The following is a 72,089-nucleotide window of genomic DNA, read 5'->3' as shown; positions in this document are numbered from 1 at the left end:
GACTATTACAGAGATCCACAAGTAGCTAAAATGTAGAGAATAAGTGACTGTAGGGTGTCCAACAGTTGGTTACATCTACAATGGAATCCCTACATCCAAAGCTTGGCATCCTGGAAACTAGGTTGGAAGGATTGTAAGGACTGGAGGGCCAGCATGCCTGCTGTGAGATAGTATCTTCTAGACATGACAGGATGATCCACCCATAAAATCTGAACAATATGGCTGCCTAAACAAGACCAGTGTAATGACACCAGTCAACATGAAATTTTGACTGGAATTTCATTGACTCTATGTATGTTTTTTTGTAGGATGACCTTTTTCTTAGTGGAGTCTTTAGGGTATTTTATGTATAGAATCATATCATCAGCAAATTGGTATAGTTTTACTTTTTCCTTTACTATTTATGTCCCTTTTATTTTCTTCTCTTGTCTTACTGTTATAGCTAGATTTCAAGCACTATATTGAATAGGAATGGAGAGAGTTGATACACTTGTCTTGTTCCTGATCTTAATGGTTATGCTTTTGAGGTTTTTTTCTACTTAGGGTGTTTTGTATATTATTTTTATATTGCTTTTTATTATATTGAGATATATTCCCTCTATCCCTAGCCTCTCCATGATTTTTTTATTATGAAGGAATGTTGAATTTTGTGCATCTGTAGAGACAATTATTTGATTTCTTTCCATCTATTTATGTGATAGTAACATTTATTGATTTACATATGTCGAATTATTTCTGAATCTTTAGAATAAAGCCAACTTGGTTATGACAAATGATCTTTTTATATGATCTTAAATTTTGTGAATATTTTATTTAGAAAATTTACATCTATGTTCTGTAAGGAGAACGATTTGTAATTCTCTCTCTCTCTCTCTCTCTCCCTCCCTCTCGTGTGTGTGTGTGTGTGTGTGTGTGTGTGTGTGTGTGTGTGTGTGTGTGTGTGTATCTAGTTTTGGTATCAGGGTAGTACTGGCTTCATAAAAATGTTTAGGAGCTGTTGTTCTTTTTTTACCTTATGGGATAATTTGAGTAGTATTAGTATCATTAGTTCTTTGAAGTTCTGGTAGAATTCTGCAGTGAAATCATCTGATCTCAAGGGTTTTTTTGGGCAATTTTAATTCTTTATGTTAGGAGAATGTTTTTAGTGCTTCAATCTCTTTCATAGGTATGGATTTGTTTAAGTTATTTACTTCATCCTGGCTTAATTTTGTATATTGTGTACACCTAGAAATGTATCCATTTCTTTTAGGTCTTTTTAATTTAGTAGAATAATGTATTTTGTTATGATTTGCTGAATTTCACTAGTGTCTATTGTAATAGCTCCTTTTTGTGGATTTTTGGTCTTTTTAAACAGGGTATCTCTATGTAAACAGTCCTTATTGTCCTGGAACTCACTTTGTAGACCAGGCTTGCCTCAAACTCACAGAGATTCACTTGTCTCTGCCTCCCAAGTGCTGGGATTAAAGGCAAGTGCCACAACCACCACCCAAAAGTATTTCCATTTTCATGTCTAATTTTATTAATTTGATTTATCTCTCTTTTGGTTAATTTGGCTAAAGGTTTGTCAATCTTGTTTCTTTTTGAAGAACCAATTTTATTGATTCTTTGTGGATTTTTAAATATAAATTTTTATTGATTCTTTGAGAATTTCACATCATGTACCCCATCCCACTCATTTCCCAGTCCTTCCATATCTGCCTTCCACCCTTGCAACCTCCCACACACAAAGAAAAATTTTAAAGTAAAACAATAACAACAAAAAACATTTCATAGACCCTTCTGGGCAATGGCATGCTCCTTTATTAAATGCAGTTTTCTCCCATATCCATCACAGCTATCTCATCTTCAGTTCTGCCGTGTGTGTGCTACTACACTCCTCCTCCTTCCCCACCTTTGTGTCATGTATTTATTTGTCAGTACTAGCACTGGGAACTATGATATGTCAAGCAGTATATCTTTTTGCCCAAACAGCTTCGCTTGCAAATATTCATTGCAATGAGTAGTTGATCTGATTCAAGTCCTCTGGCTTCTGCTACATCAATACTGGACCCTCATTGCTATCCTGTTGTCGCCCTGTGTCATGGAGATCCTGTCTGTGGTTATGGTTCCTCCTGCTCTCCCATGCCAATGCCACTGACTGCACTGCCTTGAGGTGGCCAGTGAAGGAGTGGCTGGGGGAGTAGGGACAGCTCACCCTTGCCCATACCAGTGCAGTCCTTTGGCATAGCTGGTAAGGGGTGAGGCCAACTCTCCCACTACTGGCTAAGGGCAGAGCCAGCCCAGCACTGCCCTCAGACATCAATATGGCTTCAGTTAATAGACCAGACCACAGGCATCCACATGGCTTTTGGTGATAATATGGGCCACAGGCATCAACACAGACCCCTGGCTATGGTAGGATCACAGAACCAGATATGACCCACAGCTGCAGCATGAGCCTAGTGTCACCATGGAAATCCACATAGCCCTTGGTGGTAACATGGCCACAGACATCAACACAAATCCCAGCTGCAGTAGGGCCAGATATCACACCATGCAGACATGGCCCAGATATCACGTGGCCTAAGGTGGCAGTTCAGGCCACTCACACCAGCCTGTTCTTCACTTCCTTTCTCCACACAGCACATAAACTGCTCTGCTTCTCTTACCCTCCCATCTCTCCACCATATACTTGCTCATCATAGTGGCACCAGCCCAGCCCTCAAAGTATGGTGGCTGGCTGCAGCTCTCTCCATTAATTCTTTTTTTTTTTTAATTTCTATTTCATTGTTTTCTGCTCTGATCTTGATTATTTCTCTGTATCTACTGTTTGGGGGTATTTGTTCTTTTTTCCCCACGAGCTTAGGGTGAACCATTAAGTTGTTTATTTGGGGTCTCTTTGATATTTTTGATGTAGGCACTTAACATTATAAACTTTCCTATTACAACTGTCTTCAATGTGTTCCATAAATTTTGGTATGTTGTATTTTTGTTTTCATTCAGTTATAGGAATTTTTAAAAATTAATTAATTTATTTGTTTATTGTGAATACAGTATTCTTCCTACATGTGTGCCTGCAGGCCAGAAGAGGGAACCAGATCTCATTGCAAATGGTTGTGAGCCACCATGTGGTTGCTGGGAATTGAACTCAGGACCTCTGGAAGAGCAGCCAGTGCTCTTAACCTCTGAGCCATCTCTCCAGCCTATAGGAATTTATTTATTTATTTATTTAGTGATCCATTTATCATTCAATAATGTGTTGTTTTGTGAGTTTGTGAACTTTCTGTAATTTTCTGTTTAATGGCTAACTTTATTCCATTGCAGGTAGGTAGAATATAGGATATTCTTTCAATATTACTATATTTATTGTTATTTGTTTTGTATCCTACTGTGATTTGACTTTGGAGAAAGTTCCATGGACTTCTGAGAAGAATGTATATTCTTTAGCGTTTAGGTATAATGTTCTGTAAATGTCTTTAGGTAAGTTTGTTGAAGGATGTCTTTTAACCCTAGTGTTTCTCTGTTTATTTTTTTTGGGGGGATGCACTATCACTGTGTTGGGGTTAATATGTGGTTTTACATCTAGTACTCCAATGCTTAAGAGGTGTTACACTAGTTAAGAGCACATAACTACTGCTCTTCCAGAGGACCCAGGTTTGGTTCCCAGCACCCATATCAAGCATCTCACAATACCTGTAATTCCAGCTTCAAGGAATCTGACACTTTTTAAACCACATTTGGGCACTGCACACACACACACACACACACACACACACACACACACACACACACACAATAAATAAACAAATAAGTAAATAAACATTTTTTGAATGATGGATATGGCTTTCTAATTCAATTTTCTAGTCTGTGTCTTCTTATTGGAGAATTAAGACCACTGGTATTCAGAGTTATTGAAAAATAAGAATTAGTTCCTGTTATTTTGTTAATTTTGAAATGTTTTCTCAGACCTTAACAACATTTGTTTTTATCTATGTACCTGTGTATATGTATGTATGCCATGTGTATGCAGGTGCCCACAGAGACCAGAAGAGTGTGTCAGATCCTTTGGAGCTGCAGTTATGGGTGGTTATGAGCTGCTCAATGTGGGCAATATAAACTGAACTCAGGTCCTCTGGAAGAGCAGTAAATGCTCTTAATCATGAAGCCATTTTTTCCAGTCACTCTTAGACCTTTTTTGGTGAATTGTCCCTGTATTATTTATTTAACTAGTGTGACCTCTTTGTTATGTTTATCCTTGTTTTCTGTCCAAAGAATTCCTTCCAGTGTCCTCTATAGAACGTCCCCTATGGCTTAGTGATCATAAATTCCTTTAACATGGTTTTATCATAGAAAGGTTTTATTTTACTTTTAATTTTAATGGATAGTTTTTCTGGGAATAGTAGTCTGGTTTGGTAATTGTAGTCTTTAAGAACATAAAATGCATCTTTCCAGACCCTTCTGGATTTAATGTTCCCATAGAATAATCAACTGTTATTCAGATAAGCATGCCTGAAAATGATTTGACTATCTTCTCTTGCAGTGTCTTAATGTTCTATTTCTGTGAAGAGACACTATGACTAGGGCAACTCTTATAAAAGAAAGCATTTAATTAGGGCTTGCTTACAGTTTCAGAGGTTTAGTTCATCATCATGGCAAGGAGCATGGTACTGGAGAAGAAACGGAGAGTTCTACATCTGGATCTACAGACAGCAGGAAAAGAGAAAAACACTGGGGCTCACTTAGGCTTTAAAAATCTTAAAGCCCACCCTCAGTGACATACTTCCTCCAAAAAGCCACACTTACTCCAACAAAACCACACCTCTTAATCTTTCTTAAGTAGAGCTATTTCTTGGTGACTAAACATTCAAATATATGAGCCTATGGGGGCCATTCTTATTCAAACCACCATATTCCACACCCTGTTCCCATAGGCTTGTAGCCATACCATAATGCAAAAAATGAATTCAGTCCAACTTCAAAAGTCCCCAGTATTCTATAACAAGCTTAACAATGATTGAAAGTACAAAGTTTAAAGTCTCTTCTGAGACTCATGGAAATCTCTTAACTGTAACCCCCATACAATCAAAATGAAAAAGCAGATCACATACTTCCAATGCATACTGTCACTGGACATACATCACAATTCCAAAAGGAAGAAAAGGAAACATAGTGAGTAAATACTGAACCAAAGCAAGATTGAAAACCAGTAGGACAAACTCCAAATTCTGCATTTTCGTGTCTGATGTCAAAGCACTCCAACTCATTTCAGCTTTATTGACTGAAACATACTTAGCTGTTTTGAGCTGGAACCAGCTCAAACAGTCTGCAGCTTTCTTTCATTGGCAGGTATCTCACAACTCTGGCATCTCTAATATCTTAGGATTTCTAACAAAATCCAGGCTTCACCTCCACAACTTTATATAGTGGCCCCTCAGAGCCTCCATGCAGGGACACCCCTGATACATGCCTGGCCTCAGCAGCCTTCCTTAGCCACAGAGGGGGATTCCACAACCCTTTTCTTGTATCCTTGACTCTAAATCCAGAACCACATGGCCAAAGCAGCCAAGCTCTTCTGCTTTCTGGGGCTGGAACTTGGCATCTCTTTGTTCAATTACATTTTCACCAACTTTTTGTTTTTAATGATTTCCTTCACTGTTTAAGTTTTTCTTTAATTCTTTTTTACAGGTTGTAAGCTTAGCTGAATGGGGTCTTGCCCTGAGGTCACCAGTACCTTTATTCCATTTAGTATCAGGATTTTCTTTAAACTTTTTATTTCCTCTTAGGTCCATCACACTGCCTAGTACCCCTTTTCTCCTAAAATCACACATTTTGTATTTTTCCTTCCTTAGCTTGCTTATAGATCTGTACAAGAGTGACCGCTAATAACCACATGACAGAATCAATACTAGTCAATACAGATTCAATACTTGTTTCAATACTTGAAATCTCTTCTGCCAATGACATTAATCCAAAACTCTTAAATTTAGACTCAGACAGATTTTTCAGACAAGGGCAGAAAGCAGCCACATTCTTTCTTGAGTTACAGAACTCCCTCACATCTGTGTGCCTTACCCTGGATCCCACCCAAAAATATAGAATTAGATATATAGATGATATAGATATAGATAGATGATAAAGATATAGTGAACTGGCTTTTCCTCAAGGTCATATGTATGAACTTATAAAGTGTATGATAAAGTATGAAAACCTTTTCATATAATATGTGGCAATCAAGGAATAATGCTTATCAATTACTATAACAAGATCAGCATAATTATTGTAAAACATTTTACTAACAGTTTACATATGCCTTTGAAAGAACTCCACACATAGGAAATAATATCCAGGCTTATTAGGAATCAAATAAATACAAAATTAAATATACTCTTGTTTGACATACTATGTGACTGACAAAGCTTAAAAAGATGTTTCTAAGAAAGATATAAAAATGAAATTAATATAGATTTATAAGTAAATGTTTATATAAATCCTCTATGTTGTCTCATTAAAAAGAATAAAAAGTATCTAAAATCAAGAAAGAAATCACATTAACATGGGAAGAAACCCTAGATTAATTACACATCTCATCTCTCCTTAGAGATGGTACAAATTTGATAAAAGAAGAGAAAGATTTCTGAAGAATTTCAGTGAGAAAATGTTTAACCTAGAGAGGAGATAGCTATGTCATGGACAATTGTCTTTTCTGGGGCAATAAGATGAAGAGGACTAGAGTTTAAGGAAAAAGTTATGTTGTGGAATAATCTTTTTGTACACTGTGAAGACATGTCACTCTGATTGGTTTAAAAAAAGATGAATGGCCAATAGCTAGGCAGGATTTTGGAGACAGAGAGGACGGTGGGAAGAAGGTGGAAATGTCAGGAGCACAGAGAAAGAAGAGTGGGTACTATGGAGATGAAGTAATAAAGCCACAAGGCAGAAAGTAAATTAATAGAAATGGGTAAATTTAAGTTATAAGAGCTAGTTAGAAACAAGCCTAAGAGATTGGCTGAGCTTTCATAACTAATAATAAGTCTCCCTGTCATTATTGGGGAGCTGACAGTCCTGACAAAAAGTCCAACTACAAATCTCAGAAAGGGAGAAAGAATGGGAATCAGGGACTATCTTTTTTTTAATATAATTTAATTTAATTTTACATATCAGCCACAGATTCCCCTGTCCTCTGTAGTATGAATCTTAAAGAGTCTTATTAATAAAATCAAACCCGAGGCCAGTTATTGTGGTGAATGCTGGAAGATCAGAGAAACAGAACAAGCCACAGCTACCTCACCACGCCAGTTCCTCAGCTGGTCTTTTTTCCTCAGATTGGAAGCTTCTGTGTCCTCATCCCAATGGCTCTCAGCTGAACTGTGTTGCTCCAAAGCCTAAAAGCTTAACCAGCCAAATGTTGAACCAGCCAAATGCTTTTAGTTTCTGGTCTTCATGCCTTATATAATCTTTCTCTTTCTGCTCCCACTCCCTGGAATTAAAGGTGTGTGTTACCATGCCTGGCTGTTTCCAATGTAGCCTTGAACTCACAGAGATCCACCTGGCTCTGCCTCCCATTAAAGGTGTACACCACCACCGCCCAACTTCTGCTATGGCTTACTCTTCCCATTTTCTAGCCACCATTTGTGGCTCTGTATCTAGTGGCTGTCTGTTCTCTGACCCCAGATAAGTTTATTAACTGCACAATACTTTTGGGAACACAATACCACAGTCCTCCCTCATCCCGTTCCCCGCAAACCACCCCCCATTCCCATCTCCAGGGTAAGGACTCCCCTGGGGATTCAGCTCAGCCTGGTAGATTCAGTGGAGGCAGGTCCAGTCCCCTCCTCCCTTCACCCAGGCTGAGCAAAGTGTCCCAGCATAGGCCCCAGGCTCCAAAGAGCCAGCTCCTGCACTAAGGACAGGTCCAGGTCCCACTGCCTGGGGGCCTCCCAAACAGTTGAAGCTATTCAACTGTCTCACTTACAGAGGGCCTGATCCAGTTGGGGGCTCCTCAGCTATTGGTTCATAGTTCATGTGTTTCCATTAGTTGGGCTATTTGTCCCTGTGCCTTTTCCAATCTTGGTCTCAATATCTCTTGGTCATATAATCCGTCCTCTCTCTGGCCGATTGGACGGACTCCTGGAGCTCCACCTGGGGCCTGGCCGTGGATCTCTGCATCCTCTTCCATCAGTCATTGGATGAGAGTTCTAGCATGACAGTTAGGGTGTTTGGCCATCCGATCACCAGAGTAGGTCAGTTCCGGCTTTCTCTCGACCATTGCTAGTAGTCTATTGTAGAGGTATCTTTATGAATTTCTGGGGACCTCTCTAGCACTTTGCTTCTTTCTATTCCCATGGGGTCTTCATTTATCATAGTCTCTCTTTTCTTGTTCTCCCTCTCTGTTCTTGATCCAGCTGGGATCTCCCGCTAAGTTCTCTTTCCCTCGACCCTTGCTCTTCATTCCCCCCACCCCCAACCCTGCGCTCACATCCAGTTTGCTCATGTAGATCTCATCCATTTCTCTGTCGTTGGAAAATCCCTGTGTCTTTCTTAGGGTCTTCTTTACAAAAGACCAAACAATAGGGATAGAGGAAGGAGAAGAATACCAACTCAAAGGCACAGAAAATATATTCAACAAGATCATAGAAGAAAACTTTCCCAACTTAAAGAAGGAAATGCCTATGAAGATACAAGAAGCCTATAGAATACCAAACAGACTAGACCCCCCCATAAAAGACCCCTCACCATATAATGAAACAACTAAACATACAGAATGAAGAAAGAATATTGAGAGCAGCAAAGGAAAAAGGCCAAGTGACTTATAAAGGCAAACCCATCAGAATAACACCTGATTTCTCAATGGAGACTGTGAAAGCCAGAAGGACCTGGACAGATGTAATGCAGACACTAAGAGGCCATGGATGCCAGCCTAGACTAATATACCCAGCAAAACTTTCAATCATCATAGATATCTTGCACCAAAGCAAACTTTGAGATGAGAGCTTATAAAGTAAACTGCTTGTTTAATTTATTATTAGCTTGTATCTATAGACAAGTTGTTTAAGCTCCTTGCACCTCAGTTTCTACGTGTATATAGAATGGTAGGTGAGAATATGTATCTCATGTGGGGTCCATGGAGAGTATCAAATGATGTAACCAACCCATCTAAAGCATTAGAAACAATTCTGGACACATGTGTTTCTTATTCTAATTACATATTTTGAGAAGTCTGTGTTACTCCAGGATTTGTTGTTGTTATTTTGATTGTAATAATCCTCTTAAAGGTGTGAAAATAATATTTCTTTTTCATTTTTTTATTCTAGTAAAAATATATAACAGTGACTATATTAACCATTCGTCACTGCACAATTCAATGACAGTAAATGCTTTCATATCATGTGGACATTATTGCTATTTACACCTAACACTTTGGTGTGAGAGTACTTTTAGAAAGCATATTCTTGGGCTAAGAGATAGCTCTGTGAGTTAAATGTATATTGTATAAGCATGGACATCTGAATTAATTCCTGAAATCATTTTTATGCCTTTGGTATGGTATTTTTCTCTTTCTTCTATGCCCATAACTTTATTACAATTTAATCCTTTTCTTGAGTTTGATCCCTAGCACCCACATAAAAAAGCCAGGCATGTTTGAGCACACCAATAATCTCAGCTCTGGGAGTTGGGGAGGAAGAAGACAAGTAGATATCTGGGACTTGATAGCCAGCCAGCCTAATTGAATTGATGAGCTCCAAGTTCAGTGAGAAATCCTGCCTCAAAAAATAAGGTGGAGAGCAATTGAGAAAGACTTCCAGTGTTAACCTCTCATACAAATACATGTACCACAAAAGAAAGTATAGTCTCATGATTTCATGCCTTTGAAAGTACCTTTGTTTAGAGTATCTTCCCACACTGGTAGCGTCTCTTAAGGTCAGCTCTGCCATCACAGTCTCTGTATTAAACATCTTTGAATCTATCCAAACTTGATTATTTACTTTGTGTTTCTAGACTCAATCATAGCATTTATCAGAGTTTTAAATGCAGTTGTTCCTGACTTGGTTTTAGTTCATTATTCCAACCCATTTTGCATCTTGATGCAGGAACACACTATATTGGTGACTGGTGACACAAGTTTGTAACCCTCATGAGTCCATGTAGCAGCTCTTATTGACTGCTAAGAGTACCACCCAAGGAATAATGAGAAATAATGCATAAAGAAGGTCAAGCATGTGTCATACAGTGTGGCTATGCTTGAACATAACCCCCTTAGCTAACTTTATCTCTGCTGAACATTTAGTCTCAGGATTCCTCCTCCCAAGGCCCACATCAGTGTAGAGATACAAGATTTCCCTGCCTCTGTTGACAAACCATGGAAGTAGATCCTGTGGGCCAGATCATCTCCAGCACAATCACAGGAAGTTATCCCATGCCTGGGACAAGTCCCAGCTCTATCTGGCAGGGAGCAGAAGGTTACAGACCATCAGGCTGAAGGGGCACCAGCAATCCCTGGGCTACTGGAACTGAGCCAGGACAGAGAGAAGCAATGCAACCTGCTCCTGGAAATTCCCAACCTTATGCCCTTGCGTCCCGTGACCTCTTTGGCAAGGAAATAGAGTAGACCTCAGCAGAAAATATAAGATTAACCAGAATTCTGTTTTTTCAATGATTTTCACCTTATGCAACTTATGAATACGCCTAAACTTCCAGAGTGTGTTCAAGGTGCAATACTGGAAAGAAAATAGGATCTCAGTGTACAGGAACAGGTCTTTGGAAGTTACTAAAAACCTCCAAGTTGTTGCCAAATGTTTTCTTTCATTTCATGTTCTGGGATCACATCCAATATTCTTGGAGGCCTTACAAATTGCAGTCGGTAATTGAATAGTTAGATTTCCTAAACACTAACCAGAATTTTCTAAGTATATATCATTTTCAATAAGAGAAATGGATCAGGGAAAACTTGTTCAGAGTCAGAGGAACAAAAATGAATAAAGACCTAAAAAGGAAATGAAGAATCAGAAAATCAGACAAAAGTACATCCTATTCTTCTTTTCTTTCTTTCCACTGTTTCTAGAGAATCCAAAGGAGAAGTTTTTAGGTGAAGTGAAAGACATGTTTTGAGTATAGAAGTAAATTTCGGAAAACAGCCTCAATAGTTCTATGTGATAGAACAGAATTTGCTGAAAGTGTTCTAACATATAGCTTTGAGGATGTCTTGCTATGTCACTACATTTGTATTCAAGTACCTCCCAGTAAACTTTCGGGTACAAGAACAACTAGCCTGAAAATCTTTCTGGTAAAGTTTTAAGCTATCTTGAAAGCTCATCAGCTAACTTATAGAGTGTACAATCTTCCTACTGTACCTCTGTTTTTTTTTTATTTAAATTTCCTGTGTGCATGTGTGTGTGGTGTGCAAAAATGTTTGCATTTGTGTGGGCACACATGTATGCTAGTGCACGTGCACATGTGTTTTATGCATATGGAGACCAGAGTTGACATCAAGTTTCTTCTCTATTCACAGCATTTTAGAACATTACTTCAAATAAATGAGAAAATTAAAAATAAGAGAAGGGTCTAGGAAGATAGCTCAGTAGATAAAGCATTTACCACACAAGTGTGAGGACTGGAGTTCAGATACCAGCACCCACATAAAACCTGGTGGGTGTTGTGGCCTGCCTATAATCCCAGGACTCAGGAGTCAGAGACAGGATCCCCAAGGCAAGCTGGTTAGGAAGACTATACTAATTAGCAGGCCCCAAGTTCAATAAGAAATATGGAGCCCTTGATAACATGTTACATGATAACAGTATCTTCCAAATGCAAACTAGATGCCTCTGATGCAACCTGGAACCCTTCATTTTCCTTATGGCACACATACAGCTGGTGACCAAGTCTTATCAATCATGCTACCTATTTGTCTTCCATCATTTGGCCAAAGCCATTTTCCTAACTTCATTCTCTTTCACTTCAAACCTCCTGGTAGTTATGAACTTGGTTCATTGGACTGCTGTCAGCACTGCAGTTGCACATATCCCAAGGTTTAGCCCATCACAGGCATACAATAAGTACTTTTTCACTACAACATTGAGTATATTTCCATTTAAAGCAATGGTTGATAATTTTGGATTAAAAACCAACACTTGTATTTCATGCTTTTCTAATTGTCTCACCTTCTAGGGTTCTTTTATATTATAAAATTTATATTTTAAAATCATTTTGGATTGTGTATGTTTTTAGATTTATTATTTTAAAAATCAGTAGATTCATGGAAAGAAAAACATTCAGGAGGCTAGTGTAACATTTTCCCAGTTCTCTTAGTATCAGCATCTAGCACAGTCTCACAACAAGCAAAGGAAATTGATACCAATTAAGAGCTACTATAGGTGGCTCCGGTTGCATGTGCACTTGTGTGTGCATGTGTGCACACAGGGGTAGCTCATTACCTTGTAGATTCATGTAGCTACCTCAGAGGCCCATATACAGAATTGTGCCACCACAGCAATCCTTCGTATTGTCCTTTGTAGCTGCACCTATTTCAATCATTTGATGAGCAATAATGCACAGAGAATATCTTATATGCCAAGTATATTAAAAATACCTGTTGTACTTTAGAAACAAAGATAGGAAACATTCCTACTGTCATAAAGCCTATAATCTTTGTCAGTATAGTTTCCAAGAAGCATTGGATGTCAGCTGGTGTTCATTGGCTATAGTTTGGTTTCTGGGGTTTTACTTGTAACCCCAGATGTTCCCAAACTAGTTCCACTCCTAAACTAACCTTTGTTCATATATAGTAGTGAAGAATATTGGGCTATATCACATGCTATTTGAAGATAGGTTTATAGAAACATTTTTTTCTCCTTATTTTCCTCTAATCTAAGACATCTTCTAAAGGTGTCTAATAAGACCACTAAAAAAGCAGCTCAGAGAGATATCAGTGACTATAAGCAATCAGAATGTAAGCACACAAATCCTGGAGCTATAGATATTTCTGGGCAGGACAGTGTGTAGCACATCTATGGTTCAAGAAAGGAAGAGGCCCACATACTTTTTTAAAAATCCAGTTAAGTAAGAAAAACAAAAATAAAACTGCCATTGCTGAAATGACAATACTTAAAGATAAAAACCTGGAGCTTGAAATGAAGATAGCTGTGGGTTTTGCCCTCTCAGATGAGTAGGAAAGCCTGGTTGTGGAGTCAGGTTGCTGACCCATCCTGTGCACATGTGAAGGAAATGATTTCATAGCTTAGGGATTTCACTACTGCAGAGGGGTTGGGGGCCAATTCCGTTGAAACAAAGGGACAGTAATCACTCTTGCCAGAAAAGCAGTTTAAATCAGAGGCATCTCTTTATAACCTCAGATACTTTCAGGATGTTTCCCAGTACACTTCAGTGTCTTTGGACAATGGATACAATCCAGACAGGTCACTTCATTTTATTAGAGTGAATTCTAAAGCCAAAGAAGTGACACTTGTTATAACTCTGACAGGTTTGTTTTACTGTGCAAGTGTAACTGAATGCAGGAATAAAATGGTTCAACTTCAGCCTCAGTTGCCCGTCCTACTGATTAATAAATGCTCATCCTAAATATGCTCTAGGTTAAAGTCACTATCTAGTCACTCTCACACCCAAGCACATACTATAATAACTGGATAGACCATTTGTTACATTTGAGTTAAGAGTGGAACTTTAAGCCTTTCCTGACAGCTTGAGTTCCAGGTTAGAGACCATGTGTATATAGTTGCTTCTAGAAATTAAGTTTATGGTGAGAAAATACTGGATATTAGGTTCATTATAAACCCATAAAGAATCTCTCTCTCTTCATTTTCCTCTGCCTTCCTCTTCACCTTTCCTCTATGTTTCTGGTCCCCTAATCACCTCTTTAGTGTGTAACATGGCGTGCCTATCTAGTGAATTTTTTTCAGATACTGTAATATTTTTTTAACCTCTACAAGTTCCATTTCTTCTTGTCTATATTTTCTGTTTCTCTCATAATGTACATGGTTTCCTTTAAATATCAAAGAGTTACTTATCTGTTTATTCCATAGTCTCTCTCATCTTTAGCTCTCTTTCTGATGATGGTTGATTTTTTTTTTTTTTTTGGTTATAGGTCACACTTTCAAGTTTCTTTCCATTTTAGTAGCACTTTGGGATGTTGTACTTAGTAAATATATTGTTCAGCATCTAGATTTTGTTGTCCTCTATTGGTGAAATTATTAAGGCCATTCCACATAGTTAAAAGGGAGGTTTATTTTGTGGGGTAACTTACAAATGAAGGGATAGGTTGCAGGGTCTGGAAAAGGTATGGCGCAGTCTGGTGGTGTTCTCTGGAGAACTCTGCTCAGTCTACCTCCAGCGTCCAGGGTCCTTGAACCAAGAGGAGCCTCTCCTCTTGATCCTGGGTCTTCAGCGTCCTCTCTCAGCCCCACCTTGTAGGCGTGACCATTACGGAAGCCTCAATGAGGGTTGGAACTTCCAGGCCAAGGCTGGAATGGCTACCCACTACAGTCCTCTCTTAAATAGTTGAATTTCTTGGGCAGGAAATTCAGTGATCTGTAGATCAGTTTGATTGTTCTAAGGCTTCTTTTAAAGAGCAGACCAAGAGTAGCTTACACTGTGGGGCTAACCTAGCCTGTTTCTAAGGGTTGGCCTTTCTGGAGCTTGATAAAATATTACCAGTTTCTCCATCCTGGCAGGTCAGAATTTACTATGTGAGTTCTTGTAGTTACTAATTTAGTGAATCCTTTGAATCCAAGAACTGAATCCAAGAACTACTAAGTTCTTGGAGTAGTATCATGGAATTTCATTGTACATTATAGTATTCAGCCCTGCACTGGTTGCCTTTCACACAATATTATTCATTGGGATAGTTTTTAAATTGATTTTGTGGGTAGGAAGCAAGCTCCATACCAGGTATACCAGTATGGCTTGCAGAAGATATGCTCTCCATATATGCTAAAGTTTAGGAAGCAGCTTCTATAGAAAAACTCGTTCTTAACAGAATTTCATTGATTCTAAGTTTGGGAGATTACAGTCTGAAATCAAGGTGCCAGCAAAGTCCATTACTTCTGAGGAATATAGAGGAAGAATTCTTCTTAGCTTTTAAGTAGCTGTCTTATCTCCATGTTTCTTCAGTGTTTTTCTTGTGTACCGCTTTGTGCCCTAGTATCTCCTTTTATAAGGACATCGATATGTAATGGGCTATAATCATATGTAATTATAGCCCACCTTAATGGCCTTACTTTAATGTGATAAAGATCCTATTTCTCAGTTGGTTGGCATTCACCGTATTTGGGAAGAGAGAATAAAATAATTTGTGTAGGGGAATACAATTCACCTGTAATAGGAAAACATAGGTTCAAGTATCAGTCCCTCTGCCATAGAGATTGTATCATTAGTTAGAGGCCAGACTGGGCTACATAGTGAACTGCAGACCAGCCTAGGATATACAACAAAACCTTTTCTCAAAACAAAAAGAACATCTGTGCACACTTAAGACTATGATACACCTTTTCAGTTTGGTGTAATTCACAGATCACCTCTTTATCATGTTGTCTTTTAAAAATAAATTTTATTGTGTATATTTTAGTTTCATAGCATGATATTATGATAGTGAAATTGTTACCATACTGAGGTATATTACCATATATCTCACAGTTCTTGTCTTTGTGATAATAGCAGCTAAAATCTACTTAATATACAATAACATCCAATACAAAATATTTTTAAATTATAGTCCTCTAGACTTCTTCATCTTCAATGTCTTCTGCTTTGTATACTCTGACCTACATTTCCATGTTTCCTTGTATGCCTTACCCTGACCAACCACCATTTCATCATCTCTGGACATTTGACTTTAAAAAATAATTCCATATATAAATGGAGTTGTATAATGTTTTTCTTTGTGTCTGGCTTATTTCACCTGACATATTTGCCAAATATACCTGATAAATGCTACACTGCTTCCTTTTCAAAGACTGAATGGCATTCCATTGTGTAGATGTACCACATTTTCTTTAACCATTTGTCCACTGTTAAACAAGTAATTCTGGGGGGCTGGAGAGATGGCTCAGAGGTTAAGAGCACTGACTGCTTTTCCAGAGGTCCTGAGTTCAATTCCCAGCAACCACATGGTGGCTCACAACCACCTGTAATGAGATCTGGTGCCCTCTTCTGGCCTGCAGTCATACATGCTGTATACATAATAAATAAATAAATCTTAAAAAAAAAAACTAAGTAATTCTGAAATGAACATAGCAGTGCAGACATCTTTACAAGGTGTTGATTTTTGTCTTCTTTTGGTATATATCCAGAAAAGGAATTTCTGAATCATATGGTAGTTCTAGTTTTAACTTTATAGTGGTCATATTAATTTACATTCCCCACTAAGCATGTACAAGGGTACCCCTTTCTCTCTACCCTCACAAACAATTGCACTTTCTTTTTAATAGTAGATAACCTAACTGGGGCAAAGTAATGTCCATTTATTTTAATTTGTGTTTCCCTAATGATTGGTGATGTTGAACATCTTTTTAATACCTCTTAGCCATTTATGTCTTCTTTGTAGAGGTTTCTTTTCAGATCCTTCGCAATTTTTCCCCTTAAGACAGAGTCTCATCATGCAGCTCTGAATGACTTAGAACTCACTAAGTAGACCAGGCTGGCCTTGAAATCGTAGAGATCCTCCAGTCTCTGTCTCCTGAATGCCAGAATTAAAAGCATATGTCATCACACCCACCCAGTTTAAGTGGGGTTATTTTTGTCTTGTTACTGAGTTGTAAACATTCCATTTCAACATTTTTATTGATTTAAAATATTTATTTATTTTTAATTACGTATATGTGTGTATGGTATTGTGTACATAAGTACAGATGCCCTTGGAAACCAGAAGAGGGCTTTCCGGAGAGCACCTGGAGCTGAGGTTATATGAGGTAACAGATGTGGGTACTAGGAACAGAATCTGGGTCTTCTTGTAGAACAGCGTGCACTCTTAAACAATGAGTTATCTTTCTAGTCCTAGAAGTTCTTTATAAATTTTAGAAGTTAAATCTAACCAATTGGATGTGGTGGTGCATTCCTTAACTTCCAGCACTCAGGAGGCAGAGACAGACCGATCTTTGAGTGGGAGACCAACCTGTCTACAGAGTGAATTTCAGGATAGCTAGGGCTACACAAAGAAACCATGTCTCAAAAAAAAAAAAAAAATCAACAAAAAACCCAATCTAATCAGAAGTATGGCTTGCAACTTTTTTCACAGTCTCTTTTTCACGGTTGCCATTTAATTTTGTTGTTTCTTTTGCTGTACAGAAGGTTTTTCTTCTCCATTATTTGTTGAACCTTGGTCTTTGACCTACTTAGCAAACAGTTCCTGGGACACATTATTTTGACTTTTGTACTATCATAGTTCTCAGGCAGACATTTTAAAACCTAGAGAAATTCATGCTGATAATCTTGAATGATTTAGCATTAAGACTGCATTACATCTTCCTCAAGTTACTTATGTAACTCTTTTTCCTTCCAGCCCTGCTGAACTACTTATGGACGACTTCATGCCTTTTCCTTCTTTGTGTCTTTGTGCATACTTCTCCCTCTATGTGGCTTTAGTCATAGTGTAGTCACTACTTCTCTTTGGAGCCTTCCCAGACCTTGATCTGACAGAAGTTTTTTCTTTTGTGTGTTCCCTTAGCATCTTGGTTATCTTTTATTACAACACTTGTCTCATTGACTACAATTATCTGATTATCCATCTGCCCACTTCCCCTGCCACCCACAAGACTGGGAGTGGCATGATATGTGACTTGCTCATCTTGACTTCTTCAGTATCTGCACACTATCTAGCATATTAGTACATCAACTGGTACTTTTTGAATCAATGTATTATAAACTTGACTGTGTCATCTCCCTTCTGTGTTAAAAACATTTAACATGAAACTTGCTTCTGTGCTCATTTTGATTTCCTCTTTTGGAACCATTTTTTTAAAGAAGTAAAACAAAGTTCCTCTTCACATTTCCTCACCAAAGTTGCCTATGGAAAGTTTAGGGTACTCCAGGCTTTCCATGGAAACTTTCCTTAGCAGGCATGTATGATATCATCCTGTCCTTTGTCCCTGTTAGTCCAAAGCTGGTTTCCCACCTCCTGTGTTCTATACCCCAAAGCAAGGTAAATTCCTCTCTTTGTTAATGACCCACTTCCGTCCAGTTCTCTCATTTCCAGCCATGTTTTCTTGTTATTGTTATTGTTTTTTGAGACTGGGTCTCAATTTGTAGTCCAGCTGAACTGGAACTCACTATGTAGGGTAAGATAGCCCTGAACTCCCACCAGCTTCTGTCTCCCAAGTTCTAAGATTAAAGTATACATTACCATGTCTGGAAATGCTGTGTTTTTGCACCAGGCATTTGAGTCATTAATTTTTCTCTTTCTTCTAGATCATTCTCATAAGCATACATTCATGCTGTTATTTCTCCTTAAAAACCAAATCATACTGCTTCCATCTTCTAAGAGTCAAATCTCTTTTCAGAGCTTTACATGCATGTAAAGCAGAACTAGGGAAGGGCTTACCTGCTCCAACCCAACTCAGTGACTGTCCTCTTGCTTGTTGTCCCCTCTTACAGCCTAGAAGGGCTTTTGATTCTTAGGTATACTCATGGGTCTTTAATGACAACTGGTCTTTGCTTTCCAGTCATCTTTGGATTCTCTGCTTCCCTGAATCTCATATTATTTGGGTAGAGAGAGAGTTGAACGTATTCCAAATGATGGCTTCTTTCCCCCCTATTTTCTTGGCTTAAAAACTAGAGATACAGAGGTTGGAGAAAGTGGTCAGGGTTAAGAGCACTGGCTGCTCTTCCAGAGGTCCTGAGTTCAATTCCTAGCAACCACATGGTGCCTCAAAATCATCTATAACTGTAGTCCCATAGGATTCAAAACCCTCTTAATGGTGTTCAGACAAAACACCCAGACACATGAAAACAGAACAACAACAAAAAAAAAACAAAAACAAATTTTTTTAAAGCAGAGATACAGAAGACTTCCTATTCTATTGGTTGCCATGCCTCCTTACAGAACCACACATCCAGCTGTCACACATGCCATCACATGGAAGAGAAAACCACAGAGCTATAAATCTCTCCACTTGCATTTTTTCACCCTGTTGCCCTTTTCTGTGCTCATTCCCATTTGGGACTAATGCCACCAATATCTGCAGCAGAAACTAAGTCTGTGCTATGCATTGGGCTGGTACAGTTGCATGAGATGATTAAGGGATACCTAAAATAAAAAGGTAAGGAACCCAGGTTTCCCACTTCCTTCTCCAAACTGTGGATATATATTGCTTCATTAGACTCCCCAATGCTGACCTGTCCTTAAAACTATGCAGTAAAGCAGACTTGAAGATGGTATATTTTTCCTTTAGTACCAAATGTATCATTAGAAAGTTTGGTATGGTTATAAACTGTAATACTAGCACTTGGGAAATGGAGGCAAGACAAAATCAGAAATATAGTCTTAGTTAGGTTTTCTATTGCTGCAATGAAACACCATGACCAAAAAGCAAGTTGGAGAGGTAAGGGTTTATTTGGCTTACACTTCCATATCGCTGTTCATCAATGAAAGAAGTCAGGACAGGAACTCAAACAGGGCAAGAACCTGGAGGCAGGAGCTGATGCTGAGGCCACGGAGGGGTGCTGCTTACAGGATTGCTCATCATGGGTTGCTCAGCCTGCTCTCTTATAGAACCCAGGACCACCAGGCCAGGGATGACACCACTCACCATGGGCTGGGCCCTACCCCATCAATCACTAAATAAGAAAATGCCTTATGCTGGGTGATGGTGGCACATACTTTTAATCCCAGCACTCGGGAGGTGGAGGCAGGGGGATCTCTGAGTTCGAGGCCAGAGTCTCTTGTTCTACAGAACAAGTTCCAGAACCGCCTAGGCTACACAGAGAAACCCTGTCTCGAAAAAAAAAGAAAGAAAGAAAGAAAGAAAGAAAGAAAGAAAGAAAGAAAGAAAGAAAAAGAAAAAGAAAAAAGAAAATGCCTTACAAGCCTGCCTACAACGTAACCTTATGGAGGCATTTTCTTAATTAAAGTTCCCTCCTCTCAGATAACTTTAGTTTGTGTCAAGTTGACATAAAACTGTCCAACACACACACACACACACACACACACACACACACACACACACACACACATTTTCTTATTTTATTTAATGTGTACAAATGTTTTGACTGCATGTATGTCTGTGCACCACATGAATGCCTAGTGTCCATGAAATCAGAAGAGGATATCAGATCCCCTGAAACCGGAGTTACAGGTGGTTGTGATCTGCCATGTGGATAATGGGAACTGAACCCAGGTTCTCTACAAGAGCAGGAAGTGCTGTTAAACACTGAGCAGCCAAATCAGTCCACAGCCCCTTAAATCAATAATTTGAGGTCATCTTTAGCTACACAGTGAATGTGAGTCTATCGTGGCCTCTATGAGACCCCCTCTCTCTCTCCAAAAATAAAAAGTGTTACTTTAGAATGGCAGTTTTTCTTCTTTCTTGCTGCCCTTGTGCTCCTATAAGGTTCTTGTCAGAGCTTCAGAAACACGAACAATTGGTCTAATAACTTGTTGTCAAATTCCCTATACAGGCTTGGCGCAAGCGCTGGTTTGTCCTCCGACGGGGCCGCATGAGTGGCAATCCTGATGTCTTAGAGTACTACCGCAACAAGCACTCCAGCAAGCCTATCCGTGTGATAGATCTCAGCGAATGCACTGTGTGGAAGCATGCAGGCCCTGGCTTCGTTAGGAAGGAGTTTCAGAACAATTTTGTGTTCATTGTCAAGACTATTTCCCGTACATTCTACCTAGTAGCCAAGACTGAGGAAGAAATGCAGGTGTGGGTACACAGCATCAGTCAAGTCTGCAATCTCAATCACCTGGAAGATGGTGCAGGTAAGAGCAGGGTTGGAACTCCTGTGAACAAAGGGATTATCCAAGGTGCTTTGTTGGTGCTGGAAAGCTGCTGCAAATAAGTGATGCTTGCCTCTGTGAAGGTATTTTAGCAATCTAATGTATATTACAAGAGCCAATCCCACTAAACTCAATACAACACTGGAAAGCACTGTCTTTTGCTTAGTAGTAGGACTCAGGTCCAAATGTGGAAAGGCAAAATCTGCCCATACACATAACATTGGAGATCTCTCCTGGTAAACAACCTGGAAGTTGGCTGTGGGTCACTTGTGGGCATTGGGAGCAGTTAACTCAATCCTTTCCTCCTCCTTTTCCCTTTTTGCTTCCTCCTCCTCCTAATTCCACTCCCTCTCTTTCTCTAGCTTCTTCCCTCCCTCCTCTTTCACCCTGTCTCCACATACTACCATTCCCATGTAATATACAAGATGGTTATAACCTAGAGTTATAATTTACTTCCCTCTGTAGATTTTATTTTTGAGTCTGTATTAGTCAAGTTTCTTTTAAGTAATAAAACTGATATAGCGGTGTGTGTGTGTGTGTGTGTGTGTGTGTGTGTGTGTGTGTGTGCGCGTGCGTGCGCGCGCAAGCTTCTTAGAGTGACTTGTAAGTGTGGTCTGGCTAGTGCAGCAATGTCTGTCTCCTGATGGAAAGGCCAAAAATCAGATAGTTGTTCAATCCATGAGGATGTGTGTCACAGTTGGTCTTCAGTCTACATTGGAATCCTTAAAAAGTAGGTTTTAATACCAGCAAAGGAATGCCTCAGTAGCAGGATAGATGAACTTGCCAGCAAGAATGAGGGCAAGTAAGCAAAAAGCAAAAGCTTTCTCTTTCCATGTACTTTTATGTGGGCTGCTACCAGAAGGTGTGGCCAAGATTTAGGTTGTGCCATCTCACCTCAAATAATCCAATCAAGAAAATCCTTCACAGGCTTACTCAGCCACTTGGGCGTTAGTTGATTCCAGATGTAGTCAAGTTGACAACCAAGATTAGCAATCACACTGTCCTAGTGTTATTTCACCATATTCTGACATTTAGAACAGGGACTTTTGAATCTGATTTCTTTTAGCCTCTTTGTTTAGTAGAAAAAAAAATGTATCCCTAATATTGGCACATACTTCAACATTTCAATAACTCCTTAACTTTTTGCCATCTACCATGAAAATATCCACATTTTAACACCAGGTGGCAATGGGGAGTCAGGGTTGCATCTCTAAGGCAAATATGCATGTGTGTTTCCTTTTCTTTTCATGAGCCAGCAAAGCTTATTAAGTGATACTATTTAGTAACATTGCTGAGCTTTGAAAGCACTCAAATAAAAGGAAATGAAGTGACAGCAAATACTTTATCTTTGATACAACAGATAGAGCTTGCAAAGTTGCAGTATATCCATCATGCCTAGAGCCTGACATCAAGCAAACCCAGCAGAGTCTCCCTGACCAACTCTTCCAGTAGTGCTTGATGCCTGCCCTCCACTATCCTAGTCTCTACCTTCAGCCAAACTTTTTTTTAACTTTTTTTTTTTTTTGAGCTGGGGATCGAACCCAGGGCCTTGCGCTTGCTAGGCAAGCGCTCTACCACTGAGCTAAATCCCCAACCCATATTTTATTCTTTTTTAAAAGATTTATTTATTTATTATGTATACAGAAGAGGGCGCCAGATCTCATTACAGATGGTTGTGAGCCACCATGTGGTTGCTGGGAATTGAACTCAGGACCTCTGGAAGAGCAGTCAGTGATCTTAACCTCTGAGCCATCTCTCCAGCCGTTTTTATTTATTCTTTATGTCTTTCATATCATGTATCTTGATCCCATTTATTTCCTGCCCCTTCATATCTGCCCTCTGTACTTACAACTTCCCCCAAATAAATTAAAATAAAATTTAAGAGAAAAATAAAAAGGAAATATCTCATCATGGAATTTGTAGTGTGACACAGTGAATCAGTCATGCAGTAAACCCTTTTTATCCATATAGCTTTATTTGTAAGTGTTCATTACAAAGAGTCATTGGTCTGGTTCAAGGCCTCTGGTTTCTGTTACACTATACATTCTGGGCCCTTACTGGGACTCCTCTTGGATATCCTGTTGCTGCCCTGTGTTGTGGAGATGCTGCAGCTTTTGAATCTTTAGGACTGTCCCCTTGACATGTTCCAGCAGATCACAGATGGGTTGGATGTTGGGGTAGGCCAACTCATAGTCCTGGTTCTGAGCCTTGGTAGTTGCAGAGTTGGTCAGCCCACCAGCTTCCCCTCTCCCTTCACCACCAAGGTGAACTCTCTAGCATTGGCCTGGCTAGTTCACCCTTTGCAGCAATGAGCAAGGGGTGGGGCCAGTTCTGCTTTCTTGCCCTCAAGGTAGTCTCTTCTACAACTATACCTTCAGGGCCAGCTCTACAGTGTTGCCACTCTCCCAAGTGCTGCAGCTGATGAGAGACAGGGGCAGCTCTCCCACTCTTATGACCTCAGAGTCAGCTCTCCCATCTGCCACAGGCAGTGATGGGGAAAGGGGGCATCTCTCCCTAACCCACACCACCATATGGCAGATGAGGGGCAGGGCTAGATCTCCCATGCTCACGTTCTTAGGCCAGTTCACCCATATCTCCTTGTCAATAGGGTCAGCTCTACTGTGCTGTCAGCCGAGGTTCAGGGCCCACTTTCTCAAATGCTGCAGCTGGTAAGGGTCAGCTCCCCCACCCACCACAGGTGGCAGGGGCGAGGGGAGGGTTCAGCCAAACTTTTACATCTATATTTTTTCATGTACACTATTATGTGTCTCCTCTTTCTTTTTTCATACAGCAGTTGTTCCAAAACACATATATGTAATATATTTCCCAGTGACTCAAAAGGAACAGGAATAAAGAACCAGGAAGTAACTAGAAAACCCTGCCCTGTTGTGAATTTGGAAGAAAGAAAGAAACTTCCCCACAACTCCTTTTATTCCCTCCACTTTTAGTAAAATGTAAAGGTCAAGTCCTTTTCATCTGAAATTCATGTTATAAAGGCTTTCTTTCAGCTTTCCATGTGCAGCAACCCCCTTTATTTACAGGTGTTTTATTTCAAAATCTCTAGTAGATGCCTGAAGCCTTAGAAAGTGCCAAACTCTATTTTTGATGGTATATCATTTTCCTCTATGTGTATACACACTAATTTAATGTCTTTCCATCTTACATAAGTGTTTATCATACATTATGACTGTCACCAGAAACGTTTTCAGTTTGAAGTGAAATAAATACATATTTCTTTTATCTTCACAATTGTATGAATAGAAGGCTCATTCTTATGTCAATCTTGCAACATTTGTATTTTTTCTTATTAAGTGAAAATAATGAAATCTGTTTGTACTAACAGAAGCACTTTCCAACTTTTATTTTACATAATTCAATTACTGAAATCATTATTCTTACACATTAAGGCTATTATTAAGAAAAATACTTAAAAACAATCACTGTGGTGCCATGACAACTAACTTGATAACAAAGAGGCTAAGTGCCTGATGGGCACAATAGTGTAGACTGTGCATATGCTGGACAAAGAAAAGATTAAAATTCTAGGCAGCACACAGTGCATGGCACAAGAATTTATCAAACTATACATAATGCCTTACAATTTAAAACTTATGACTTCCAGGATTGGAGAGATGGCTCAAAAAGTGCATACTGCTGTGGCAGAAGACCTAGGTTTGGTTCCCATAACCCACATCAGGCAACCCGTAACTTCCTGTAACTCCAGATCCAAGAAGTCCAAAGCTTTCTGGCCTTCACAGTCACTGCATACAACACACACACACACACACAGACACACACACACACACACACACACACACACACACACACACACACACTTTTTAAAAAAATACTACTTCCTTATTTCTAAAAATTTCCATTTCATATTTTCAGACCAAGGTTAATTTCAGGTAAATAAAACCACAGAAAGGAAAAGTAGAATTGGATGGAACAACTGTATAGTATTTACTTCTGTCTCTGCCCGTCGCAGTCTAGTCAACATTGTATCTTCCCTATGAATTTGCCTGATCCCATACTGACTCTGTGCCAGATGTGCTGTTGTCACCTCTACTTTACAGTAGAGGACACTTGAAGAAAATAGATGATAACTAGAACTTGGACATGATCCCAGGAAGTTCAGGGTCACTCTGACTGAGGAACCCTGTATCGAAAACTTGGTTCCAAGAAAAAATAAAAGCAAGCTTTTCATTGGTTTTTTATGATCTGGAATTGCTATTAGTTCTTAATGCTGATTAATTTTTTAGCCCTGTTCTTAGGCTTATGGTGAGAATGTTAGTGTCCCTGCAAAACATGTGGTACCCTGTGATTGATATATTGTGCACCCCAATAAACTTATCTGGGGGTCAGAGAACAGAACAGCCATAATACTAAACACAGAGGATAGGCAGTGGTAGCACACATTTTTAATCCTAGCATTCAAGAGGCAGAGATCCCTCTGGATCTCTGTGAGTTCAAGGCCACACTGGAAACAGCCAGGCATGGTGACTCACACCTTTAGTCCCAGGAAGTGATGGCAGGAAGGTATAGAAGGCATGAAAACCAGAAACTAGAGCTATTAAGCTTTTAGGCTTGAGCAGCAGTTCAGCTGAGATCCATTTGGATGAGGACTCAGAAGCTTCCAGTCTGAGGAAACAGGATCAGCTGAGGAACTGTCAAGGTGATGTGGCTGTGGCTTGTTTTGCTTCTCTGATCTTCCAGCAGTCACCCCAAAACCTGGCCCCGGGTTTGATTTTATTAATAAGACCTTCTAACAATTCGTGCTACAGTACCCAGCCATAACAACACACTGTTCCTTTCCTTCTCCTTATACACAACCATTATTAACACCATTTCATTTATGTGTTGCTTATGTGACTCCTCTGGTATAAGTATAAACTCAAGCAAAGGCAGGGTCTTTGTTTCTGCTACATCACCAGAGTTAAACAGGTTCCAGTCACATATGTAGATGCACTACTAGATATTCTATATAAATATGAATATACACACACTTAATATAAAACAAGTGTTTATGCATAAATAATGTGTTAGACTTGTTGATGAAGTGACAAAAACAAAGGGGGACAGATTTATTTTGGCTAGTGCTTTCAGTCTGTGATTGCTTGGCTCCTTTGTTTGTAGACCTATTGCTGTGGGCTTGTTGTGAGGCAGAAGATGAAAGCCACAAGAATATATGTTCATCACAGTTACTCACCTCACAGTAGCCAGAAACAAGGGGAATGAATACCTATACTTGTGGGCTTCTTTCTTCTCTTTTTGTTCCATCCAAGACCCTAATTCATTGGATGGTGTACACACTTCTCTCCCCTTAGCCATTTTGAAATTACCTATACTCAGAACTGTGCCTGAATAACCTTTTAGTCATTTTTCAGTTCAGTCAAGTTGATAAGACTAATCATCACAAGTCTCCCCTTTGTCTATCTAGTCCCCTATCAAGTATCCTTAAACTGTAGATGTAACCGTCTTGTTAAATAAGAAACACAGAGCCAATTGCAGAATTAAAAGCCAAGAGGTCAGAGCAATAGTTGATAGCTGAAAACCTTACCCTTCACTGCTGCTCTGTCTTTCCTCTCCACAAGAGAGCTACTTCCTGTGTTCTGTCTTTTATATAGACTTTCTGTTCTGCCTTCTCATTGGTTGTAAACCCAGCCACACGACCTCCTCATCACTGCCCATCTATACAGACCTCCAGGTCTTCTATGGTTGGTATTGAGATTAAAGGCATGTGTTGCCATGCTGGCTGTATCCTTGAACACACAGAGATCCTGCCTAGCTCTGCCTCCCAAGTGCTGGGATTAAAGGCGTGCACCACCACTGCCCAGCTTCTGCTATGGCTTGCTCTGACCCCAAGGCAACTTTATTAATATACAAATAAAATCACATTTCAGTACAAATAAAATATCACTATATTAAATCATATTCAAACTCAAAATAAAGACAGTAACATGATCGTAATTCTACATAACATGGTATAACTATCCTGTGTACAACTGAAAACACTTAAATTCTTTTCTCAAAGTGTCAATAGATTCAACATTGCTCAAGTACAAAGACTTATATGGAGACTGGAGGCAATCTCTTGTCTGTGAATCCCTATAAAAAAATTAAAGGCCAGGCGGTGGTGGTGCATGCCTTTAATCCCAGTACTGGGAGGCAGAGCCAGGCGGATCTCTCTGAGTTTGAGGCCAGCCTGGGGTACCAAGTGAGTTCCAGAAAAAAGGCACAAAGCTACAGAGAAACCCTGTCTCGAAACACTTCCCCCTCAAAAAAAATTAAGAAATAATTTACATACTCCCAACATAAAATGGCACAGAGTAAACACTCACATTCGAAAAGGCAGGATGGGGCATAAGAAAGGAAGGACAGTACCCAAGCAAATCCAAAACCCAGCAGGTCAAGTATTAAATCCTATAGCTCCATGTCCATCACCTGAAGCATAGGGTACTATGATATGAGCTCCTCAGGTTTTGGAGAACCATGCCCCTCTAGCTTTGTCAGCTACAGCCCATGTGGTTTCCTCCCTAGGTTGGCTCCACTTGCTCCCAGTGCCTTTCTTTTTATTTTAATTTATTTTTATGTGCATTGGTATTTTGCCTGCATGTAGTCTGTGTGAGTGAGGGTATCAGGTCCCCTGGAACTACAGTTACAGACAGTTGTGAGATGCCATGTGGGTGCTGGGAATTGAACTGGGGTCTTCTGGAAGAGCAGTCAGTGCTCTTAACTGCTGAGCCACCTCTCCAGGCCCCACAGTGCTTTTCTTTATAATATGTTTTGTGTCATTATCACAGCTTTATACATTGTCCTCTCATGGGGCTCCTCCCAAAGAATCTGACCCATCAGCACATTGTCTGGTTTCTCAGGCTTTCCTTTGAAATTAGATAGACACTTCCAAGACCCTAAGACTCTTAGATTTAGTATCCTTATAAAACCAGCATCTTGTGAATGATGCTAGTGTCTGCCATCAGTTCATGGTGGTGGCTAGTCCTTCTTGAAACATATCTGTAGCAATATCCAAATACCTGGGCAACTGAACTTGGGTAATTTTGTGTGAGCAAGGCATCCTGTGAATAGCACTCTTCCTCCCAAGGGAAAGTCTTTCAAATGAATTTATACCTTAACATTTTTAGACCTGTAATGGTTGGGTTACAATGATTCTTGAGGTATCGTCAAGACATCTTTCCTATTTTCCTGGTGCAAAGTGCTTAACATTATTATTGTTGTTGTTGTTACAAATTTTGGGGTTGGGACCAGGTCCTTGGTTGTGGTAAGCATATGCTCTATCACTGAGCAACATACCTTCCATCTAACTTCTTTTTAATGATGATCTTTTTAAAAACCGTGACTTCTTTAGTTACAACTTTATATGTATTTTTCAAGCCAAACTGAAGCGTTTTGTTGTTGTTGTTGTTGTTGTTGTTTTTAAGTCTTTGCATTCTAAGGATAGAGAGATTGCTCAGCACTTAAGAGCACTGGCTGCTCTTATAGAGAACCTGGGTTTATTCCCAGCACTCACATGGCAGCTCATAACAATCTGTAACTCCAGTTCCAGGGGGATTTGATGTCCTTTTCTGGCCTTCTTGAGCACTGCACACATACAGTGCACGGACATACATGTAGACAAAACACATGTATACTAAAATAAAATTAACACATAAAATGAAATAACAAAAAAAATCAGTTCTTGCATTTTGCTTTTTGTTCCCTGATTCACACTGAAATTATGACTAAAATCAGCTAGCAACCCTGTAGAACAGAATGAAACTTGTGCTACTCTTTGTGTCCTGCCTTCCACAAGGTCTCAGGGCATGACAGAATGCAGTAATGTTCTTTTCTACTATGCAACATGAACTGCCTCTAATTCTATCCCCAGAAGAATCTGCATTCTCTTGTGATATCTCATGAATACAGTCTTTTCTGTCTGGACTCTTACAACATTCTTACTTTCTAAGTTCTCACTAGAATCATCATGAATTCTGCTTACAGAATTCCAGATCTTCTCTAGCTCAGGTCTCAAAATTTCCAAATTATTCCCATAAACCAGTTCCAGAGGCATCTGAATCACATATTTAGGAGTAATTCCAGCAACATCCTCACCTCTAGTGCCAATTTTCTGTTTTAGTCAGATTTTTGTTGCTATGGCAAATACATGAGAGACAGAAGTTGAAAGTAGAAATCTTCGTATTTTACTCACCATTTCAAAAGTTTCAAACTGTGGTCAACTGGCTCCATTACTTTGGGTCTGAGATAAAACAGAATATTATAGCAGTAGAAGAGTTTAGCAGAGGGTGCTTGTCTTGTTATAGACAGGAAGGAGCTGGGGGCAGGATGGAATACAGCCCCCAAAACATGCCTCCATAATGACCTCTTTACTCCAAGGAGGCCAACCTCCAAAAGTTTCCACAACCTCCAAATAATGCCATAAAATTATCAATCCCTCAGTAGATTAATCCATTCTTAAATGGGAATCTACATGATCCAGTCACTTTTCAATGATTAGATTCACTACTCTTTATCAGAGCCTTTAATACATGAGCCTTTTGGGGAGATGGGGAGACATCATATCCAAACCATGATATTTATATGCCTGAATGCATATGTAAGTATATACATACAGATTTGTTATGCATAAATTAAATACATATGCACAGATATATGATATTTGTTGAGTGAATAAACAATGATTCAAGGCTGTTGCTGAGGACTGTTAAGCTGTGTGTAGACTATTGAACTGCAGGTTTTGAGACCAAGAATGCTTTTTTTTTCTCTTAATTGATTCAACACTTCACTCTTGGAACATTGGTCTCCTTTCCCAGACATTGTTTATAGCTTGAGGAAATGGTTGCCTCTACCAGTACAAACACCAGCTGTGATTTGCATCTTCTATTTGGTTCTTGGATACTGTTTGAGAAACTTTGATGGAGTGTTACAGCCATTCTTAAAACACTAACCTGGGAAATGATTTTTCCAGCAGATTCTGTGGAGAGTCTCTCTCACATGCCCTCCTCCCTCCAGCCATCCCCTGCCAGTTCACTTCATACCGCCCATGTTGCAAACTCTGCCTTGCCAAAAGATGACCCAAACATTAATGCCATAGCCACTGAGGAAACCAGAAGTGAGTCAGAGTTTCTCTTCCTTCCTGATTATCTGATCCTGTCCAACTGTGAGACTGGAAGACTGCACCATGCCAGGTATGCTTACTTTGGGGACTAAGTTGGACCTTCTAGAATGTTCTACTCTGTTCACAGAACTCACACTGCCTTCTGCAGAGTCTGTCTCTGAAATGTGCTCAAAGAACATAGCCAAATAAGTCTGTTTAGCAACAATGTTTTCTAGTGGGTGGGTATACTCTCATCTCTTTCTTACTACTGCTAATGACAAGGGGAGATCATTATCAATATCACTATTAAAGATGAAGTAGTATACTAAATAAAATAAGCCGAGGCTTCAGTATTGTGGCTTTCATTTCTCACCTTGCATTTCATACTCGTCTGATGCTATAGGATGAAAAAAAAAAACAGCAGACTTTTTTTTTTCTTCACTGAGGAGTTGGTATAACTGTGGATTGTAAAAAGAGTAAGTCTCTACAAACAGAAAAAGGGTGACATATGACAACTTAAAATGAGGTACATTGTGGATTTTGTGTGTGGATGTGTACATATCAATCAAATTTATATGCTTTTCTTCAGTCTTCCCACCAGATGTGATAGTTGGTCAAATTCGGACCGTTCATTGGAAAAGACTTCATTTGATGATGTTTTTCTTGATGGTCTGCAGCCATTTACCTCTAATAATTTGGTTCACCCCCTGCGCCATGGGAATGGATCTCAGGATGTGCCTTCCACAAGGCCCCAGGCTGCTCTAATCTGGAATAGAAATGTCCCACCCAGGAACCACATGTCTTCTTCACCATTTCTGGAATCTTCCTTAAATCCCACAATTCATGTAGAAAAAAAGCAAGTTTCCTTACCTAGTGGTGCAAAAGAACTAAACATTATGTCCAACATTCCACCTCCTCGTCCTCCTAAGCCAAGTTATCTCTCTGAACGGCGCCAAGAAGATCAGCTCCTGTTGACTGGGTGCAGCAGTAGCAAGAAGCCAGGGTACACTATGGTGCCAAGAAGAATCTCTCTCTCTGGTTTAGACCATGTAGGGTCATGGAAAGGTAAGTGTTGGGTGCTAATATTCAGGTACATAATTATGGGCAAGGACTATCCTTCACAACTCTTTATCACACCTCGTGTCCACATGGTAGCATTCATTGGTCAAACCAGCCCAGTCTCCTAATGAGGCTGAATGTACAATGAGAACACACAGAACTCTCCTGGTTCTAGGTACCTCTACCCCTCTTTTGAGCCTGGCCACCAGGGAAGATTCTTAGGATGCTAAACATACTGTAAAAGGATGGAGTCCCTGTCCATTGTGAGTCCTTACCCAACAGGTAAACTCTTCATCTGAGGCTGAGCTGCTGAGTTTTGTTTGGAGTCACTTGAAGACATACTTAGTACTGAAGGTCATGTGGTTTTGCTTCCACTCGATTCCATTCTCTTCTTTGCTTCTCACCTGCATAATGATCTTGGAGACTGTAGATCATAGCTCCTTGTATTTCTCATCAATTTTGTTAGTCTCATTCAGCATCCCAATTCACATGTTCTTTCTAGATCCTAACTAGCATATTTAATTCTCACCTAGCTTCATCAATTCTGGTCCACTGACATACCCTTCAGTGTGAATAACTTGCAGTTTTCCATATAGTGCCATTTTCTACCACTCTCTGCCCTTCCACTCCAGCCCTCTGAGACCTTCGGAAGCTGCTCAACACAAGTCCATACAAATATCCTCACTGTGGCCTTCTAGTAAACTCTTTACTGCTTCGTTGGGCAGTCTCATATTTTGCTATGAGTTCATCAGCCTAAGCATCTTACTCCTTTCTCTCAAGCCTATGGGTCTCAGACAGATTTAAAAAAAATTCTCTCTCTCCCTCCACCCAAATACAATCACACACTATTGCTTGCTAAGACAATATATCAAAGGAGTTAGTCAAAGTGTAAGGAAGGCAAATTGGCTTTCAAATCTCTCATTCTGATTAGGAAATATGTCACTCTGGAAACACTCAAAGTTCTTTAATAATGTAACTAACCATCACACATCAGACAATCCCAGTGAAATGTGTGTGTGCTGGTTGCACAAAGGTTCTTAATGCATGAGAATGGTGACAAAAAGTGGGGGCAAATAAAAGTTAGTAAGCAAAATTTAGAAACTGAAGCTGGATTGTAGTTGTGCACACACCTTTAATCCCAACACTTGGGAATCAGAGGCAGGTGGATCTCTGAGTTCAAAGCCAACCTGGTCTACAGAGTGAGTTCCAGGACATCCAGGGCTGTTACATAGAGAAACCCTGTCTTAAAAACAATTAGAAACTGAAATTAATAAAGCTAGTAGAATAATAGAATGCAACAATGAATTGAAAGTTTTGTGACAAACATAAAACAGCCAGGTTGTGTTCTTTCAGATAAAGACAAACATAGGTTAAAATAGATGAAAATCGGGGTTTTGACCATGAAGCAAGTGAGGAGTAGAAGCAAATTGGGTTGGACAAAGTAGAGGGAACATGTAAAGTGGATCACTACTTTTCCTTTGCCATCTACCTGAATGTGGGGTTTGTGTGTGGAGGCAGAATTGGGAAAGGCCCATTTTTGTTGATCTGGATGTCCATCACATAATGGGGCTCCCTGTATTGAAAGGACTGTTCTGTTCCCTCTGTCATAAATGAAACCATGTGTATAAGGGTCTCAGTCTGACTCTGTTTCCTGTCCTCTGTGATTCAACTTGTACCAGTACCACACTTCCTTAATCATTGAAACTTCCTGTCTTGATAGATATCAGTTAGAAAATTCTTTCACCTCCTGTTTTCATATGCAATTTGTAAGGATGATCACAGATTACTTAGCACACCCATAACCATCTGTGTTTTACATTAGATCCTCAGAACTTGCTTATGTTATAGCTAAAAGTTTAGACAATTTGATAAACATCTAATTTTCTTGTACTGCCATGTTTCTGACAACCACAGGGCTAGGCCCCATTTTTATGAGTTAACCATTTTAGATTTAACATGTGAGATCATGCAGCAGTTTTCTTTGTCTGGTTGCTTTAATTTGATATATCTTTTCAAATTAAAAGATTTCCCATTTTTATGGTTGAATGAACTTCCATTGTATAAATGTACACGTTACTGTGTGCATACATGATGCTGTGTATAAGTATGTGCATATATGTATATGACACATTTTTTTCCTTTTACCTGTTGATGGACATTTTGCTGTTAATGTATCTTAGTAAGTGTGGGACTGCAGATGTCTCTTTGAAGTAATGATTTCATTTCCTTTGGGCATATAATCCTGATCCTGGAACTGCTGGATCATATGGTAAGACTATTTTTTAAATTTTTGAAGAAGCTTCAAGATATTTTCCATAATTTCTGCACCAATTCACATTCCTACCACTGGTGTGTAAGTGTTTCCTTTGTTCATATTCTTACCAGAACTTGTGATTTTTAGGGGGGTGGGGGGAGTCATTTTTATGGCTGTTATTGTAGCTGGGCTAAGTTGATAATCTTATTTTGAGCTTCCCTGGTGGTTAACAAGGTTAAACATTTTTCATATATTTGTTGGCCATCTGTTGCCTTTTTGGAAATGTCTATAATCTTTTATGAAGGTTTATTTATTTTTATTTTATATGTATGAGTGTTTTGTTTGCATGTATGTCTATGCACAGTGTTTGTGCAGTGCCTGCAAAGGCCAGAAGAAAGTTTAAGATCCTTTGGAACTAGAGTTATAGATGATTGTGAGCTACTATGTGGGTTCTGGTAACTGAACCTTAGTCTTCTACAAGAGTAGTTAGTGCTTGTAACCACTAAGCCATCCTTGCAGCCTTTATTGATCATTTTAAACTTGTATAACTTGCTCTTTCGTTGCTGATTTTTTTTTAGTTCCTTATAATATATTCTCATGTATTTACTATTTTGTTTATTTATTTTTTATTTAAATCAGTTTTATTTAAGAATTTCCAACAATGACCTATTTTATGTTCATTGTCAAAGACATTTTATTTGGCTCTTTTGCTGTTATATGAAATTCAAATTGATTTTGTATTTTGATATCCTATCCAGTTTTTCTAATATGTAGATTATTTTTCATTTTTTGTATAGATATATCATCTGCAGATAGTAATAACATCAGTTCTTTTTTTTCTTTTTATTTTGTCCTTTGTTTTTTTTATTTTATAATTTAATTTAATTTTACATATCAGCCATGGATTGCCATTTGCTCTCCACCCCCCCCCACCCTTCCCTCCTCCAGTTCTTAAACTCCTGTAGTTAGAGTTTTCCTGCCTGGCCCAGTCAGGACAAATCTCTCTTACCCACCAGTCCCACAGTCGCTCAGACCCAACCAAGAAAGCACACAAAAACTTATATTGCTTACAAACTGTGTGGCCGTGGCAGGCTGCTTGTTATCTACCTTTTCTATCTTAAATTAACCCATTTCTGTTAGTCTATACTTTGCCACATGGCTTGTGGCTTACCAGTGTCTTTACATGTTGCTTTTCATGGCAGCGGTAGGCGGTGTCTCCCTCCAACCTTCTACTTCCCAGAATTCTCTTCTCTCTTTTCCCGCCTATACTTCCTGCCTGGCCACTGGCCAATCAGAACTTTATTTACACAGAGTGATATCCACAGCACTTCCCCTTTTCTTTTTTTTTTTAAAGGAAGGTTTTAACTTTTACATAGTATAATTACATATAACAAAACAATTATCTAGCAAGAATTACAGTTACAATATTAAAGAAGATATCCTATCTATCTTATATTTGTGAGTCTAAGGTTTTATAATCTAACTTATCTTGTATCATAACTGAGGAAATTATAACTATCTAGTCTTCAACCACATCAAAGACCTCAGAAGGATATAATATTACCTGAGAACTGGGAGAAGGATGTAAACATTTTTCAGGAGTCTTGCAAGAGTAGACAGAGACAGCTGGCAGCCTGGACAGTCACCTAATGTTCCTTTGTAAAGTTGGGGCATCTGTTTTCAGCCCACAGGACTAGAGTCTCTCGGTCACTTCTCACAGTGTCCTGTAGAATGTCTGGCAGTTTCCTCTGCGAAGCAGGAACCTGAAGGACCATTTTGTCAAGCAAAGTTTAGTGGTCACCTTTCTATGGGTCCTGCATGTCCAGTTGATCAAGCACTCCAGGCAAGAACAGTTTCTTGCCCAAATGGCTATTTTTGCCAAGGTGAAGATAAACTCCATATGAAGTGTCTTCAATGCCCACCCTCCTCTCTGAAGTAAATCGGTGCTGCCAGGAGCAGACATGCCTCACTGTCCAGAAAGTCTAAATTTTAAAAGCCATATTCTGTAGGTCTTGGAAGTATTTGAAGATTACCTATCTATCTGAAATATGTCTATGTATATCTACAAGACTTAACTAACATGGCTACGAGTATGATTATCATAGATGACTAATTATTAATCTATTTTAATTATCCATTTCAATTTAAAATGAGCTATAAACATAATACCTTAAACACGATTAGAAACATACACACAGTATAACAAAATTAACTTTAAGTTTGTATCAATAAACTAAAATCTAAACCAATGTAAAAAATTTTAAACAAGTTGTTGCTCTTTAGAAGTAAGTTCCCTAATCTACCCTTCATCCTATTATATCTATATCATATCCCCCTTTCTTCTTTAGAAAGAGATCTCATTTATAATCAACCTGCTTTAAAGAAAAATATTGGTTTTTCTCTGTCCCACACCAGAGGGCTCTTCTGATTTGGGACACAAGAATCTCTTAACCATTTCTTTTAGCAATATGTCTGGGTTTAGAGAAGGAGTGAGCCAATTCCATCTCCAAAGCCAGCTTGATAATTTTGGGAATGTGGGCGTAGTTTCTCTTACTACTTCCTGCTGGAGGGGGGCGCTGTATCCTATGGGAATACAAAGAAAATTTTAGGATTATAGAGTAGTCCATTAGGGTGAACCTCTGAGCCAGTTGCCTTGAAACCATTCTGGATGTCAGATCATCTGGGCCATGATGTCATCGGAGACCTTTCAGGTGGTCTTGGCTGATCAAACCTGATGTATCTTAATCTGGAACAAATCCATAGCCTCTGGCTTTCTGTGGAAACAAAAGCAGAGACTCTTTTCCAAAGCAACATATCCTTATATCCAAATTTTGAAGTCAAGCTATCTTTAAAATTTACATATTTGTTTAACTCAACAGCTTTTACAATCAAATCTTTTTCTGTAGTTAAAAATCCCAAAGACAACATAAACCAGATTCTCTGTGTAATATTCATCTGTGGCTGCTGGCTCCGCCCACCTCAACTTCCCAACATGGCGGTGGTATAGTTTACCGCCAGCTCTGGGTCTGCAGCCATATGTACCATCAACTATCAGAAGCAGTTCTATCAAAGCAGTGCATAGCCCAGAAACTTTTTTTCTTTTTTTAAACTAGCAAAGGCTAAATCTACCATGCAGCAGAGTAAAGTGCCGCTTGTAGACTCCTTATTTCCACCGCACTGCAGGTCAGACACACACGCCAGGAACCCGCCATAGTAGCTGAAACTGGCAGGCTGCTGCTAAATTGAGAGAGACAATTAGGAAGCTGTTTTTAGCTCTGTCTTAGAATCTTTTTTCTCAGGTTTTAGGTGGAAATTCTTGCCAACACGTTGGACGCCATTTGTAGTTAGAGTTTTCCTGCCTGGCCCAGTCAGGACAAATCTCTCTTACCCACCAGTCCCAAAGTCGCTCAGACCCAACCAAGAAAGCACACAAAAACTTATATTGCTTACAAACTGTGTGGCCGTGGCAGGCTGCTTGTTATCTACCTTTTCTATCTTAAATTAACCCATTTCTGTTAGTCTATACTTTGCCACATGGCTTGTGGCTTACCAGTGTCTTTACATGTTGCTTTTCATGGCAGCGGTAGGCGGTGTCTCCCTCCAACCTTCTACTTCCCAGAATTCTCTTCTCTTTTGTCCCGCCTATACTTACTTCCTGCCTGGCCACTGGCCAATCAGAACTTTATTTACACAGAGCGATATCCACAGCAAACTCCTATATCAATTTATGAATAAAGCTATGGTAAACATTATGTGCAGCTTTTTGTATGTTGACAAATTTTTTTTTGAGCTGAGGATTGAACCCAGGGCCTTGTGCTTGCTAGGCGAGCACTCTACCACTGAGCTAAATCCCCAACCTGTATGTTGACAAATTTTTAAATTCTCTGGATAAATTGCAAGGAATTCAATTGCTGAACCATATGCTTGAAAATAGGTTTAGGTTTTTATAAAACTGCCATACTGTCCTCCAAAGCAGTCATATCACTTTGCACTCCTACCAGCTAAGAATTATAGTTCTTTTCACTCTACATCTTCACTAAGTATGGGGTGGTGTCAGTAGTCTGGCTTTTAGCCATTCTATTGGTTATTTCATTTTCATTTCCTTAACATCATATGATGTAGAGCATCTTCTCATAGGCTTATTTGCCATCTGTATGTAGTTTGTAGTAAGGTGTCTGTTAAGATATTTGGCCCATTTTAAGTAAGATTGTTTATTTTTAAACTTCTTTGTATGTGTTGGATACCAGTCTTTTATAAGATATGTTTTATTTTTGAAATGTCTCTTCCTTGTTTGTGCTTGCTTTCCCCTTCTCTTGATAGTGTTATTTAAAAAAATAATATCAGTTCTTTTTTTCATCACTAGATACAAGATCATCTAAGTTTTATCCTAGTAGCAGCACCTTAATTTTTCATTTTACAGTTAAGCCCAAGACCCACTTTGAGTTAATTTTTGTGAAAGGTATAGAGTCTCTGTTTAGATTTCTTTTACATGAGGACATTTAATTGTTCCAGCATTATTTGATAAAAAGATAATATGTTTTCTACAGTGCATGGCATTCACTTCTTTTTCAAAGTTTAGCTAAACATATTTATGTGGCTCTACTTTAGCAGTCTCTATTCCAGTCCACTGAAATATTTGTCTGTTCTTTCACCGATTCTCTCACCAGAGTATTAGGAACAAATTTTAGGCCCCAGGAAGTGTCCCCATGGAGTAGGTTCAGCTACCTGTTTGAATATGCTAATTAAAGAAATGGGAAGAGAAAGAAGCTTTAACCAATGGGGTTACACTAGATCAAACGAAACAAAACAATGAAAACAAAACAGATAAAAAGATTCATTGACCCAGGTCTATCTTAAGGAAATTTTGAGAGTGTATAGGAGAGGAAATAAATCAAAAGAAAAGAATTGAGGCATGCATAGCTGAGGGGGTGGTGATGTTAGATAGCTGACAGAGTTCTTGTTCAGGCTGGTGATCTGACCAACCATTATCTCAGTTCTGGTTTTAGAGAAGTTGTTATCACAGTCATCACTTGAAGGAAACAATCTGGTTTCTGTGAGATGAATGCTCCTGATCCAGGGTGTTTCCTCTATTCCCTTCATGGAGAAATTGCCTCCATTTGTGGTACAACTTCATCATGTTCCAGATATACCATTACAGACGTAACTGTTCTTTGAGGCACATCATTTCTTGGGGATAGTTTCAGTCCTTTGTTATAATGACATCTGTTCATTAGTCCTTACCTTCTAAGAATTCAAAGTACCTGAAGAAGAGTGTGAGTTAGAGAGAAAAATTTAGAAAGGGAAAATAGAGCCAGAGTAGGATAAAATGTAATTAATTAGGCTAGTGACCTGAGTTTTCCTACACTACCACACTGTCATGATTATTATAGCATTCGAATAAATAATGGAGTCAGATAGTGTCAGTTCCTTAACTTTGTTCTTCTCTTTCAATATTGTTAGCATTTCTGTATTTTTGCCTTTCTATTCACTTAAACTTCATATGGAAACTATTTATATATACACAATAGCTTTTTATATTTTGATTAGAATTACACTGTATTTATAGATGAACTTGGGAATGGACAACTTGACAATATTAATTTATTCATAAATCAATAAGTTTCTTAAGAGAGTGGGGTGTTTCTTCATGTATTTAATTTAAAAATACTTATTTTTATGTTTGATCATGCATATATGTGTATGTCTGTGTGTGGATATGTGCACATGTAAGTGCAAGTGCCTGTGGACTCCAGAAGAGGTCGTTGGATCTCATGGAGCTGGAGCACAGGTAGTGTTGGGTTCTGGAAACCAAACTCTGAACGAGCAGTATGTGCTCTTAACTACTGAGCCATTTCTCTGGGTGCCATTTATTTAACTTACTGTGTTGGTGTCTGCCTGTGTGTGTATGTATGAATGTGGAGGCTAGAAGCCAGTATTGAGTGTTTTCCTCTATTGTTCTCTATCTTATTTTTTAAATAGGCTTTCTCACTGAACCTGAAGCTCATCAATAAGCTAAATTATCTGGCCATTGAGCTTCAGGGATCCTCCTGTCTACACTGCCATCCCTAGGGTTACAAAGGTGGGATGCTGTAACAGCTTTTATGTGGACAATAAGGATCCAAACTCAAATTCTAATGCTTGCAAGATAAGCACTTTACCAACTTTATACCTCCTCCATTTATTTAGTTTTTTTGTTTTATTTCACCAGAATTTTCAGTTTTACACATATAGATTTTGTACATATTTTGTTAGGTTTATATGTAAGCAATGTATTTCATTTGGGGAGGTATGTACTAGTGTAAATTATATTGTGCTTTTTTTTTTTTACTTAGAATTTCACTTAATTGCTATTGTATAGGATACTGATAGACTTATATTAACTTTATGTCCTGAAACCTTGCAGTGATAGCCTATTATTCCAGGGAAAAAAAATCAATGATTTTTGTTCACGGTTTCTTCTTAATCATATCTGTGAACAGAGACAAGATTTTGGGTGTTTTTGTGAGACATAGTCTTAAGTTGCCCATACTAACTTCAACCTCACCATGTACCCTAGATTGCCCCTGAATTCTTGGAGACCCTTCTGCCTTACCCTCCTGAGTGCTGGAATTACAGACATGCACTACCATGTCTATCAACAAAGACAAGTTTAATTTCTTCCTTCCTAATCTGTGTATTTTTTCTTTTCTTGTCACATTGCATTTATTACTACTTACAGTACACTATTAAAAAGCAGTGTGGACAGAACTTTTCTCCAATGACTGATGGAAGCAGATGCAGAGATCAACAGCCAAACATCAGGCAGAGCTCCAGGAGTCCAGTAGGAGAGAGAGAAGAGGGATTCTATGAGCAAGTGCATCAGGATCATGATGGGGAAACCTACAGAGATGACCAAACCAAACTAGTGGGAACTCATGAAAGTTAGATCAGTGGCTGTGGAGCCTGCATGGGACTGGACTAGGCCCTCTGCATGGCGAGACAGTTGTGTAGCTTGATCTTCTTGGGGAACACCGCCCCCCCCCCCCCCCCGCAGTAGGATCAGAATCCATCCATGGTGCATAAGCAGGCTTTGTGGAACCTACCACCTATGATGGGACACCTTGTGCAGCCTTGAGGCAGGGGGAAGGGTTTGGACTTGCCTCTACTGCATGTGCCTCCCCATGGGAGGCCTTGCCTTCTTGTTGGGGAGAGTGTAGGTAGGTTGGGAAGGGAGGCTGGCGGGGGTGGGAGGAAGGAAGAGGGGGATCTTTGATTGGTGTGTAAAATGAATGAAAAAATTCTTAATAAAAAAAAAACAAAAAAAAGGAAAAAAGCAGTATGGAGAGGGAACATCCTTGAATTTTTTCTTATTTTTAGAAGGAAAATTTTGAGTTTCTTACCATTAATTATGGTGTTAGCTATAGATTTCTTAGTAGGATTTCCCTTCTTTCCTTCCCCCCTTCTCTCTCTCCCTTCCTCCCCTCTCTGTTCTTCACCATCTTCCTTTCTTAGTGCTACAGATTGAACTCATGGCTTTGAGCATGCTAGGCAGACACTCTACCACCTATCTACATCCCCTGATCTGCAGTTTCCTTTACAAAGTTGAAGATGTTTGTCTTTATTCCTAGTTTACTGAGGGTTTCTCTCTCTCTCTCTCTCTCTCTCTCTCTCTCTCTCTCTCTCTCTCTCCTCTCCCTCTCCCTCTCTGTCTCAACAATGTACATGTGTGCCTGTTCAGTTGCATGCATGTTAGTGCAGGTGCCTATGGAGGTCAGAGGCATTGGATCTCCTTGGAACTGGAGTTACAAGCACTTGTGAGCTAAGTGCTGGGAACTGAACTTAGATGTTTTGCAAGAGCAAAACATACTCTTAACCACTCAGCCATCTCTCCAGCTCCAATTTTTCTTTTTAAAATCATGAATGGGTATTGGATTTTGTCAAATGCCTTTTCTACATCTGTGGATATGATCATGTACTTTTATTAGTCCCTTTTAAGTAACACAAGAAGTTTATTTAGCAAAAACTGTCATTAAAATGCACATAACCCAATTTTACACCATAGTTAAACAGGCTTTTTGGGGAGGGCATGGACTTTTCTGCTGAGCAGCCACTATTTAGGCTCTTTCCAAGGCTTCTAACATAATGACACTGTTTCCTCATATTATCACCATTCCAGTATTATTCTGGTGCCCACTAGTTGCCATCTCCACATACTCATCAATCTCAAGATTCATAAAGGGATCAAAGCCCAATAGTATCCCTTAAACTTAATGTGGAATATAGTAATTGATTTTCAAATGTTGAACCACACTTGCATAACCATTATAAATTCTACTTGATCATATTATATAATTCTTTTTAGGCATCACCAAATCGAATTTATTAGTATTTTTAAAATGCTTGCATTTATATTCATGAAATATCTTGATCTATAGTTTCCTTATAATATATTTGACTTTGTATTAGAGTAATTCTGGCCTTATTTGATGAGTTAAGAACTCAATATACCTTATAGACATTTCTTCTTTCAGTTATTCTAAATTTTGTCTCATTTTCACATCCATGTAACAAGTTCCTGATTGTAGATTAGTTCAAATACTCTGTCTTCCCAAGCCCATACCTGAGTATCTGTTTATTGTTGCAGAAAGATCACAGTCACTGACTCAAGGTAGCAGAGCTCAACTGAGCCCTTAATGCCGAGCACAATGCTGTTGTTATATGCTAAACTTGTTTTCTTACTTACTACAATGGATATTTCAAACATTCTTTATTTATTTGTTTGTTTGCTTGTTTGTTTGGTTGGTTGGTTTTGGTTTTTCGAGACAGGGTTTCTCTGTGTAGCTTTGTGCCTTTCCTGGAACTCACTCTGTAGCCCAGGTTGGCCTTGAACTCACAGAGATCGGCCTGCTTCTGTCTCCCAAGTGCTGGGATTAAAGGCGTGCACCACCACCGCCCAGCCCATAAGTATCTTTAGAATCTGGACTGATTTTCCATCTCTTGGGAAAAGGATTCTGACTTCCAGTTACATTTACTATCAAGCTTTTTGTATGGAAAATTATTTATTATCCTTCCCTGCCTCTCTGGACCCATAGGCACAGGCCCTGAGGAGTATAGGGACTTGGACTTTAGTTTCAATGGGTATTGTCCTGCAGCACTCACCACTTTAGACTCTATCTTTCAGGTGACGTACAAATCCAGTCCTTAAGACACCGAGATAAGCGGCTCAGTTTAAATCTGGTGAGTTTGGCCCTTGTGTTACTTTAAGTTTCAGTTTGATCAGAAATAACCTGACCTATATGTGATATTTCCTTTAAGTCTTCTGAGGCTCAGTACTCTGAATCTCTGAGATCTCTTCCAGTAATCCCCTAAAGATTTAAACTGATTTGGGTAGCCGTTAAAGCACTGCATTGTACTTGAAGTATGTATTGTTATTTTTCTCATTGTTGTGAAAAATATCTGACTAAGCCATGTAAGAGAAAGGTTTATTTTGCCTCCTGGTTTATTCAGTTCAGGATTCTAGGATTCTGGGAGGTTGGTACTACCTACATTTAGAGTAGGACTTTCCTTCTCAGTTAAACATCTCTAGAAATGCTCCCAAAGATGTGTCTCCAAGGAATCCCAAGTCCAGCCAAGTTGATAATCAGAATTAACTACCACAGACAAAATCATTAATTCTAACATTAGATCTTGGAGAGTTATCACCTATTCTCATGTGAATTCAGAGGCAGAACTTTGACTAGATGCTTGTCCAATTTTCCCTCAGAAATTCAGTATCTTTATGGTAATTTGGAACTCAAACTGTATGCACAGCTGTAGTGCCTACTAGTAGCAGTTTTGAATTTGTGATCTATAGTTCCTAACCTATACTTGCTCTGTTTTGCAGCCATGTAAGTTTTCACCGATGTATCCTACAGCTTCATTCAGTGCTGAAGACACCTATGTGCCCATGAGTCCCAAAGGCACAGCTTCTAGTCTTAGACCCCATTACAGCCAGGATGACTACATCCCAATGAGCTCAAGCATGTTGCTGGAGTTACCTGCAGACTTGGAGCCACCTCCAGTGAACAGAGATCTCAAGCCCCAGAGGAAATGTAAGGCATTTGACTAGGATTGCTGTGTTGGGTAGGAGGACAAGTTCCTTCCGTATTAGAAAGAGTAGGGCAGTGGTGGCACACACCTTTAATCCTAGCACTTGGGTGGCAGAGGTAGACAGATCTCAATAAGTTTGAGGCCAGCCTGGTCTACAAAGCAAGTTTCAGGACAGCCAGGACTGTTACACAGAGAAACCCTATCTTGAAAAACCAGAAAAAATTATTAGAAAGAAATAGATAGAGAAGAATTAGGAGATTGAGGGTAACTTTTGTTCCAAGATTGCTATGAAAAAGAGTCAGGGGACCTAAAGGTAATTAGTCTATGCAAATAAACCTACAAATCCAATTTCATTCCAGAGTGCTCATTTTTGCCTACTTCCATAATGAAGTCTCAGGAGTAAGTGATGAAAATCATAGTCCACAAAACATCTCATGTAAATAACTCGAGTGTATAATACTGACTTTCTAGAAGGCAGGCTACAATGGTCGTTGACAACAATTCCTTACTGTCCTTCATACTCAAGTACATTTCATAACCTATTGCTCTATGCATACCATGTCAGCAGAGGTGTGGTAGGGGAGGACTTCAACTATCATGACTGTTGTGTACACAGAGCTACTTTTAGCTCCTGTGTTACTACTGCTAGGCAGCCCTTCTGATCTGCTAAACATCATGGACATACATGGAGAAGAAAAAGAAAGAGAAAAGACAGATCAAAGAGAATTTTTTGAGATTATTTTATGTATGTGCGTATTTTACCTGCATTTATGTCTATGTACCACATGCATTCAGTGTTCACAAAGGCCATAAAGGGTTATCAAATCCCTTGGAACTGGAGTTACAAATGGTTGTGAGCTGCCATGTAGGTGCTGAGAATAGAACTGTGTTCTCTGGAAGGGCAGTAAGTGCTCTTCACCTTTGAGACATCTCTCCCTCAAAGTGGATTCTTAACTTCATTGTTACATACCTTCACCTGCCAAGTAGGCTATATGATTATAAGGAAGCATTTGGCTATGGCTATGATCCTTGTCAGACAATATGGTCTGCTTCTGCCTCTCATTGCTCTTTGGAAAAACTACCCCTTCTGGTGGTCATGCCCAAAGCTGCTAAATGAGACCTTACTTAGGGCTGGTCCATTCCAGCCACACCTTTTTGAATGTAAGCCAACAATGTGTTGGTCATGCATGCAGTGGTGAATTAGGCACCAGATAGTATGCAGGAATGAAAACCAAGGAGGGTCTTTGGTCTGAGGAGGATCATATATCAAAACCACCTGAAAGAAACAAAAAGAACTACAAAATCAGTATTAAATAGAACAAACTCTGTCTTGTAGGGTACAGAGGAAATAACTAGCCATTCTAGTCAGAAACATCAGACCATTTTAAACAAAGAGAAGGTATTTGATGGAGTCAGGGTTAAACACTTGGTAGGTAGGTGAAAAGGTGGGAATATGAGCCAGGGTATGTGAGTTTTGGGATGAATCCTGGAGTTCATGTAGGAGAGAACAGGTGGTGAAACCTGAAGAAAACTGGTTATTGTTATGCTATCAGGAGAGATTTTCCTTCCCTGGGACACTTCATTCATGTGTTTCTACATCCTGAGCCTAGATAGTTGCCTAGGTCCATGGTACCAAAGAAAACAGCAGCAGGAAGGTCTCTGTCAGCATATTTTTCTGCCCATGTAGATTAGTGAAGAAAATAGATATCAAAGCAGCCAGATAGGCCACTGAGGCAAGTACTAAGTGTGGAGGCTGCTCCCTTGAGCAAGCCAAAAGGAACCCCTGCCATCTGGGATCACAGTATAGACTATAGTCAAATAATCACAGTGTTTCATTATAAACTATGGGGGAAGTGCATGGAGCATAAGGAAACAAAAATATGAGGCCTGTGGTGAGGGATCTGGCACTGTCTGGAGACCAGAAAAGGCCACCCAAAGCAGGGGACATTGAACTGAGATGTGAAGATGTGTAACTAGGAAACAACATGAGGAAGAGTATTTTAGGTGGGAGGACCATTAGGTGGAGACATGGAGACTGGAACGTGGTGATTATTTCTGCCTTTCAGATACGTATAGTGTCTGGAATACATTGATTGGTCTTCCTGTGGCTACAGATTTCTGTATATTTGGTTAATATTGTGTTTCCAGTTTGGTTTCCTTTGTGATTCATGACTGATAGACTGAGTTCCCAATATGTGTCTGACTAAATATACGGTCTCATTTTGTTACCTCTAACATGCCATGAGGCCATTTATTCAATACTTGTCCTTATCCCCAGGGAATCAGGCAAGAATAGAATGTTGAAATTCTCACTCATTACCAGTAATTCCTGTCAGTACATTTAAATTTGGCATGTAAAGAAAGTGTATCGTGATAGCTTTTACAATCTTTAGATTCCTTGCTTAAAGCTTAACCATACTGAATACTGTGCACTGTTTTTGTTGTTATTGTTATTTTGTTTTGTTTTGTTTTGTTTTTAGCACGGCCACCTCCCTTGGACCTCAGAAACCTTTCCACCATTCGAGAACACACATCTCTAACCAGGACTCACACTGTGCCTTGGTAAGCCTCAGACATTAGACCTCTTGTGGTTGAAGCTCATTTCATCTTGCTTAAGGGAGCCAAGGGAGGAATTGGTCTTGTTATCAAGAGCCACAAGTGGTTTCTGGACCACAAAGGAAGGCATGTGACTGGGTTCCTCCAGATTCTGGATTCTGGAAATAGAGCAGTTTTGGGAACTTCTCTCTCTTACTGCTGTACCTGTTCTCTGCAGAGCTCTTTTCTTTGTTGCATGATCCTGTTCTGTATTAGTCAGGGTTCTCTAAAGAAACAGAACTGATAGAATGAATATGTATATATTAAAAGAGGGTTTGTTAAAGTGGCTTACAGGCTGTGTGTGGTCTGAGTAGTCCCTACAATGACTGTCTCCCAACATGAAGGCCAGGAATACAGTACTTATTCAGTCTGTGATTCTAGGTATCTTAACAGTTCCAATCTGGTGCTGAAGACCAGGGAATTCCCAAAGGGATTCTGGTCTTCAGTCTACATTGGGATCCTAAGGAAGTAGGTTCTAACACCAGTGTATAAATGCCTCAGCAGCAAGATAGATTAGCTTTCTAGTGAGAATGAAGACAAGCAGGCAAAAAGCAAAAGCTTTCTTCTTCCAAGTCTTTTTATGTGAACTGTTATTAGAAGGTGTGGTCCAGATTTAGGGTGGGTTTTCCCACCTCAAATGATCTAATAAGGAAAATCCCTCACAGGTGTGCCCATCTGCTTGGGTTTAGTTGATTCTAGATGTCAAGTTGACAACCAAGATTATCTATTACATACTCCAAGCTTGTTTACATGCTTCGATTCCAGCACCAACAAATGGACTATTTTTCGATCCCAATGCAGATATTCAAGGGAGACAAAATTATGGAATTCTGTCAGATTGGCATCAACTATGGCACTGAGTACACAGACAGCACTACTAATGAGAGAATCTCAACTTTATGAATTATATCTGAGAAAAGAGCTCGCAGAGAAAGTGGGATAGTTTATGGTCTGGGTAAACAAAACTTAACACATCTGTGCCTGCTCATGTTACCTTCTAGAAGCTGCATTTTCCTAGCTCATGATAAATGCCACAGGACATGGTAACTTTTTTTTGAGGCAGGGTCTCTCTATGTAGCCCTGGTTGGCCTATGTAGATCAGGAAGGGCTTGAACTCACAGAAATCTGCCTGTCTCTGCTTTGTGAGTTCTGGGATTAAAGGTAAAGGGATGCACCACCATACCCATGCAGACATGCTAACTTTGTAAAGCAGAATTCTGCAGAGAGCTTTATTTCCAGGCCAAACTGTAGAGACACTTAGCCTGTTCTCCACCTCAGAAGGAAGACAGAAATTAATACAAGGACAAATCTCTTCTTGTCCTGTCAGATGGATGAGTATACTTCCATACTTCTTCTGGCTACTTTGGAATCAAAAAGATCCCAAAGAAGTGGGGAAGGGTTGTTGTTTGGTTGGTTGTTTAAATTTTGCTTTGGAGTATTTTTTTTATTCTGTCAGTCATCTTTATTACTTTGTAGCATTTTTGTTAATTTGTTGTTATTTGCTAAATACAATGTATTTGTCTGCATTATGTAGAGGGCTTAGGAAAAAACAATTGGGAAGCTTTTTCTTCTGAGTGGGAAAGGGCTACTGGGAAGTGTCTTATTCAAGAATTGCTTGGGCCAAAAGGAAGCTGTGTCTGGAAGGGGAGGGCTCAAACTCCACAGGACTGTGTTTGTTCCTGGCTATGTTTCAGAGCAGCTGTAAGACATTGCATTGACCTCATCTATATTTTTTGGTCTTAGCAATCGAACCAGCTTTCTCTCTTCACAAAGAAATGGTATTAATTCTGCAAGATTTTTTGCCACTCCTTCTTCCAAAGAAGAAGAAAGCTACATCCAAATGGTAATCTTATACTTTTTGTGTTCTTTTTCTTCTCTAAATCTATAATCTTGAGAGTTCATTATGATAAAAGCACATTCCTCAGAAGTCTCTGTGTAGTCATAATGCACACTTGATTGTAAAACCAGGTCACCATTTTTCTTTAGATTGGGAGCAATTCAATTTGAAGCTAATTTCCTTTTTTAATGTGTATTGTAAGTGTGTGCATGTGTGTAGTATATGTGTATGCATGTATGCATATATTGGTGCATGTGTACATGTATATGCACATGTGTGTGAGGACCAAAGGTCGACATCAGGAGTCTTCCACTATCTCTCTTCACCTTACTATTTTTTACTTTAAGTTAATCTTAGGAAAGGATCTCTCATTGGACCCAGAGCTCACTGATTGGCTAGGCTGCCTGGCCATAGAAATCCAGGGATTCACTTGTCTTCTCCTCCCAACTAAGTACCTGAATTACAGATGTATGTAATCATGCCTAGCTTTTATATAAGTTCTGGAGATCCCCTTATACCATTTGAAGTTCACAATATTTCATGAGAACCTTGGTAGTCAATTCTTTTTCTAAAAAAACCTGTGATGTTCTGTTTGATTCCAATGGGTTTGTAATTCTCTAAATGTCCAAAGTCCAGGCTGTGAAAACAGGTTTATTTGAGGCTTTATTTTATAAAAACAACTGCCTCTAAACTTTCTGGAGATTCATGTTTTAGGGTATTTCTGTAGACCTGAGTGTGTGGAGATATGACATCTTTGTCTTTTGATTAGCCATTCACAGTTCAAGAGTGCTAATATCTTTTCCCTGTCCTATTGCCCTATTCTCTTAATGTGGATTCCATTGAGATCATGGGTTTTGAAAATGCTTTTAGCATCCATAGCAATTAGGGAACCCTTTAGCCAGAACTATGTCTATCCACAACATAGAAACAGAGAGTTCCAAAAGAGAATTTCACTATGAACATTAGGTTTTGAAGAGATCTTTTCTATCCTGCTAAGGCAAGATGTTCAAGGCACTGATATATGCTCTTAAGAAGATATTCTTATCCTCCTATGTATGAGAAGACAAGGCAATTAAAGCACATTGTATACATTATGAAATTTGCATTTTCAAAGAATATATTAAAATATTATATAAAATAAAAGTCTAAAATGAATTGTCTCTAGGAAAGTAACAGCTGACTGCTTCATTTTGTCTCATTTGATAAAAGTTGTGCTGTGATACACTTAACTATATGCAGGTGGGAAGTGACACATGTATAAATCTGTTGTGTTCTTCCCAATATTTCTTACACTTAGTAATGGCCCTTGGGAAACTCCTAGAAGAAAACATTCTTATAAAGGATTCTGAACAGCTGTTCTCTGTTTCTGGAGAACAGAAAAGGGAAGTGAACCTAAAACACTATGGAAGCAAGTGTAAAGTTATTCCAGATACCAACATTTTGCTTCTGATATCTGAGACAGAAAGACCAGTTATTTCATAAACAACACAATTAAATATTGATTGCTTGCCTAAGTGTGTATAGGTTGTCAATGAATGTGTATTACTGAACAATATGACACAGAAGTTGAAGAGCTGGCAATACTGGTTAATGATAGATGTGAGTGAAGAACTATGTGAAAAAGGTGAAGGGGTGTCTTACCTCATTTAGCTGTGTTTGTTTAACTTCAGTTTACAATATACTCTAAAGTGACTTGTTTATACCTTGTGCCACACAATGGCCCAATATGATAGTCAAAACTAGCATGATTTATATTGATTTTTTTCCATAATCATACATGTTAATTTTTTCACTGAAAAAAAGTTCTGATTTGATTGTTAAGAGTGATGCCAGGCAGCAGTTAAGATTAATGGCCAGGTTTGATTCTCAGCATTCACATGATGGCTCACAATCGTCTGAAACTCCAGTTCCAGAGGATCTGATGCCCTCTTTTGGTCTCTGATAGCATCAGGCACACAAGTAGTGCCCAGATAAACATGGAGGCAAAAATCTCATATACATAAATAAAATTAATTTTTTTAAAAGGTGAGGCCAGGGGTTGAAAGTTTTTGTCTTATTGCTATACAAGTGTTTTTATATATCCTTCAAATGTGTATGAAATGAAAGTTTAGAAGACTAAATATACTTTTAATGCTATTTCTTATATACCAGTTTTTCAAACTTTATAATTTAAACAATTTGTAAGACTTCTTTTCTACTATATCTATTTATGTATATGTGCACGTGCATGTGCACATGTGCATGCATTTGTGTGTACATGCCACAGTGCATATGTCAGAGAACAACTTTTGGAAGTAGAATACTATAGTGTTAAAACTCACATTAATAATTTTTATTATAGTGTTATAATACCCTTTTTGGAAAGAATCTCCTGTAACCCAGGCTGACCTTAACTCAGTATGTAGCTCAAGTTGACCCTGAACTTCAAATCCTTTTGCCCCCTCCTCCCAAGTGCTGGGATTATAGACATGCACCATCATTTCAGGTTTATTTGGGGCTATATGAGTGCTAAGCAAGCACTGTAACATTTGAATTGTTAATAAACCCCAACCATACAATACTTTGTACATGTGTATGTGTGTATTAGTGTGTGTGTGTATGTATTCATGTGTGAAGTAATGCATATGTATGTGTGCATACATGTGAAAAAGTTGGAAAAATATTGCCTTTCTTCAAGGGCTATCCACATTGCTTTCTAAGATAGGATCTCTCACTGGGCTAGAGCTTACCAAGTAGACTAAGCTTACTAGGAGATATGCCCCAGGCTTTTACTTGTCTCCACTTTCTTAGTACTGGGATTACAAGTTCATATCACTATGCCTGGCTTTTATTTGTGTGGGCTCTGGGTATTAAACTCGGGTCCTCATGCTTGAAAGGCAAGCAGTTACTGAACTGTCTTCTTGTCCTATACTTTTTCCAGTTTGAAGAAAATATTTTTCCTTTTTATTTGTTTAGTTTTTTTGTCATACAACATATTTTGATCATATTTTCTCCTCCTCCAACTCCTTCCAGGTCCTTCCCACCTCTCTACCTACCCAAATTTATGTTCTTTCTCTTTTAAAAATCACACACGTGAACAGAAAAACAAAGACACAAAACAACTAAACCAAAACAGAAAAAGTCAAAACAAAGAAAATAATCAAAAATATTTTTTAAATGCCAAAACAAAACAAAAAGGCACACAAAATAATCATGGAGTTCATTTTGTGTTGAGCAACATTATTCTTGGGCATGGGGATTGCCCTAGAATATAATTGATACACCCATTGACACTCCATTGGACAAAACTGATTTTCCCTTTGCCAGTGAGTAACAATTGCAAATAGCTTCTTGGTTAGGGGTTGGATACTGTGTTCACTTCTTCCCAGTACTGGGACTTCATCTGGTTTGAACCTGTATTGGTCTTTTGTGTGCTGCTACAATATCCATAAGTTCATATCTTCATCAGTTCTGTTGTATCTGGAAGACACTATTTACTTGGAGTCATCTATTACCTCTGGTTCTTACAATTTTTTCACCTTCTCTTCTGCATAGATCCCTGAGCCTGGAGGGGAGGGATTTGATGGACATCACATTTAGGACTGAGTGCTCCAAAGTCTCTAACTCTCTGCACATTGTCCAGTTATGGATCTCTTTGTTAATTACCATCTACAAGAAGCTTCTATGATGAAGGTTGATGGATGCACTGATCTCTGAGGATTTTGTTTGATGTCCTAAGTTTTTTTTTCACTTTCAGTTATATTTCGATTTGGGTTTTCTTTAGTGATTCTATTTCTTTATTAAATTCTACTTTCGTGTCTTGAGTTGTTTTCATTATTCCATTCAACTGATTGTGTTTTCATGGTCCTAATTAAGGCATTTGTTCATATCTCCTTTAAGGTCCTTGAACATATTCACAATTGCTATTTTGAAGTTCTTCTCTAGTGCTTGTACTAAATTGCTTTTCTTAGGGCCTATTGCGATAGAGTTATTGGCTTCTGGAGGAGGTGTATTGTTTTGGTTGTTTGTGTTTTTGCACTGGGATCTAAGCACTGGGAGTTAAGTTTTTCTTGGCATAGATATCTGGTCTTATCTTTGTTGGATAGGTGTTCTATTCTTTGGTTGCTATTACCCACTCTGGATTCTAGTCAAATATGGTGGTTGTGGGGGTCCCTGGTACAAAGTGTTTTTTTGAGTTGGTGGTGACACAAAGGAATGGAGATGAGTTGAATCCCATCCTAGTGTGGTCACTGGGGGTCCCTAGTAGAAAGTGTTTCTGTAGGCAACACAAAGGAATGGAGATGTGCTAGAAGGAAAGGCTGAAGTGCATCCTTTTCTTGTTGGGCCTCTGTGAAGACAGATGTGTAAGCTACTGCTGTGTCCCCTATAAGACTTTTAAGTTTTTAAATCATTCAGTGAAATTTCTTTCTTGGTTTGCAGTTCTCTTAGTTTGGGTATATGGAAACAGATTAATTTAGATAGACACACACACACACACACACACACACACACACACAGAGAGAGAGAGAGAGAGAGAGAGAGAGAGAGAGAGAGAGAGAGAGAAATTGTGCAAACTTTACCACAATCAGGATACTAAACATGGCCATCAACCCCAAATACTCACTCATTTCTGATTCTTTATACTCTTTATACCATACTGCCACTGCTAACTCCTGGTAGCAACTGATCTGTTCTTCATAACTATCATTTTAGCTTTCAAGAATGTTACATAGAGAGAATCATATAATACTTTTGAGTCTGGCCTAATTTACTCAGACTATTATCTGAAATTCATCCAAATCAATACATTTGCCACTACTTTTTTCTGTTTTATTGGTGAGTAGCATTACTCTGGCCTCTGCATGCATGCTGTGGCATGTATGTGACCACACAAGTAAATAAATAGATGTTTAAAAAGCAGAATCATACAATATTAATTCTTTTGTATCTGTCTTTCATTTAGCATAGTGTTTTAGGTGTATATACATATATAGTATGTAAATAATATTTAAAAGAGCGTACTATATTTTATTTGTCCACTTATTTGTTGACTGACATGTGTGTTGTTGCCACTTTTGGGTTGTTGTGAATAATGATGCTGTAAACATCAGATACAAGAATATATTTGAGCACCTGCTTTCTCAAATCTTTTGAGTATTTGTCTACAGGTGGAATTGTTGAACCATATACATACATTTTATGTTGTCATTTTAAGGAAACACCAAACTTGTCTTCCACAATGGCTGTGCCATTTTTCATTCCTACCAGCAAAACACAAGGATCCAAAATTTCTCCACATCTTAACATTTTTTTATTCTCCCTATTTTTGTAATAGTTACCCTAATCAATATGAAGTGGAATGTCATTGTGGTTTTCATTTGTCTTTTCCAAATGAATAGTGACATTAAATATCTTTAATGTGTTTGTTTACCATTTTGTTACCTTCTTTGGAAAAACTACTATAATATGTTGTCTATTTTTAATTAGGTTGTTTTCATTATTGAGTTTCAGGTGTTTATTCTATGTTATGAACATTAACCCTTATCATATGCATAATTTATAGATGTTTTCCCAATTCTCTGAGTTGTCTTTTCGCTCTATCATCTTTTTCCCTAAACTTTGAGATCTTCTACATGCTTTTATGTAGGTAGAATTTTTCTTTTCTCAAGGGCAGTGTTCTGAATTGGCTATGATTTTGGCCCTCAAAGGACCCTGTCAGTGTCTAGATATAAAGCTAGAGTCAAAAGAGATGGCACAATTGGTTTCTAGTGGGAAGAACTAAAAAGTGATGCTACAGGAGCTAAAGAGATGTCTCAGTGGTTAAGAGCACTTGTTCTTACAGGGAACCTTGGTTCAGCTCCCAGCAGCCATGTTGTAGCTCAAAACCTTCTGAAACTCCAGTTCTAGGGAATTTGGTGCCTTCTTCTGACCTCTGTGGGAGCCCAGCACACATGTATCACATATATAAATGTAGAAAAAACACTCATACAAATAACAATAAATAAAAATTAAAAGAAATGCTGTTATATATTCTACAGTGCACAGTACATCCCCTAAGGGAATAAAACTGTCCAGCTTAAAATGTAAAGATACTACTGTTCAGGTATGCATAACTAAGCTTTAGGTCAGTGTTTCTCAACCTTCCTAATGATGCAACCCTTGAATATAATTCTTCATGTTGTGGTGACCCCCAACAATAAAATTATTTTGTTGCTACTTCATAACTGTAATTTTTGATACAATAGCTGTCTTAGAGTTCAGGAATGTCTACTGGTCTCATTATTATCCTGTGGTAGTGATACATGGATCCCACACTCCTCACCTATAGAACCCTCTTCCTCAATATACACAATATTTCATCAAATATATATTTAACTTTGTAAAATACTTTATAAAGTATGTTTGTATCTTTATAAGACACTTCCTAAAGCATACTTTATAAGATATTGGCATAGTGACTGCAACATTTTCCCTCCTGCTAGTAAAGTATGAGAGCAACAGTGTTTCTACATTCTTGTCTACATGCTTTGAATTATCAATTTTTTAAAAATTTAGACATTCTAATAGGTGTTCAGTGATATCTCAGTGTGGCTTTAATATTTATTTTTGCAAAAAAAATTTAGCAGCCATTATTTGTACAAAACATTAAGTTTCATTATGACATTTTCATCCTTAATCACCTTTCTTCTCCCAGATAAATTTCATCTAGCTATAGTCACCATCAAGTGTCACTTACAGTGTTGTTAATAATCAGTTTCTACCATATTATGCACCTAGAGACAGTTTCAGTTCTCTACTTCTCAAGGGTACATTATTTTCACTGTACACTGAGGTAGGACAAGCACAGGGATAATTACACAGAGAAGTCTTTCCAACTCAAACTAAAAAAAATATTTGTTTCTATTTAAGATTCTCTGGCATAGTATCAATGGTTAGTAAAAATAAATCTATTCAGTTTTCCCATTTCCTTGGAAAGGAACGTAAGTCAAAGATTACTTTCGGCCTTATTGCTCTGGGTAAGACATCAAACGTCATGTTGGAAAAGTTGAACATGAACCTTCTTTTTTTAATTTATTATATTTGTGTTTTAATTTTACACATCAGCCATGGGTTCCCCTGTACTTCCCGCTCCTGTCCCCACCCCCACCTTCCTCCCAGCCCCTCCCGTCCATTCCCATCTTCTCCAGGGCCAAGAATCCCCTGGGGATTCATTTAAACCTGGTGGATTCAGTACAGGCAGGTCCAGTCCCCTCCTTCCAGGCTGAGCAAAGTGTCCCTGTGTAAGCCCAAGGTTCCAAACAGCCAGCTCATGCATCAAGGACAGGTCTGGACTCACTGCCTGGGTGCCTCCCAAACAGATCAAGATATTCAACTGTCTCACCCATCCAGAGGGCCTGCTCCAGCTAGGGGCTCCACAGCCTTTGGTTCATAATTCATGTGCTTCCATTTGTTTGGCTATTTGTCCCTGTGCTTTTCCAGCAATTCACACTCTTACAGTCCCTCCTCTTTTTCGACAATTGGACTCCTGGAGCTCCACCTGGGGCCTGGCCGAGGATCTCTGCATCCATTTCCATCAGTTATTGGATGAGAGTTCCAGCACGACAGTTAGGGTGTTTGGCCATCTGATCACCAGACTAGGTCAGATAAGATCAAACTTTCTCTCGACCATTGCCAGCAGTCTATAGAGGATATATCATTGTGGATTTCTGGGGACCTCTCCAGCACTCTGCCTATTCCTGTTCTCATGTGGTCATCATTTATCAGAACATGAACACTCTTATCTCATTCCTAATTTTAGAGGAAAACCTTCAGTTTTTTTTCTCCATTAAGTGTATTGCTGGCTGTATGTTTGTTCACTGAAAGACATTCAGATAGATAAATATCGCATGTTTTCTGTCATATGTGCAATATAAAGGAAAACAAAAGCAAAAAATTAAAATGGGACAACACAAGGCATTATTATATACTAAACATATATATATATATATATAAATAAAATGTATTATATGTGATTTTTGTTTTGTTTTTCAACACAGGGTTTCTCTGTGTAGCCTTGGCTATCCTGGAACTTTCTCTGTAGACCAGGCCAGCCCCAAACTCACTGAGATCCACCTGCCTCTGTCTCCCAAGTGCTAGGATTAAAGGAGTATTACACCACTCAGCTATATGTATTAGTTATTAAAGATAGGCATCTTATACCAGAAAAGTACATAAGGAGAGATGGAAAAGAAAGAGGACAGATGAAAAAGATCTGGGTTAGGCAGCTGTCCACTGTATTCAGGGTCTTGGGCCTTTAAACTCTCCGCACAACTCCTTTGGTGTCTCACCAGGCCCAGAGCAATTATACTTCCCTGCTTTGTTCCCCAGCATGGAAGGCTCTGCAATATGAGCCACCCACCATGCCAGATCTGCCAGCTCATCCATCTAAGCCATAGTGTGAGTGGAAAGGAAGCTAGTTTCTAAATATTATGTTGAGAAAAAATGTTACTAATGTGTATTGATTGTACAAAGGAGTTTTATTATGACATTTCTACATATGCATATAATATACTTTGATCATATTCACTCCTCTATTACTCTTTGCTGTCTGCTCTTTCCTCTGTCTTTTGACACAATACTAAAAATAAGGTGAGCAAACAGATATGAGAACAATTCCCAGCAATTTCTCTGCCCTCTCTTTTCCAGGTCTGGTTGACACCCAGACTTTTATGACTGGTTCTGGAAGTTGGAAGATGATAGTTATCTAGGGTATTTCAGCAGCCCAAGAGGTCCTAGATCCTGATATTAGATGTTGCTGATGAAAACTAGCCAGTAAGATCCCCTTCAGTAAACTCCAGAGCTTACAAATCTCCCTCATATATGCAAAGCTTTGTGTTAACCCTTTAAAAAAAAAGATCTCTCTCTCTCTCTCTCTCTCTCTCTCTCTCTCTCTCTCTCTCTCTCTCTCTCTCTGTCTCTCTCTCTGTGTGTGTGTGTGTGTGTGTGTGTGTGTGTGTGTGTGTGTGTGTGTGTGTGTATCTGTTTGGGGAGGGGTATTTGCTCATGATTGTAGGTCTTCTTGGAGACAAAAGTATCAGATACATAATTTGATTTTTCTCTCTGGAAGAGCAGTATATGCGTTTAACTCTTAAGCTATCTCTCCATCACCATTTGTTAGTCTTCTGACCATTTGCTTTTATTGTTGTTTGGTTGGTTTATTTATTTATCTTTTGGTGTTGTTTTGTTTTGTTTTAAGACAAGGTCTCACCAGGTAGCTCTGACTAGTCTGGGACACTCTATGTAGAGCAGGCTGGCCCCAAATTCATAGAGATTCACCTGTCTTTGCCTCCCTAGTGCTGGGATTAAAGATGTGTGCTTCCATTCTTTTCTTTGATTATTAATTTTTAAATATGAGTGACAACCAGTAATTTCACCTAACATTTGGGGAAAGCTGTGGCATGAAAGACAGGGGTCTAAACAGATGGGAGGAAATAAAAACTGTGCTATGTTGCTGGGTTTTTTTTTACTCTTTACTCTTTGGGGCTTTGAGGGAGGCAGTGCCAGCCAGCTCCCTAATAAAAAAATTCTTTTATTTTTATTTTTTTATTTTTTGCCAGGCAGTGGTGGTGCATGCCTTTAATCCCAGCACTTGGAGACAGGCAAATCTCTGTGAGTTTGAGATCAGCCTGGTCTACAGAGTGAGTTCCAGGAAAGGCACAAAGCTACACAGAGAAACCTTGTCTCCAAAAACAAAAACAAAAACAAAATCCTTTTTTTTTAATGAATTCCTGGCCTTAGCTTGATTTGTTTCTTCTAGCCAATTTTTCTTAACTCAAATTGTCCCATCTATCTTTTGCCCCTGGGCTTTTATCTTTCTTTATTCTATATACCTTTCTTTACTTCTTAGTCTGTGCCTGGTTGTGTGGCTGGGTGGCTGGCCACTGGCATCCCTCCCTCCTTTTCTCACTCTTGCCCCTTAATCCCCCGTCCTTTCCTCCCAGATTTCTCCTCCTATTTATTCTCTTTTCCTTCCATCCCCACCTATCCTTTCTCCTGCTTCACATTGGCCATTCTGCTTTTTATTAGACCATCAGGTGTTTTAGACAGGCACAGTTAACACAGCTTCACAGAGTTAAAAAAATGCAACATAAAGGAATGCAACACATCTCCACATCATTAAACAAATGTTTCACAGCATAAACAAATGTCATACATCTTCACTTAATATTCTAAAACAGTGCTAGAAGGAGAAACCTTTTTAAAGTTGTATTATTACCAATACTCAGTGAGATGAGCTATTAAAATAATAAGCCAGTAAATATATATTATGTTAATTATGAACATTAACAGATTAGAAGTTCCTGCCAGGAGGATATGAATTTATATCCCCCAGAATCCACATTAAAAATCTGGACATGGCAACAAGTGTCCCTAACCTCTTACTGTACTATATATGAAATGCCAACTTGTTTGTGTGTTTGTTTGAAGCCAGGATTTCTCTGTGTAACAGCACTGGCTGTCCTGGAACTCACTCTGTAGACCAGGTTGGCCTTGAACTCACAGAGATCCGCCTGCCTCTGCCTCTGCCTCCTTAGTGCTGGGATTAAAGGCGTGCACCACCATTGCCCAGCTGAAATGTCAAATTCAGATCACCCTCTTATGATCTGGCAGCAGCTGCTTGGATGAAGCCCAAACTAGCTTTCTTTCCCAAATGCACCCTAGCTATTCATTATTGATCTTAGTCTTATGATGTTGGTTCTTAGGAAGAATACAGAACAGTTAATTCTGTGAGTAGTAGTGCTCTTACTTGGACAAAGAAATTCAGCCTGGATTATTTGGCCCTGGACTTCAATTCAGCATCACCAGCCCCTGTGCAGCAGGTAGGAACAATTCCCAGGTATTTCACTTTTGCTTAGATTTTTCTTTTTCTAATTAAATATTTACATTTATTTTACATACCAACCACAGTTTCCCCTACCTCCTCTCTTCCCATTCCCTCCCCCTATCTCCCATCATCCTCCCCACATCTACTCCTCCTCCATTCAAAAAGGGGCAAGGCTTCCATGAGAGTCAACAAAGCATGGCATACTAAGTTGAGGCAGGACCGAGCTCCTCCCACTACATCAAGGCTAGGTGAGGCATCCCAGTGTGGGGAATAGGTTCCACAATGCCAGCTCATGTGCCAGGGACAGATCCTGATTGCACTGCTAGAGATTTTTCTAATGATAAAACCATGTGTATTCTCCTAGATCTTAGAAGTGCAAACACGTATAATCAAAATGCTAAAATTAACCTTAATCCTGATACCCAGAAAGCATGAAATCCCAGTATGTTTCCTTTAGGGTATTTTCTTTGGGTGACTGTGTATAGATATGTATAAGTTTTATGCTCTTCAAATTTGGGACCCTAAAATTATAGAAAAAATCCCTAGGCAGAGCTTAGGGTCGGGCACACACAGGCTCTTGAGGCATAGGAAGGGTTTGTTTAGGGAACAAGTAACAGCCTAGTCTCTCTAGTTTTTAAGGAGCTCTAAATTAAATTGGATCTCAGTGAATTACCTTGAATGTAGTTTCTATTCCATTGGGTAATATTCTCTTCTATATAGTAGGGATCAGAAATAATGCCACCTACATCAAGGATTGAGTGATTAATAAATGATATTAGCTATTAACTGATATCACTCACTTGGCAGCCTCATGATGATGGTATGTGAGCAAGGGATGGCCATGATCCACACTAAGAATGTATTGTTTGGTGGGAAAAAAGCAACCCATTGAACAGAATGTATAGAATGTTTTTATTTGTGTGTCTCCTTACATTCCCAAACACTGCTCTGGTATTGAAGAAAAGCCAATGAGATGAGTGAGAGAAACAAGTACAGAAGGCACATTTATCATTTTGAGTAAGCTATCCACTCAAAGCAGACATTTTCAGGTGCTTACAGCAACAAAGGAACATTTAGCTATTGCTACTTAAAAAGACTATTGTAGGCCAGGGCCTTTGTGTTACAGTTTTCAATCCAGGGCTCTTGGAAGAGCATAAAAAGAGAGACAACTGAATTCTAGAATGCTTCTACTTAGTGCAGGATACATCACTTCCATTTGCATCCTATTGATCTAAGCAAATCAAATAACTAAAGAGATGCTTGCAAACATAATACACATATAGTTTAAAGTTTCTATAGGGAGAAGAGGAAGCAAATGTAATCTGCCAAAGAACATTTAAATTAAGATGAAATTAAAACCTTTTTGTTCTCCCCCTTCAGAAACTTCTTTCAGAAGAGCAGAGAGTAGACTATGTCCAAGTGGATGAGCAGAAGACACAAGCTCTCCAGAGCACCAAGCAGGAGTGGACCGATGAGAGGCAATCCAAAGTGTGAGAGGTGTGGGCTTGGGCAAAGTGCGCAACAGGGAAACTTGGGAATATGTTTGCAGTTTTTCCAACAAAAAATACACCAGTGGTCAGTGCAGGGCAAAACCAAGAGTAAATGTGTGGTTTAGGGAGTCTTAGCAAAATCCTTTAGAAAAGAGGGTATGCATTGAGTTCAGGGATTCCAGTTCCCAATGCCAGAGCCTGTGGCAGAGGTTCATTTTTCCAACCTCAGGGATGTTTGCCATTGATTCCACAGTAAGAGAGAAAGAGAATGCTAGAACCACAGACTGAGATGTAAAAAAAAAAAAAAAAAAATGTCATTCATTCAGGCAGAGTAGGAACAACAACAATGATGACAAATGATTACAAAAATGTTTTTCTAAATACTCTGTTAAAGTTTTGTCAAATGGAATATTTGGAGCAAAAGTTGGAACCAGTATTAATACCAACAAGATGAAGTAATTTGCCTTAAGTATCTGAAATTCTGTCCTATCCCCTACATTTAGATCATAATAATAAACTATCCTAGCAAAGGAGACTTGGAGATGGTCTTGTCACAACCCCTGAAGACATAGTTGAGCAATGGTGGCAGGTGCATCTAAAGTCTTTACACCAAAAATTTCATCAGGTCAGTCATTTCTAGTCCCAAGACAGTATTATTCCAGCGATGGGTAGTAGATCTGTCTAGACATTAGGGAATGGCAAAAGTTGAAGTATGGTTCCTCAGTAAAGGCTCCATGATGAGCATATTAGATGACACTAGGAGCACTGAAGACATGCCTTCAATTTGCTATTCTGTTGCTGTTACCCTTTGCACAGCATGCTTTTATATGTATCATCTCCTATTTTCTAAAAGACTTCAGAAGCAAGACATAGCAGAGCCTATTGCTCTCACTTTCAAGAAAAGAAAACCAAGAAGCAAAAGAGTAAACTTATTGCCCAAGGTCACATACAGAATTGGGGCACAATGTCAGGCTTACAGTTGCCCAGACTGCTAACGGCAGTGTTATTCTTCTGCCTTTTATTACTGCTGAGAAGTCTGATGAAATCCAACAACCATGTCAGTTTGGTGACCTGTAGGAAATACCTGCAGACATAAGATGAGCTGTCACCTCACCTTTTCATGGTGACCTGCACAGGTGTTTTTGGTATTTGAAAGGGAAACATTTCCAGTGAGGGGCTCTGTGTGATGCTACAGTACCTCCTGGTGGCCAGTCTGAAATCCATTCTTGATCACATAGGCTCCTATGCAATCCACATTTTTCTTTGCTTTGTGAACTGATTGATGTTGGCAGAGAACTTTTTTTTTTTTTTTTTTTTTTCAAGACAGGGTTTCTCTGTGTAGCTTTGTGGCTTTCCTAGAACTCACTTGGTAGCCCAGGCTGGCCTCAAACTCACAGAGATCCGCCTGCCTCTGCCTCCCGGGTGCTGGGATTAAAGGTGTACGCCACCACTACCCGGCTGGCAGAGAACATTTTTAGCACCTCAGTGAAGACACACATTGTTGCCGGATTCTCTATGGACTAAAGCTTTTAAGTGATAGAAATGACCAGAAAAAAAATTTATTCATTTATTTTACATCCTGACTGCAGTTTCAAATTTAACAAAGAGTTCTACTCTCTGGTTTCCTGGCTGTTTTTCTCCTCTACTTGAGAAATGACTAGGTCCTGAGACTGAAAATTTGCCTGTTTTCTTTATGGTTCTGGAGGCTGAGGAACCCAAAACAAAGGTCTCATTTGGGAATGGAGTGTTAGTTAATTTCTTTTCTGATCTTTCAGAGCACCTACAGATAGAAGATAAAACTAAATTGGCAAATTAACAGATCCAGCTCTGCCACTTCAACCTGGCTATTGTTTCTTATATATGAAGATGGATCAAATAGGCAGCCAGCTCTATGAGGGTCAGTGTAGCCAGAGAAGCTGTAGGCTTTGGCATCAGATATCAACATTTCACACTGTCTCAAATGAAAATAAATGACAAAATATTTTCCCATATCATACAAGAAATCACTTTGATTTTCAAAACAGAATGTTGTGGATATATCTTTTTTTATTTTCAATGTGGAAAATAGGGAAATTGTCAAGTACTTTAAACAAGTTCAAGGACCTTGGTACATATCCAGCCCCAAACCACAACCAAACAGGCCAGAGCCTTTGAGGAGTTTCCTTCTTTTCCTTGTAACTGATAAACAATCACAGAAATCCCAAGCAGGAATCCAGGGCTCCAGACTGTCAATGCCTAAAGACAGGAGCAGAGCTTCCTCAGGTATGAGATACTTAAGTTTGGATCCTTAATTACCTGGAAAAAGCTAGTGCAGAAAATTATAACCCCCAGGGTCAAGGGCCACTCAGGATGAAGATAGAAGTTACAACTGAAGTTGCCAGCAGGGAATGTCACTCAATATACAAATTTATCTTACCTACAAAACATTTCTAAGAATGTATTTTCAGTATTAGTATATAAGTAATACAACCCTTTTAGATATATTAAAAACAAGAGTGCCCTAAATATGCACTCTTTTACAAGGTAAAAGATGACATAATTTCCAGGATATATACAGTTATGCCCTACTTTGATAAAACTGCTGAAAGATGGCTGCATAAGAGCACAGTGGAACAAAGTACAAGGAATTTGAAAGCTGGAAACAGCAGATGCTCTTAAGAAAGCTACCACTGAGACAAAGTGATGACATCTAAATCTTGTTTTTTAGTGGAGACAGCATATATATATGAAAAGGGCTGTGTTTCTAACCCAGGACCTGTTATTTCCTATAGGAATGATAGCAGAGGCCATTTTGAGTCAAATGCATATGACTTAGCTATACACTTAGCAGTGGACACCTTCTTGAGAACTCTAGGAACCAATTTAATAGGACGGTGCTGTTATTAATTTCATTCTATTTTATGTAGCTCCTTCCAATTTTATTCCCAGTGCAGGATGGGGAACAGGAAGCCTTCAGCCTGCAAGTTGGGAAAGCTGCAAACCCAGGACCAGTGAGGAGTTAAGCTTTTCTTAGTAAAGAAGGAGGCCTGAGGCACACACAGCCTGCCTATAACAGCACAAAATAACCTAACCATAGTTGCTTCACTATAGAGCTGGAATCAGCTGAATCATCATGACCTGTAGTTTAGTGTCCAAACTGAAGAAGCCCCACAAACATTCCTCTTCTTAATGATCTCCTTAGTCCTCCCTGTTCATAATATCTCTGTACCCACAATGACACTGATTTCTCAATTTTATTTCACTTTTACTATTTCATTTCTGGCATTAATAAAAAGTTTAAAAGGAGGAATTGTGACTGCAGTTCTTTCTTAGTAATTTTAATTGAAGGCACTAGATGTAAATAAGGAACATGTTTGGAAAGCTGGATATTTGAGTAAAGACTTCATTATAGTGTTCAGGCAATACAAAATTAATCATACTCAGGTGCAATGATATGCCCATGTTACTTGAGTGCAAATAATTGAGTAGATGACTATCACAAACAATGCTTCTACTGAGCCAAATCTTGACATCTCTTTTTCTTCATCAAAAACTAGATTCACAGCTATGAAGAGGGCTCAATAGATAAAACTGCTTATTTTGCAAGTGTGTGGAACTGAGTTGGAAGTCTCAGAACGTATGTAAAGTTGGGCACAGTAGTACGTGTCCATAATCCCAGGGAGGGAAGATGGGAGGCAGGTGTTGGGTCCGGGATCATGCAATAATGGGTTCAGACCACCAAAGTCTATTAAACCAGAAGCAAACTTTATTCCAGAAAAACCCAAAGGAAAAAAAAATCACCTCAGGACACAAAAGCTTATCAGTTAGCTAAGACCACAGCCAGTGTTCGGGATTCTAGGGCTGTGGCAGTTGGAGGGGGGTTATGCGCCCTTTTTATAGTAAGGGGAAAGCATTAGGCATGGACAAAGGAATTTTTACAATTTATAAGTTAAACTTTTAGACACAAATTGCTTTTAGGTTTTTACAATTTTCCATTAACAAGGTTTTAGGGGGTTTCCGCTGAACGATATTTGAATATCTCTGCAGCCCTTCCTGACTCAGTTCATTGATGTTTGCCCAAACCTGCAACTTTTCCTGATATAGCTGGGTTCCCATAGTGGGAGGAATATGAAACAATGCAAGGCAGATTGTTACATATAAATCATTAAAAGTTAACTTTGGTTTCAGTAGTGAGTGGTGGTAGGGTATCAAAAATAGCTAACCCCAGAGCTACAGAGGTCAATATTTAATAAAAAAAAAAAAAAAGTAACCTTTGGGTTGTTGACAGAGCTGCCCATTGTAAAATGCAGAAGGGCCCAGTTAAAGGTTAATCCCTTTTTTGCTGGCCAGGCTGATGGTTGTCAGCTTCTGTCTCTTAAGCTTATTCCTGTATTCCTGTCTTATTCCTGAATTCCTATCTTATTCCTGTATTCCTGTCTTATTCCTATATTCCTGTCTTATTCCTATATTCCTGTCTTATTCCTATATTCCTGTCTTATTCCTATATCCCTGGACACTTCACAGGGACAAGAGAATCCCCATGGTCACACATAGAAATCATATACATATACACAGAGAACAAAGAAAAATTAATAGTATTTTGAAAAGCACCCTAGATTCATTTATGACATAGGGGGTGCTGGATAGCCACTGAGGTAGAATGGCTTTCCCAATGCAGGGAGCACCATTATGGGATGGATATTCAGATTTTTTTTAAAAAATGGGGCTTTCCCAATTCTGCCTCCACACAAAAATCCCACATTCAGGTTGATGGCAATGGGAAGAGTGATCAATTTCACATCTTCCTTTTTCTTTGTCCAACCTAGTTTGCCTCTTCTCCCCACTGTGTCTATTTCCACTAATTTTAACCCATGTTTATCAATGTGTGAAACAACACAACCAGTATTTATGTTAAATTTTCTAATTGGTTCAATGTTTGCCCTTACATTTTGAAATATTTCAAATATTTTGTTCTAAAATGTGAAAGTTTTGGTTCAGTTCCATACTCTTAGGTGAGAGAAGTCAGAATAATGGTTTAACTGTATTAGAGAAATTATTTTTAAAAATATTTTGTGCCGGGTGGTGGTGGCACACACCTTTAATCCCAGCACTCGGGAGGCAGAGCCAGGCGGATCTCTGTGAGTTCGAGGCAGCCTAGGCTACCAAGTGAGTTCCAGGAAAGGCTCAAAGCTACACAGGGAAACCCTGTCTCGAAAAACCAAAAAAAAAAAATTATTTGTATTATTTTTATTTATGTGTATGTATGTGTTGTGGTGTTGTGGAACCAGAAGAGGGGTCCCAGATTGCTTGGAACTGAAGTTATAGGTGGTTGTGAGCCACACAAATATGTGTGCTGGGAACTAAACTCAAGTTTCTTGGAAGAGCAGTAAAAGCTCAAAGTACTGAGCCATTTCTCCATGTCCTGTAGAAACTATTATTGATTGGAAGGGGAATAAAGAACTTTCTGGAATGAAGGAAATACTCTGGTTCTCAATATGAGTGGTGTTTACATGGATGTGTATACATACACAAAACTAATCAGTCTACAAATTAGATATTTGTCATTTGTTGCATATAAAGTATACCATGACGAAACAGTTACCATGGAGGAGGGAAGAAAGACTTTTGGGGCATTAGCAAGTTCCTTTAAGATACACACTAAAACAACTAGATGAAAAGGAAACATCTGTTATCTTGGATGTAGAAGATATTAGGCAGCAAGGCATTAAAAAATGTTCATTTCTATTGACAGTGCTATTCAATTCAACAAATTTTAGTGACTACCTACTATGTTACAGGCACTCTTAAAGACATGTTAGATACATTAGAAGTGAACTAAAGCTCTTTTTCATGAAAGCACTTACATTGTAGTAGGTTATGGTGGGCACTAATAGGGCTTTATACAATCTCCAGGATCCTTTTTTCTGTTTGGTGTGCTACTCTCAGCCTCAATGTGCTCCTGATTCTGAGAGCCAGAATTTTTGGGACTCTTGATTTTCTTATTCTGCTTCTCCCAATTTATAGAACCCAATTTTAATAATTCCCTTCTTGAGAAATAGCCACAGAAATGTTTCCTGCCCTGTTTACTTTTCTAGAATCTAGCCACTCTGCATTGAATGGTGGAGACTGTGTGCCTTCTAGAACCTGGGTAGGATTAGATAATCACTATCTTGGCCACTGGCAAACCCCAGAGGGGACACTGACTTCTAAGGTAGGATCATACAAGGCAATACAGCCCCCTATTAGCTTCTCTTTTTCATTTGCTTTTCCTCTCCTGCACTTTCCTGCAAAATTGGGATTTTAACACAGAAAAAAATCCTAATGTTACCAGGATCTTGCTTTAGCCTCCTCTTGGCTCTCTGGTCTTTGTCAAAAGAATTCAAACAAGGGGCTGGAGAGATGGCTCAATGGTTAAGAGCACTTGCTGCACTTGAATAGGACATAGGTTTGGTTTTTAGAACCCACATGACAACTCACAACCATCTGTAACTTCAGTTCCAAAGGATCCAGTGCCCTCTTCTGGACTTCCTGGGTACAGGGCACTCAGATGGTGAACATATATACATTTCTCTGAGCATCCTTATCTTGTTCAGGAGACGAATTGGTCCATTTTGATTAATGCTGTAGGAATATAGACCATTCCTAGGGGCAATGGTATGTTCTTATTCTTTATCAGAAAGCTTCTTGCTGCACAACAATCTTTAAAGGTTTAGGGTTCCTGTAAGCAGGTTTAAATATAGTCATTGTCTTACAGTTATTATTGCTTGTAAGCAAATTGCTAAATGATTTTATTAATAAAAACCCAGAGCCAGATATTTGGGTAAAAGCCAAGAGATCAGGGAGATAGGAAAAGCCACAGCCAACTTCACCTCACCAATGCCTCAGCTTCTAAAGAGAGCTACTTCCTGTATACCCACACCTATATGCCTTTCGGTCCCTACCATCTCACTTCCTCTTTCTGCCCAGCTACATCACTTCCTCTTCCTGCCCAGCTCTGCCAGTTCCTGCCTGTCTGTACAGAACTCCAGAACTTTATGCCTGACTAGTATTGGAATTTAAGGCATGTGCCACCATGCCTGGCTCTGTTCCCAGTGTGGCCTTGAACTCACAGAGATCTGGATGATCTCTAACTCCCGAATGCTAGGATAAAAGGCGTGTGCTACCATTGCCTGAACTCTATGTTTACTATAGTGGCTGGCTTTTTCCTCTGATCCTCAGATAAACTTTATTAGGATGTGCAATATATTGGAGGACACAATATATCACCACATTTCCCCTTTTTGTCTAAAATAAGAAAAGTTATAACTGACATAAGAAAAAGTATATATAATAAGTACAATAACTATATATAATATATACAAGCAATAAATACATCAACAATGTCTAGGCCATTTGCATTTGACAAATTCAGAGAAAATATTTCATTATCTATTTTTTGTGAATCCAAAGGATGTATCTAATTCAACTTCTATCCTAATTTGCATTACCAAAACTATCTTTTGATGTCTTTCAAACTTATACACTTTACACCTCTTTAGTGAGTTTCTTTCCTGAACTTCTTAATAAGGAAGACTATAACTAATCTTCAACTCCCTCAGTGACCCAAGAAGGAAATAATACTACCTAGTAAAACAGGAAGTGCACACAAGCAACTTCCAAAAAAATGTAAGTTATGACAGAAACAGCCAGCTGCCTGGACAGTCACCTGAGGTTTCTCTGCAATGTTGGTGCATCATCTTTGGCCTATAGGCTTAGCATATCTGACAGACTCATCTGTGAGGCAGGATTTTCTAAAGAGCCTTCCTATCTTGTTTTGGCAAGAATCAGCAGTTCTTTGTTTTGTGTCCTGCTTGTCCAGTTTGGACAGCATACTGTCAGCAGTTGATGCAAAGGCACTTTCTTGCTCAGTGGCTAACTTTTGCCACAGTGAAAGTTAACTCTGTGTGGAGTTTCTTCAAAGTCCATTTTCTCTGAAGTAGATTGGTGCTGCCAGGAACACACATGTCTCGTAGTCATAAAAAAAAAAAGAAAAAAATCTATGTTATTAAAACATCTTAAATGCCATATTCTGTAGACATCTGAAGGGTTTGAAGATGAGCTATCTAAAATATTTCTCTGCTTGACCTTGAAAACATAGCTAATATAACTACAAGTTCAATTGTAATAACTATCTACTAGCTTTCAATTCTTTATATCCTAATAGTTTGGTAATAATAACTTTCAAGGATTAGCAAATTGCATTACATTGTTCAATGAACTATATAGGTACAATATCTTGAACAAGATTAGAAATGTATGTACAGTATTTTCTTAAAAAAAATCAATCTCAAATGTGTATCAATATACATAATCTGTATTCAATTCACAAAAATCTAATCCAATGTAAAATATTTAAAACTACTAGCTGCCTTTTAAAAGTAGACTCAATAATCTACTTTTTATCTATATCCTCTCTTTCTACAGAGTAGATTCAATAATCTACCTCTTATCTATACCCTCTTTTTTTCAAACAAGAACCTTAAAACCAGTCTCCTTTGTTTAGCCTTTGTCCTGACAATTACCAATAGTAACTTGTAACCAACCATCCTAAACAATGACAATTATTTAAAGCTCATTGAAAGACCAAAAACCATGCACCCCACCTCTTGGGAATGTGGGTATCATATTCTTAAAATAACTTCCTGCTGTTTGGGGATTAAGGCATCTTTCGGGGATCCTGAAAAGAAAAATTTTGGGTTAATTGTCAAGTTCCAGGAGAAGTAGCTGTATTATTTGTAGTCCAGTCTCTGCATAATGCAGAGCTTATCCTAGGTCCTTCCTCGAGTAGTCTGTGAGGCTGGGATCATCTCAGCTAGTCATCTCAAAATTGTCTTGCGCAGTTTGTAACCCAAAGCCAATCTTTGGGTGGTGTTTGTCAGCTTAGCGGTATTATCATCATCCTTATGGAATCGTCATTGTGGGGCCCCATTATTTTTTTGGAGACTTCAGATTTGCTGTTAGGTGTGGTCATGATTCCCTGCAGAAAACTGATAGAGACTCAAACACTAAAACATGTACAGGCAGCTAGATGAAGCCTTTTTTCTATAATTAATCAATACTCCATATGACCATTAATATCATGATGAAGTTTAAGATATATATATATATATATATATATATATATATATATATATATATATAATCTTATAAAATTTGATATAAAATTCATGCCTTAAGAAAAGTTTTAAAGAATCAAAATAGAACCAACAAATTATGAGATTAGTAGCAATAGAATAGTCCCTTAATTTTGGTTTTCTGTCCCATATCAGATTGGCTCTTCTGATATGATACAGAGATTTTGCATTTTCTTTTAACAAGCATGCTTGGGTTTAGAGAAGAAGAGAGCCATTCTCCAACTCCAAAGCCAGCTTTAATTTTTAATTCAACTGGGACTACAAAATACCATTTGTGTTAAGTGTCTGTAAAGAACAGCAGAAACAAACATTTAGGAAGACTTAAGAAATTTTGTATGTGATATACCAATAGGCCAATTTACTCTTTTTTTTTTCTTTTTCTTTTCAGAGCTGAGGACTGAACCCAGGGCCTTGTGCTTGCTAGGAAAGCACTCTACCACTGAGCTAAATCCCCAACCCCAATTTACTCTTTTTCTTGGGACATTTTTTAAGATAACTTGTTCTTTTGCTTCAGATGTCTCATTTGTCCAGTGTTCTTCAGATTCCTTAGCCTTCATTCTCCTGAAAGACAAAATCAAAAACCATTCCCCAAGCCTAATTTTGGGAAGGTTCCCTTTAGGCAAGTTATATCTGATTAAATGAAAAGCATTTGTTAGTGGTATAAGTTAGTTTAGATGGAATGGTCATGCTGGTTGATGAATGATCACCTCTTCTAATCAAGAGGTCTCTCTTGTTCAAATCGAACCTTTATCAATTTTGATGGTACCCACAGCTTATCTTCTCCTGTAGAAACAAAAGCAAAACCTCATCCCTAACATAACACATATCCTGGTTTCCATTCTGAGGTCAACACATCCTTAAAGTATATAGGCTGATTTATTTCTGTATTTTTTTTATTATCCAATGTCTCTCCACAGCTGTTATTCCTTTCTCATTAGCACTGAGAAAATTCAAAGTTAATAGAGCATTATGTAATCTATTTCTGGGGGTTTTGTTATCCTTTCTGTTCATTTAGCAGGTCCTTTAGAGTTCAATTTGATCTTTCTATAACTGCTTGGCCGGTTTCATTTTACCAGAAACATATGCTGAAGCATTGTCAGCTTTAATTTGTGAAGGTATACCCATAATGGCCATAACTTCTAGCAAATGCATGATTACTGAGTCAGCTTTTTCAGAACTCAGAGCAGTTGCTCACTGAAATCCTGAACAGGTATCAACGGTGTGGTGTACATATTTCAGTTTTCCCAATTCTGCAAAATGAAACACATCCATCTGCCAGATTTCATTCCTCTGAGTACCCTTTGGGTTACATCCTGCTGGTAGTGGAGTCTGTAAAAAGAACAAGTAGGACATTTCCTTAGCTAGTTGCCAGGATATGGAAAAATCCTTTCTTAAACCCTCACTATTGACATGATGTGTTTTATGAAATTCTGAGGCCTCCAGCACATTTCCTATCAATAATTTATCAATCTCATCATTACCTAGTGCTAGAGGGCCTGGCAGACCCGTATGGGATCGGATGTGAGTTATATATAAAGGATGATTCCTATTCCTGATTATATCTTGTAATTGAATTAATAAGTTAATTCTGACTCATCAGGGATAAATTCTGAAGTCACAATACATAAGACCATTTTTTCAGCATACTGAGAATTGGTAACTATGTTGAGAGGTTCTGAAAAATCCATTAATACCACCAGAACAGCATACAATTCCGATTTTTGAACCAAATTATAAGGACTTTGAACCATTTTACTTAAATTTTCTGATTTGTAACCTGCCTTTCCTTGTTTGTTTGCATCTGTATAAAAGGTAGGATCTCCAGATATTGGAGTTTCCCATACTATGCAAGGCAGGAGCCAATTAGCTCTCTTTATAAGCTGAATTCTGTCACTTTTGGGATATTTGCTGTTAATCTCTCCAAAAAAATTACCACAATCTCTTTGCCAAGGTTCACTTTCTGCCCATAATTTGTCAATTTCATCATTAGTTAAAGGTACTACAATTTTTGCTGGGTCTATTCCTGCCTGTATGTCTGTCTGCACTACATAAGTGTGCCTAGTGCCTGTGGAGACCAGAAGATGGTGTCAAATTCCCTGGGACTGGAGTTATAAAAGGTTTTGAACTAGCATGTAGGTGATGGGATTCAAGCCAAGATCGTCTGAAAGAGCATCCAGTTACCTTTAACCATGGAGCCACCTCTCCAGCTAGACAGATTTTTCTTAATTAGAATAACTGAAGTGGAAATACACTGACATCATTTCATGGCCTGGGCCCTTCAACCAAATGAAAATGAGAGAGGAACTGAGGATTGATATGTAAGCATTCACTCCCCCTCTGCTCTTGACTGTATGTGACCAGCTACTTTAAGTTTCCCCATTAACTTTCCTTCAATAATGGTCTGTAACCTGTAATTATAAGCCAAATAAATCATTTCTCCCTTAAGTTGCTTTTTCAAAGTATTTTGTTACAGCATTTGGAAATGAAAGTAGGACAAGAGGGAATGATCAAGCACCTTCAAATATATAGGCATTAACAAGAATGAATCAAAGATATAACATTTGATTTGGAAAGACTTACACTAGTTATAGAGGAGGAAAAGATAGCCAAAAATGTTCTTATGAGCTCAACTTTGTGAAGCAGAAATGACAAAAATACTTGTATATTTATATGCCTGTGAAAACAATTATCTCCTATTTTATTATACTGAAGGACATTAATTATACTAGTAACATAAATTACCCAAGGTTGGGTGATAG

The 72,089-nt window shown here is 38.8% G+C and overlaps 1 protein-coding gene across 1 annotated transcript; it reads left to right on the top strand.

Moving 5' to 3' along the window:
- The first annotated feature begins 18,043 nt into the window (after positions 1-18,043).
- Positions 18,044-63,123, top strand: Gab3 (GRB2 associated binding protein 3). Its single transcript, XM_036175580.1, has 11 exons — positions 18,044-18,124; positions 20,599-20,902; positions 29,904-30,123; positions 30,622-31,097; positions 42,506-42,561; positions 43,208-43,415; positions 45,894-45,975; positions 47,752-47,851; positions 58,567-58,683; positions 60,069-60,185; positions 63,107-63,123. Exons 1-10 carry the CDS (start codon positions 18,044-18,046, stop codon positions 60,180-60,182), a joined length of 1,758 nt encoding a protein of 585 aa, XP_036031473.1. The 3' UTR covers positions 60,183-60,185; positions 63,107-63,123.
- Positions 63,124-72,089: the final 8,966 nt, after the last annotated feature.

The sequence above is a fragment of the Onychomys torridus genome, chromosome X, assembly GCF_903995425.1.
Source record: "Onychomys torridus chromosome X, mOncTor1.1, whole genome shotgun sequence".
Lineage (NCBI taxonomy): Eukaryota > Metazoa > Chordata > Mammalia > Rodentia > Cricetidae > Onychomys > Onychomys torridus.
The sequence above is the reverse complement of the archived record's forward strand: the minus strand, read 5'-3'. Positions and strand labels throughout refer to the sequence as shown.

Excerpts from the sequence above, each read along its gene's own strand:
- Gab3 (XM_036175580.1), top strand. The coding sequence starts at position 18,044 with ATGTATGATATCATCCTGTCCTTTGTCCCTGTTAGTCCAAAGCTGGTT. Across the intron at positions 20,903-29,903 it reads TCACCTGGAAGATGGTGCAG|CAGATTCTGTGGAGAGTCTC; the intron begins GTAAGAGCAGGG and ends TGATTTTTCCAG. Across the intron at positions 45,976-47,751 it reads AGGACTCACACTGTGCCTTG|CAATCGAACCAGCTTTCTCT; the intron begins GTAAGCCTCAGA and ends TTTTGGTCTTAG.